The sequence below is a fragment of the Brassica napus genome, chromosome A9, assembly GCF_020379485.1.
Source record: "Brassica napus cultivar Da-Ae chromosome A9, Da-Ae, whole genome shotgun sequence".
Lineage (NCBI taxonomy): Eukaryota > Viridiplantae > Streptophyta > Magnoliopsida > Brassicales > Brassicaceae > Brassica > Brassica napus.
Window position 1 is genome coordinate 4067137 of NC_063442.1, and position 69763 is coordinate 4136899.

The following is a 69763-nucleotide window of genomic DNA, read 5'->3' on the forward strand; positions in this document are numbered from 1 at the left end:
GATCCAACTCTAAGAAAGAGAAGAAGCTAAATGTTTTGTTTGTAGTTATTTGGATGATATAAAAGTGAATGAAGGATCCCAACCCTATGATATAGGCCTGCGGGTTCAGGTAGTTCGGTTTTTGGTTAGCTCGGTTCAATATAAATCTTACCGAATTAACCCGAAATAAAGTTTGGTTCGGTTTGGTTTTTGAAAACCCTACTTGAGTTTTTTATTTCGGTTATATTTTGTTGATATTTCGGATAAGTTCGGTTAATTTTGGTTAGTTCGGTTCCGGCTTTTGGTATGGATTAGTTATAGTTTTTTGTGCTAGTAGTTTGGAGGATACTGTTTGAAATAGCAATCTATGCAGTGGAAAACTAACCCGTTCACTAGAGGCGAAAACCTTCTAGAATCATCAAACTGGAAACTACTCATAGTTGAGCTACCTGGCTCATCTTGATGCCAGCGCTTAGAATCCCACTCCATGGCTGTTTGATCATATAGAGAATCCTTCGTCTGGTGAAAACACAAGAAGTAATATAAGACTCAGTTCATTTCAAAGCTTATGATATAACAACACTGAGGGATATGAAAGTACTGAGTGGGTTAACGCTACACCAACTGGGGAATCATTTGAGTGGTTCACATCTGACTGCCAAGGTGCTAATTGATATTCTGACTCCTTTAACTTTGTCTAGTGCATAATAAAGAATTATAAAGAATCATTCATCAAAGGTCAGTGCAACCGAAAATGAAGCAGACACGGAAACAGTAAACATACCTCAGTAAGAAGGAGCTTCTCTTGTAGATGCTTAAATATAACCTGAACACAAATGTAACATATCTATAAATATTATTCACTAATGCAACGAAACACCTCAAACTAATAGGTTATTTAGAAATCAAAGATAAAAGCTAAAAGCAAAATATTTACAAAAGAATAACAAAACAAAAATGTTAATATTCCGACAAAAGTTATGACAGAAAGACGAAAAGATAACAAGAGACATCACTTAAGATACTGGAACTGACCTTCACATTGCTAACAATAGACTGTGCATCAGAAACCTGTGGTTGTAGAGAATACTCAGATAGAAGAGGCAACAAGTATGATACAAATGTAGATTTCTCTTGCTGTGTAGCCTGAAAAAAAAGAAAGAAAGAAAGGCTCAGTCGCACTATGAAGTGGTCCAAAATGTTGACGACACTGAGGTGCCAGAGGCAAATCCAAATTTTGCAAATTCAATCATTCATAGTGTTCACTCTAAAGGGTACCAAAGATACAAGATGATAGTACCTGTAAGGCATATGTTAGGCGTATATTTTCTTCAATTATCTCTTGTCTGTAAGAGAGAGCTTTTGATGCAGCGACAACAAGATCTTCTTGCTGTTGATCAAATGCCTGTGTTACAACAGCCCAAAAAAAAAAATTTGAGCTCCCAAAACAACTTCCAAATTGAAAAGATTCAGTACATGAAGAAAAAAAAAGGTATGTAGAAAAAAAAGAAGAAGAAGGAAAAGACCAACCTGACGCATGTAGGCCATTCGCTTTTCCAGAATATATTTTTCATTGCGAGTTTGAGCTTCCTAAAAAGAAACCTACAATGTTAGTCACATGCTTTGGCATAAAATAAAATAAAATAAAAAGAATGCAAGGATGAACAAACGGTTAACGTAAAAGGCTATAGATCTGATCAAGTCATCTGATTAAGGACTCACCTTAACAGAACAATCAGTAAGATATCTCCTCAAGTGCAAAATTCTTTGTTCGTTTTCATGGACCTTGTGAATGAGGTCCTGGCATAGGTTTACATAGTCAGGCAAATAATTTTTCATTTTACACCAAGAAAATCATAACATAGCAAGTGTGATGCAGACCTGCTTCCAAGCATTGTCCGAATCATTTACTTCTCCAACCGGCATAAACCCATGAGTAGATAAATTGAAATGTGTAACATGCGCTCCTTCCAACTGCGTTCTATCAGAAATTGAACCGTGAGAATCACACTTTGAGTTCATGGACCAGAGTGGTAGTTTGAGTTTCAGTACCTCATAAGAGAGGGACTAGCTCCTTTGACAATGCCATTAACCATATTTTGCTCAGATGGGCTTTGGAAACGATTACTCACAGTAGCTTCTTCGCCATTAGAATTCACATGGTTGTGAACAACAACCATGCCTAATGAATCGGCATCTGAAGCTTTGATCACAGTCTCTTCACGTTCAACTGGCCTGTGAGCCAAGCTAGAGACAGTAGTAGTATTTGAGTGATCTCCAGGATTAGATGTTTGGAGCAAGGATTCATCTGATTTCTAGGCAAAGATAGAGAATAAAAGCAAAACTAACATGTAAACCACAAGTAACTAAAGAAAAAAAGATACTCAGAGAAACACTAGTTCTTTAAACCAAAATGCTTACATATCTAGCAAGTTCAAGAGTACTTCTCTGAAGTTCAGCCTTTAAACGGCTATTCTCATCCACCTGTTTAGAGAAAGAACACTTTCTTAGATGCCTCAAAACACTCAGATGACAAAACAAAAACCATATGCTAGTTGCACATGAATTCTAGATTTAGGATTGAACCGTAAACGTGCAGTGGCAAATGGTAAGGGACCACAAGAGACAAATTCTACAATCCAGATACATATTCTAAGTGTTCTAAAAATCGGCCTAGTCAGCAAATCGGGTCTAAGCAAAACAAATTTTCTAAAATGACTTCTTAAAAAAATTGGTTTTAAGTATTAAAAAATTCGGTTTAGACGTCCGCCTAAACAATAAGCCTCTATAAGACACCTAACCACCGTCTAGCGAATTCTTGAACATTGTTTATTCTCTCCCCAAGGTTAATAAATCAGACATGTTAATACACAAATCAATACACAAAACTCCAGCAAATGGAGTGAATGAGGGAAGTACTACTTTCCCACAAAACCGAACCAGTCCCAAACAGAGAGACACAGAGATAGAGAAAGAGAGACCAGACCTGGTGCTTGATGGTGGTTTCAGCAGCTTCAACAGCTTTGATGACCAGCAACAAGTTATCATTTTTGAAGTCTTTCTCCAGCAAGCGAGAAGAGTCTTCAACACCCACTTGAGAAAACCTCACGGCAAGTCTCTCCACGTGCCCGTTCTCCACCCCCTTGCTCAACGCTAACATCTCTCAGAAACTGGACGAAAGTAGTCTACTTTCTTCTTCCCCCTGCTCTTCTTTAATGCTCATCTGAACGCGTTTAAGCAAGGAAATTTCAAAGGAAAATAAGGAAAATGAGAGTGTTGATAAGGACGAGATTCGTAATCACGCGGTAACGAAAAAAGCCAAAGAAAAAGAAAAAGAAAAAGTTGGATTTGAACAAGAAAGGAGGAAACTTTCCTCCTCTCCCTCCCTGTTGTCGTCGTCTTCAATCAATCAAACAGTCTCTGTCTCTGTCTGATTTTAATTCGGAGTGTGCGCTGACCTTTGACTTTAAACATTTGTCAAAACTTTTCTTTTTAGTTTACAAATAATAATATTTTAATGGGTTTTGTTAAATAAACAATTATTTTTTTGTCAGTTAAATAATCAACAGAAATTGAAGGCTGAATCCCAATGAGACTAACTAGCATTTAATGATCTTTTTTTTATTCTTCTGGGTGTTGAGGTTGCATTTGTTCATTTTAGTGAAATTTGAGGGTAATGCAAATCTAGATTTATTTTGGATTTACAAAAACTCAGGTTTGTTGCCAGCACTCTGGGCTAGGGCCAGGGAAGAACATGGTGGCAATTATTGATTTTACCTTCTATTGTTTGTTAGGTACGGGTGAGTACGAAGGGATACCTTTTAGAATTTAAACTGAGAAAAGTGAAAATTAACTGTTTTATATAAACAAACAAAGATGATTGTTCTTGTCTTTATTATTTTGCTTTACCGAAAAGAAGATGTGTTGTAGATTTTGAATTGTGTGTGTACGCCATGTGCCCATGCAATTAAGTCGTCCGTTATAATCAAACCAAACCTTCTACCATATAAAAAAACACAATAGGTTCGATGGAGAAGATGGCTGATAATGCTGTAAGTATCTTGTATTTCTATTAATAGCTGGACCATCTGAAAATAGATTATCAGCTCAAGCAACTCTTTCTATTCATTTGGTTACAGGTTACCGCGGATGTACTGGTTATAATAACAGAGAGAAATGAGATTTTAACGCTGGATACTTGTACCTCCCTTCTTCCCATTCTAACAGGTCTCATAGAGATTGACATGGATCAGTAAGCATCCACTTTTCCATAAGAAATAATGGCAGAGTCTTCCTGCTAAGTTGATTATGTCTGATGGAGGCAAAGCAGTATATGCTCATAAATTTTCTAACAATGTATCTTATGTTTAGGCATCTGAGCGTTTCCCTTGACTTGCTGCTTAAGCTGGTTAGAATGTATGGGTCGCCAATTTACTCAACATTGTCAGCTCCAGCATCTGTTGGTGTAGATATCCAAGCTAAGCAAATGTTGGTGTGATTCTCAACCTTAGCTGCATATCTAAAGCCATTATGTATACTCTTAACTGAACAACACATGTTTAAACTTGCTAATGTGGGATCGAGCGCTACAGTCGTTGCTTTGTGGAACTAGAGAAAGCCAAAGCATGCCTTCCCTCTCTATCAAGGTAAGCACTGTAACTTAGTGAACGGTGAAGATTTTTTATAGTTCTCATTAATGTTGTAAGAACCTTATGTATCTGTGTAGAAGAGGAGGTTTGGTGGCCAAGACTGTGCTTGAACTCAACTTAGCATTTCAGGAAGTTTCATGATAATCACTCACTCCTCAAGTCCCCAATCAATGCTTGTTTTTAATGTGGATTTGGTTCTCTTAACAAAAACAAAAGCTGTTGATACTAAGAATTTCTGCTCTTTAGAAAGACACATGTCCAGTGTTCTCTCAACTCAGCAATATATTCTTTCATGGTTTCTTGGATTTGATCCTTGAACGTTCTAAATCTTTTTTTTTGTTATTAAGTAAACGATTACAAACCGTGATCGTAGTTATACAGTTTTGACAAACGATAACAAGAGGGGAACATATATAATGTAGAACAATTGAATATCATGCTTGGATTTTACTAATACTATGAAGATTTCTGCTCTTGCCCAGTAATGTTTCACTTTTTGCCTGTTCACTGGAAATTCCTCCTCCCTTTTGAATTGGACAGGACAATGGTCCCATACGGTCTCGATGCTGAAAGATTTCGTAGAGGTCGTCAGCTGTCTTCTCAAAAATGTTTTTGGTGCGTTTATGCTTTATTGGTGGTACTGCAACTTTTTCTTTCTACAACTCTATACAAGGCACCATGGCCTTGGGACTTATAGCCGTGTGTCCACCTTGGTTTCCCATTCCATGAACCATAGAGTGCAAATGTATCTCCCTAGCTTTTATGGATGGTTTTCTCTCTCTAAGAATCTCTTTTTTATTAAGTGTCAAAAGATTTATCGCACCAACCTCTTTGTCTGAATCAGTTTAAACTTCTTTTTCTAGAGTGATTAACCAGGGAAAAGACTGACTTCACACTCATACAACTCGAGTCAAGAAGAAGTAGACTCTTAGTCATCTGTGAGCAAGATAACAAAGTTTTTCAGATACACAGAGGAAAATGATGAAGAAAATGACTGCAAAAATGCTGGGACTGGGCAAAACCAGATGAAACATTCCTTTAAAATTGTCCAATTTTTTTGTTTGAAAAAAAATTACATAAGCATAGACTCCCAAATTTATAAGAAAAAAAATTTGCCAAATTTTACTAATTTTCCTATGGTCCCAATATCTCAGAATCGGTCCTGAATAAATGTTTCAAATGTCTTTCTTGATTAATTAAATAAAGAAAAAATATCTTTTTCGATTGTCCTATGTTTTTTTCTGGTAACTTCATCTAACAAACTCAAGCATATCCACTCCAGATTTGATTCCATCCCATCTAAGTTGTGAAGATGGTAAGAAAATAAATACCAACAACAGATAATATATTGGTGCTACATGCATGTATATGGATAACCATAAAATCCATCTAAAATAAAGATCAGCATCAATTCTTATTTATTTGTAACTATTTTTTTGAATGAAAAAGTACATATAATGCAATTATCATTACTTCATTATGTTAGTTTGTTTTTACTTCATTCATGTTTTTTTTTACTTCATTCATGTTCATTTTTTTCATTCGCGTAAATACTTGTATGTTGAGATTATGTATGTAAATCTTATATTTATTACAGATTATTTAAAACATAACATATATAAAGACCACTATAAAATATATGACGAACATTAGGACCATCCGTTTTATGGGCAATCGATATGTTGTCTGCCTTGTAGGCAGATGTTTCCAAACAAGCCCACTGGGTAGTATCCACCATAGAGGCTGATGTCGCTGAGCATAACGGTCAGACAATCGGTGCTCTCGTCGTTAAGGTATGGGCTGTACGGACATGCAAGCTTCTTGAAGGCAGCACAACATTGAAGGGGTGGGTAAAGGGGACCTTTGCATCGGCTTTTTATGATCTTGTAGTTCAGATAATGAAAGTCAATTGGACATTGAACTTTTTCGGTCTGAAGCAGCAGGTTTCTCGATGAATAGACGGTGTAAACACCATCTGAGATGAAAAGTGAGAGCAGAAGAAACAAGGGAAGAGAACTAGAGAGGAGTTTGATGATCAGCTTCATGATTCTCTCCTGGTGGTTGAAAAAGTACGAAGAGACTTCTAATATATAAAGACACTGGAGTGAGTGTGTGCACAGACCCAAACTAAGTTCCTATGGGCCATAGATGGGCCTGCTGCATTACATGGACAGAAGTTCCAGGTGTGCTGCGAACTTCCCATAACAGATAAACACAGACAAGAAGATGACTGAAAATACGTTTTAGATTTGTTTCTTTCTTGGACGAAATAATAATATCAATCATTCATGTTCATTATTTCATCCGCACAAACACTTCTAGGTTGAGATTATGTATGTCAATCTTATATTTATAAAAAAGTTTTTAAACATAACATATATATTCATGTTTATAACATTTTTAAAAAAAATATAACATATTTTCATGTTGCATATAAAAAAACATATTTTCATGTTCATTACTTCATTCGCGTAAACACTTCTACGTTGAGAACTTGAGATTATGTATGTCAATCTTATATTTATAACATAATTTTTAAAACATAACATATATTCATGTTCATGTTCATTACTTCATTCGCGTAAACACTTCTACGTTGAAAACTTAAAATTATGTATGTCAATCTTATATTTATAACAAAAGATTTAAAACATAACATATGGAAAACATTATTGAAGAACATAAAATATATGAAGAACATTAGGACCACCCGGTTTATGAAAAACATTATTAGCAATCAATAAGTGGTCTGCCGGCTAGGCAATTGGTTGAAAACAATCCAACCGGGTATCCACCATAAAGTTTGATATTGCTGAGCATAAGGGTTAGACAATCAGTGCTCTCGTCGTTGATGTAATTTCTGTAAGGACATGCAAATTCCTTGAAGGCATCACAACATTCCACGTGTGGGAAATGGGGACCTTTGCATCGGCTTGTTATCATCGTGTAGTTCATAAACTGAAAGTTCAATGGACATGGAACTTTTTCGGTGGTCTGAAGCAGGTTTCTTGATGAATACACGGTGTAAATACCATCTGAGATGAAAACTGAAAGCAGAAGAAACAAGTGAAGAGAACTAGAGAGGAGTTTGAGCTTCATGATTCTTTGTGGTTGAAGAACTGTTAAGAGACCTTCTGATATATAAAGATACTTGTGAGTGTGTGAACATATCTAAACCAAATTCGTATGGACCAAAGATGGGCCTATCTATCAAATTCCAGCTTATCCACTTTACTTTTGATTCATCCCATCTAAACTTGTGAAGATGGTTTGTAAAGAAATACCAACAACAAAAGATTTGTTTCCAAACGTGAATATGGATAATCATAAAATATATCTATCATTAAAAAAGTCAGAGGTCAATATCAACAACATTTTTTTTCTCCAATAGTTTTGGGTACTAATGCCCACAATGTATTCAACAGAATTACATAATGCATGTGTAATAGCTTTTTAAATCAATGTTCAAAAAACTAAGCATTGTAATTTGTCCACCTTGGAACAATGAGAGAGGACTGCAGTTTTCTTATATTATATTCTGCATATTCTCATAAACTTTTTAAAAATAATATAACTGAATGTATTAAAAAATTGGTAATTGATGCGTCATTTTTAGTGAATCATTTGAATATTCAGGTTTGTATTATCATCACCGCCATGAACAACAATAGTTCCACGACCTGTGTGCTTGGCAAATTCGGAACCAAAAATGTGCACAACTGTGGCATGAGTTCGAACAATTTCATATGGGAAATTGAACACAAACCAACAACACCTTGAAGCAAATCATATACAAAACAAAATCAAACAAAAAATCTAAGACAGACAAAACAACAGATTAATAGGTTAATAAAATTGTGATTTCAGAATACTTGGTCCTAGTGGACGCATATCTGGCGAAACACTGTAGTAAGCAAGAGCAACTCTAGATCCCTGGGAAGCTTCCATGAGATTAGTTTGTAGAAGGAGAAAGATCAACAGGAAGGGGAGAAGGCACGAGAGCATCCAGATTAGGAGATGGAAAGCGAGCAAAGGAACATGACAGTATAAATTTTTATATTAGATCTATCTATTCCATCAAATGATGATGTTATAACTTCAATCTGATTTATTAGTAACCATTTTAACTGAAAAAGTGGAAAAAGAGAGAATAGTTTAATAATTTGAAGTTTAGTTAAACAATTTTTATAGTCAGCGATATCAATCACTAATCATGTAAAACAAATACATGTGTACAGTATAACCTCTATAAATTAATAATGTTGGGACTTTAAATTTTTTATTAATTTATAGAGATATTAATTTATAGATATATAGTGAAATTTCACAAATTCCCAAATATTTCTTTTATTTGAATCAAAAGTTTTCTGCAAATGTATATTCTTTTATGTTTTATTTTTATTTAAATTTGTCTTTTCTTACATTTACATAATTTCATGTTTTACGTAATGCTCATATTTTCTCATTTAAATTTCCTTTTTGTTGCTTTAGGAGAATTATTATATATACTATTATATATGTTAATTAAAAGTAAATTGACATTCATGAACTTGAGGTTATGATTAATAATCTTGGCAATCGCAATAGAATGGATGTTAATACCCTACTCGATTATCCCGGTGAAAATGGTACATGCTTAGAATTTCAAAGTTTAGATGAAATTGTGGCTAGTGTTCTTAATGTTGATGATGAACCAGAAGATGATGATGTGGAAACAGTTACATGTAAGGAAGTAATTGCCGCTTCTAAAACTCCTCACAATTTTTGGATGTAGTTCGAGAAGACAACACCACAAGTTCTTGATGCAATAAGAAAAATCAGAGATGAGCTGCAAAAATATTTTGTTTTTAAGAAGAAACATGCAATAGTAGACATATATATTTAGTAGACTATCTTAGATATATGCGTAAGTTCTTATATAGCATTTATTAATTTATGATATTTTTAAGACCATATATTTACGTGAGAGTTTTAAAAATATTATTATCTTATTATTTTATCGATTTGTGTCATATTTTACATTGGTCCAAGTTGGGACATGCAAAATTTATTAATTTATAGAGATTATTAATTTATCGAATATTAATTTATAGAGGTTCTACTATATATAAAATTGAAAATCTGGTTGTTAAAAAGAAAAAGTGAAAATAAACACCAATTTATAGTTTGAGAAACTGAAATGAGGTAGGTACCAATAATCATGCCCTTATATGCACTCTATAGATTGGGCTGAACCATTATTGTTTTGAGTCGATTGGTCAAGAAGACCAATTTAAGGTTTACTATCGGCCATACCCAAAATATCTAGCTATTAAATGAAATGGGCCTTACAGCCCAACAATTTAACCCCCAAAAGGCCTAATTAAAATAATAGCAGCAGAAGCGAATCCAAACCGTTTATTTTCCTAGCTTACGCCACACCAACGGTGGATTAGATCGCCAGCTCATAGATCCGTGTCAAAAAAGCACGCATAACAATAATTGTTTTGGCGGGAAAAACGAGTTTCGTTTCCCTCTCTAAATCACTTCTCCTCTGAAGCTTCTTCTCCCTCAATCGAATCGAATATTCTCCGGCGAGAAAAGTATCGCAACAGAGTTTTTATCCTCTCGTTTACCGATCGTCGAAACGAAAGAGATGGCCGGTGGTGGTGGTGGTGGATCGTCGAAATCAAACGCAGCGAAGCAGAGGAAGAGAGTGGAAGCTGAAACGAAAGATGAATCCACCGCGAAAAACAACAGCAATACCTTGCTACGCGCTAAAGACGGCAGCGCCTTCGCTCGATGGTACTAGTTTACTTTGATTCCGATCTAAGATTTGATTTGGGGGGTTTTCTCATACGGTTTTGTGAATTGATTCGATTTTTTTCAGTGAAGGATGTAACAAGAACGTAGCTGTTGCGCTTATAAGTATGCACAGTTGCAGCCTCGACGCTAAAATTCGAGTCAATCTCGGTAAATCTATATCTCTCTTTGAGTGTTCATAATAGTGACTGAGTTGTGATTAGTTTTATCTCTTTACTTTTTGCAGAAGCTCAAGTTGTTGAGATGCAAGCTGAGGCTAAGAAGAAGCCTGTAGAGAGGTAAAACCTTACTTCTGATTCTCTGTGCTGTTTGATATTGAGTTGTTTATATTGTTCAGGAAGAAGTCAACATCTGATGAACCTAAGGCAAAGAGAGTTAGGAAGGCCAGTGGTGAGAAGAATAAGAAGGGATCATCTACTACCTCTAACAAGCCCAAGCGTCCTCTTACTGCCTTCTTCATTTTCATGTAATCTTCGTGCTTTACACAATTGGTTTGGTTTTGTTAGGGGGGTGATGATGCTGACATTGTCTTTCGATTTTGCAGGAATGATTTCCGCAAAACTTTCAAAGAAGAGAATCCTTCTTCTAACGTTAAGGATGTAAGCTGTAACTGAGTTTGTTTCTTTACATTAATTAGCATGCTAGTGTTTATGAAGATTTAATGTACTATGCGTTCTATATGTTCGTATGCTGTAGCCAAGTTTGTTACTTTACATGATTGGCATACTAGTGTTTATGATTATTTAGTAGACTATGGTTTCTCTATGATATGCTAGTGTTTATGAAGATTTAATAGACTGTGCTTTTTTTATTGGTCGTAGGTCTTAACCAAGTTTGTTACTTTACATGATTAGCGTGCTAGTGTTTATGAAGATTTAATAGTCTATGCTTTCTGTATGATCGTAGGTTGCAAAGCAGGGTGGTGAGAAGTGGAAGTCTTTGACTGAGGAAGTGAGTTGCTCTGTTCTTTGTTTTGATTTGCTTATTGTGGTCTAACTCTGGTTGTGTTATTTGATCATTTAGGAAAAGAAAGTTTATTTGGATAAGGCTGCTGAACTTAAGGCAGAGTATAACAAGTCACTGGAGAGCAACGATGCTGATGAGGAAGTATGTGTTTCCTTTATTAATTGTTTGTCTTTTTTTTTCTCACTTTACAATGGAGTATTGAGTCCTAAAATGATATGGTGACTTTTTCAGGAAGAGGATGAGGAGAAGCAATCAGATGATGATGCTGAAGAGAAAAAAGCTGATGATGCTAACGAGGCTGAGGAGAATGAAGTTGTAAACAAAGAACCTGAAGGTAAAGAAGAAGCAGAAGATGAGATTTTGGATGACTACTAGATATCTTAATCTTTCTTTGGGTATGATCTCATCGAAATGGACTTAGCTTTTTATCGTGTTGGTGCATTGTATATTTTAAACCTTAGTTTCCGTTAAACTAGTTATCTGAAGGTAGCTGTGAGCAAGGGAAGTTTTTGTAGTTCACAGAATGGTAATGCCTTTTGTTTTTGAATGATGTAGAATCGGAAGTTATCTCATGGTTTAGAATCAGTGTTTTAATCAGTTTGTGTTCCGCTTGTTGAATCAAAGTGATAATAATTTATTTAGATGGAAACAGAAGTATACAAGTAGAGATTAAAACAATAGAATAATAAGAAAGCGAGTGAAAAAGACAAATAGAAGATATCATCTATTTTTCAAGAATTACGTAAAATGATAGGATTGAGATCAATCAAGTCAGCGTTGGACTGGCCACCTTAAAATGTATGTTTCTTTTCACTTCATTGTCTTCCTGCAAGGTGGTAACGGCTTGCCACACAAGCAAAGGTTATGAAGATAAGCAGAAGCAGGAAAGATGTTGAGCGGTCTTCCTTGTGGAATCAGTCCGCACAATCCGTTGGCTCTGAAACTCACGTGTTTCATCGCCTTGATGTGCAACAAGCTATCCGGGATTCTTCCCGTAAGTGCATTGATCGAGAGGTCTAGCCAGTTCAGCTGCATAAGCTGTCCTAAACTCTGAGGTATGACTCCTGAAACGTGATTCCTTGAGATGTCTAGTCTCATAAGTTCAACAAGGTTTGATATTGAACTTGGGATCTGTCCACTGATCTTGTTGCTTCCTATGTTGAGTACTTTCAGGTTCAAGCTCTCTGAGAAATCAGGGATCCTCCCTGAGATTTGGTTGTTGCTGAGATGGATCTCTTCCAAGAAACGGCTTGTCTTGTCGTTTAACAGGCTTGAAAGCGAGCCAGTCAGTAGATTTGAACTTAGATCAAGGGAAGAGACACCTTCTGGCAACTTGAGCTTTGAGAGATCAAACCTGAGCTGGTTCTTCGAGAGCTTCACTCTCTGAAGACTAGTCATATTAGCGAGAAAAGCCGAAACATCACCAGTGAGGAAGTTGTCAGACAAGTCTAGCGACGTCACGTCGTGTGGTCTTGTTAGCTTCGGAAAGGCTCCTCTCAGTTTACAACCAGCTAAGTTAATCTCCGTGAGTCGCTTGTCTTTAATCCAGCTTGGAACTGCTCCAAGATTAAGGTTGTTGTAGGAAAGATCAACGGACAGCAAAGAAGGAAACCCTCTGATTCCTACAACAGGCAGAGGATCAGAGAAATGGTTTCTTGAGAGATTGAGAGACCAGAGATTCTGAAGTCTTGTAATGGACGCTGGTATGTGACCGTTGAACTTGTTGCTGCTCAAGTCAAGGCTAGAGAGAGACTTCAAGTTGCTGATTCGGTCAGAGAGTGGTCCGGTCAGATCATTTCTCTCCAACGACATGTCCTGAAGCTTCCCCAAGTTGTAAACAGAAACCGGTAGTCCCCCGGAGAATCTGTTGCTGGAGAGATCAAGAGTTGTTAGATTCCGAAACTGGCCTATGAAGTCTGGTATCGGTCCAGATAACATATTGAAGCTGAGGTCAAGAGTCTGAAGCTTGACAAGGTTCTTGAACGTCACTGGGATTGGACCAGAGAGAGAGTTTCGAGCCAACATCATCACAGAGAGGCTTCTCAAGCTCCCCAAACTCGCTGGGACAACACCTGAGAAACGGTTTCCAGCCAATGAAAGAATCTCCAAGAACGGAAGATGGCCTAAACAAGAAGGAACGTTGCCTTGGAGAGAGTTATCATCGAGCACGAGCTGAGTAAGACTAATTAGCTTAGAGAAGCTGTTGGGAATCGAGCCGGCAATGAACTTGGTTCCAGAAATGAACAAAACCTGGAGAGATCCGAGGTTCCCTAGAGCAGGTGATAACGTGCCTTTCATGTAGAGAGTAGGCTCGTTCAAGGAGTTTCTCAACACCAGGTTTGTGACTTTCCCGGTGGATGGGTTGCATTGAACACCTTCCCATTCTCCATTGCAACAGTCTTTACCAACCCATGAAGATAGAACTCCAGTTGTATCTTTGGTGATGCTTGATTTGAAAGCTAGAAGTGCTGCTCTGTCTTGGCTTGTGCAGATTGCTTGTGATGATGTGTGAACAAGAGAAGAAACAAGTAAGAGATTCAAAACCCATCTCAGGTTTTGCATTTTGAGAAGATCGTTTTTATTAGTTTAAGACAAGAATGGTTAAAAATAAAGATTTTTTTTCTCAGACAAAGGAACCTGACAGGAGGTAACTTTGACTTGTAATGGTATAAAGGTGAATAAATAAAAAAACACTGTTTTATTATTGTTGCTTCACTTAGACAGGAAGCTGCAAAAAGATATTTTCCTTTTTACTTTAATCAAAGAAAAAACTCTGAGAATTTGTGGGATCTGAAAAAATTATCAACCTTTATTTATAGAAGTAGTGAAAAAAAGAGAATAATTTTATTTTTGAAATTTTACACAAAAGGCCATGAAGAGATTCACATGGAGAATTGTGACCGTTGGATGAATCACGAGTATCCCTATTGTATTTCCGAACGTTGGAGCGCAAAACAGTTTGAATAATGTTTACACTATTAGCATTCTTCTTCTTCTCTGGTATGTTTTAGCTCTCAAGAGACATCATTAAATAAGTTCATGTGATATTGACCACTATTTGTCTTATAATAAAGTTAAACAATCCAGTAGAAATTTTCAAAACAAATTGTTAAGTCAGGGTTAAATTATTAAATGTGTTTTTGCTCGTTAGGCTTTACTGTGTAGTAAGTGTTTGTCTGCAATACAAGCACATAATTCAAACAACAAGTATTTGATCTATGCATTTTGTTCATAACCATGTCTTAATGATACTGACAAAATCCAATACATAAGTTTTTTTTCTCTTAATAAAGAAACTAATACCAGGTGACTATAGTTTGAATTTCTTGTTATAAATGTTGGTTGAAATAATTAAATCCATAAAGTAAACGAACATCCACTAACATAACATTTTCGGTAGAAACTACAAAGTTTAATTTTGTAAATGACAATAACACAACTCCCAATCCCAACAATTATGTGGTCACAGGAGGGAGCTTTTCATATACCAATAGAAATGCTAGAAAGTATAAATAATGATAATTCAACTGTAAATAATACAATAACAACTTGGAACATTACTGATAATCTTTTATTTGTCATCATTATCCAATACATCACCTGATTACTTTTTGTTGAGCATCATATCAAAGTTATTTTAGTCTACTTTTCATATTTATCTCTTGATTTTCATTAGCATATTTTATAGTTTGATTGTACTTTTTAAAATAATTATTTTCAAATATGAAAAGTTCTTCTATTTTAATTTTATTAAAGATATGATATGAGTATATATCAGTGATTAGTCGTTACTACTTTAATCATTTGGTATATATAATGTCTCATATTGCTTTTAATAGATATTATATACACTCACCGTCATCATCAATTTCGTCGTGGTGAGAATAAATATTGTTCTGAAGATCGCGAATCTACAGAATATAAACAAAATGTTGAACTTTATTTGCCGTTATTCGCTGTAAGGCTTTTGGAGTTCATATTGTTTCTAGTTTTCTTTCCATCAAGTGTATTCCAAAAGTGTCAATTACGGCTTGATGTAAGAACGGTCATCCATGTAGGACATAACCATGCATTATATATTATACAACACACAAATGTTAAAAATAATTTGTATAGGAGCGCATATACATGTTAACCATTGATCCAACAACATGTATGTATGGGGTGGGTCTTTTCGAATAAGAAGAAAAGTTGAATCTTTCTTCAGACATAAAGAAACAAAAAATACAAAAGATCAGAGAGTTTTCGAACTAAGCCCAATAGATCCTAAACAAAAGTTTCAAGCCCAAAAAGTTGTATAATCCAAAGGCCAAGAACGGAAGCTTAACCGTTTGGTTTGGTTCGTACCATGATACACTATAACCGACCGGTTTTAATTCGGTTTGATTGAGGCATTAATTAGAAGTTAAGGCCTGTTCAAACGCAATGGTTGCGATTGCAGAAGTTTGCGGATGCGGGTGGTTGCGGTTTCTAGCAGTTTTAAGAGATTTGTACGACTGGTTCTGCAGTTAGAAATTGAAACGTTTGTGGGATACTTATGACTGATTAATTACCAAATGCAACATCGATTAAATAATAAATTAATAATATTTACATTTTATATAATTATAAAAATATCAAAACTTATCATATTACAATAAATATAAAAATTATATTTAGAAAGTTATAGCTTTTTTAAATTCCAATTCAAAAATATAATAGATATATTTTAGTACTTTATAGTTTTTAGAAAATTATATTTAGAAAGTTATATATTTTTAAAGTTATAATATTCATTAAAATATAATAGATATATTTTAGATATAATAGATATATTTTAGTACTTTATAATTCCAATTTAAATTTTTATTGAATATTTTTATTTTTGTATTTATATTGTTTTTACAAAAATTATCTTTCCGCAACTGTCCACGTTAGCTAGAACCAGATTTTGAATTTATGAGATTTAGAGCGGTTTGAGTGATTGTTGCAAAACACCAACAACCGCTACCAACCGCAAATAATGCGTTTGCGGATGGTAGCGGAGAAACCAGTCATACTCTTAATATGCATTTATTGATTAACTTCTAATTAATAAACTGCAAAGCTTGGATAGTGAAGAAGAAGATCTATCTCACAATAAATTGCGAAGCTTGCACGCGAAGGAAAGAGAAGAGAGGAAGATCTACATGGAAATCACAAAGTAAAAAGCGAGACTCGAGAGTGCTCATTTACATGCCCGAAATGCCTAGGATACTCCATATTACAAGTAAATTTAAATAGGATGGGAGTGTCAACAGTAAAACCTCTATTGGGTTATATACGTAATAATTTATATGGGCTTGCAACCTAAAACTAATTGACTGTAATGCATATCCGTTATATACTAATTAAAATCCCTTTCAACTTTCTTTGTGAAACTTTGATTGTAGTATTTTCACTCAAATAATGATTTGTTGACCTTTAATCTCATAATATTTGGGAAGGATCATTGATATAATTTTGGAATGGATCGATTGAATAGCTAAATCTGCTTTGATACCATAGTAAATTAGATGAGTTTACAAGCTAAAATAAATTGGGGATAAGTGAATTAGCTCATCTCCCTTATATATCATGTATGATCTTTTTCCACCTTCTGATGCGGAAATTTGTCCACAATATTCTCTTTATATGATGGTTCTTTGACCTCGATCTCATAATATATGGACATGGACCTATTTTTGCATCATATTAATTTTTGATCAGGCTGAACTGCATAGATCGGGTTTTGACACTATATTAAATTAGATAAATCTCAAATCTACAAAATATTAGTAATAGATGGATTGACTCATATCTACTATATATTACTCCCTCTGTTGTATATTATAAATAGTTTAAGAAAAAAAATTGTTTCAGAACATAAGTAATTTTCATAATTTTATGTAAGTTTTATTTGTTGGGTATACTGTGACCAATCAAATAATATGTACTTATTTTTTATTGGTTTAGTTGCATCTAATTTATATATCAAATGCTGTATTTTGAAAAAATAATAACTTTCTTAATATTTGTGCATTCAACTAAAACTACTTACATAAAGAGACCGAGTGAGTAGTTAAGATCTTTTCCAACTTCCGATGTAGACGTTAAATAATACTCCATGTTTTAAGTTATTCTAGCAAGTGTTGTTTAGTAGGTATTAGTATAGTAATACTTCAATGAGTTAGTGCTAATCTGATAATTTTAAAGATAAAATCTGCAAACAAATTTCTGCTGAAAATCTACGTAGATCATGTAATATTGTATTTTTGTATTTATGATTTGGTTTCCTTGCTAAGAAGGGTAGTGGATATTTTAATATGCAAAATATGATTCTTTTTAATAGAAATAAAGAATTGGAATAAATATATTAGTAAAATCTTATTGCTGTAATATAAAATACTTCCACCAAGATATTGAACCTATACATTAATGAGTAATAAACAAAATTAAATTCTATTAACTGGAAATTTTGTAGTCATCATTGTATCAAATTTATAAATAGAGATGTAAGTTCATTTTATGACATACCGGGTTTATATGTTTTATACTTTAATGATTTTTTTAATTGTTTTTTATCCATTTGTTTTGTTTTGAAGTTGATAGGTCAAAGAGGAATATTATAAATGGTTTTCATCGATTAATATATTAAAAATAGAATAAATAATTGATAGTTGTACCAAATTAAATATAGTTAAACTTAAAAAATACAGTAAAATCGATGTTCCAAAATGAAATATGTAAACAAATGTGTTTGTTTTGTGATTATCTTGTTTGAATAAAGATAACAAATTCATTCATCCTTTTAAAATGATAACGATCTTCGTGTGCTTTGTCCATTTTATAGATGTGGTAATTTGTTAGGAACTTCATTATGGACGTATAAATTAAATACTTTATCTTTAAACTGATATTCAATCTAGTAACTGAACTCTTACTCATGGTCTAGCATTGCTCTTATCGACAGTGATCTCTCTCCGGCTCCCATGCACGGATCTAACCTAGGCTTCAAGGCGTTGCCGGAGCTTACTCTGAGGCAGCGGCCGGTAAGAGCGGCAGAGCTCTGGATTGCTGACCTTGCGGTTCTACCGGTTGAGACCTCTTTCGTCGAAATGTTTATTGTATTATTTTCAGTTGGGTTAAAATATTACTATATATTTGGATTAATAACATTCAGTCATCAAATTTATCTCTCTTAAATAAATAACAGTTAAAATTTCATAAATACATTACTATCTATATATTTTAATATATTATAATTTTTATCATATAAAATTGATAAATAACCTAATGTGTGGGGTATATGTTAGGGGGTAAACTATATGATAAGGATTGTTTCCATATCTAGAGTTTTATATACATTAAAACTACAAATTGAAATATTTTATTAGTTTATAAAAATTTTAGTTTTTAAGACTTTGTAGATTTATATATTTTGAAATATATATCTATCCCAAAAAAAAATTAAAGTATATTTATTAATTAAATTTTACAAATGAAAATTTCATGTTATTTTATTCCACCAGTTGATGTATGAAATTATGTACCTGAATGTTCCCTTTTTTTATAAGAAAATTAAAATATAGTTGAGTAATTATGTAACTAATTAAAAAACAATGAATTCATGAAAGGTAATAATACTGTTACCAAACAAGATAATAACTAAATTTGTGTCCATGCCATATAAAACATTAAATTTCAACTTTTAGTCATTTTCTTATTAATCTTGATACAAATTATTTGATAAATTTAAAATTTATAAAAAAAATTCAAATGATTTATAATTTTTTTTTCAGGTTTTAATACCAAAAATATTTTCATTTAATATGAAATAAATTAAGTTAATATATTAGTTTAGTTGTATTTTCATATATATAAAACACATTCATTTAAACATAACAAAATTTCATTATTTAAATAAAGAATATATATAAAAAGATGTTAAAATCAATAAATTGACTTTCAACTTTATAATATATTTTACATCAGATTTTTAAATAAAATATAAATTTAATAACATTTTATTACGAAATAAAATAATATCTTATATATAAATTTTATATTTTATGTAAATACAAAGAAATAAAATTATATAATAGTTTCATATACCCAAAAAAAAAATATTTTTGTTAAACTATATTTTAAAAAAAATTCTTTCCGTCTTTTTAAAGTGTGAGTTATAATTTGATTGTAGTTAAATTTGAGTTGAACTGTTGTATTTGATATTTGAGTGGATGTGGCTGTATTTCAAAATTAGAAACTAACTTGTTTGAATTAAAACTTCATGATTTTTTTTTTGTGAAAAGTAAAGGCTAATTTTTAATAATAAAAATAGGATCACCTAAAGGTTTATAATACAAAGAAAAAGTGATTGGCCGAACGGCTCAGGCCTCACTTTGTTCTTATAGTTATAGATCATGTAGTAATTAAAAAAAAAAGATTAGCCAAACTTGATCAAAATAAGGTCATAATATCACATCGTCAAAACCGGCGTCTTTAGCATATACAATGAATATTTGTGTTCCAGACATTAGAATTTGACAAAGGATTTTGACACACACAGAAACACATCATTAACAAAGGAAACAAACCTTCACATATTTTTTAGTGTATTTAAATTTTTGTGGGGTGAAAAATAATATTTCCATGGAGTCAACACATTATTTATCTAAAAGAATACATATATTTTTCAAAATGAGGTGGGGTCAGGTGACCCCACTACTCTCTCCTTACATCCCCCTGTATATATATATATGTATGTCAAACTGAATTCCACACTGGTTACAGATTTTTCTTTTTAATCTTACGCACTAAATAAATTAGTTTTTCTTAACAAGTATAGGGACATTCGAATTGATATATGACCAATTTTAACCAGTTCTTATTGAGACTTTATAATTGATGTTCAAAAAAATATTTATTAATTTGTCACTGTTGAATTACATTGTTGAAAACAATGTAAGATATTTAACCAGCAGCTCCGGTTCAGCTCATTAGGGTCGATGACAGCAAGGATAAGAAATGAGACTTCTCTCACTCTCGCACATTGTGTCTGTTTCAAGACATGCTTTTGATTATACTATTCAGCTAGCTTTCTTTTGAAGCAATTATTCAGGTTTTCTCGGATATATAAACAGGTATCTTCAATATATTAGAGTTCTAGTATGGCCATGTTATGTATAATATGGTAGTATGGTACAACAGAAACTATATTAGATGAAAGCTAAGCACACGATTAGTTCACTCCGTTAGTTTGTAGAATTACCACAAATATTACTGGGCTATAGGTCGAAAATGGTAACACATTTTGGATTTTAAAAATCTTGATTGATGATTCATTATCATTTCTGTTTTTTTTTTTTCATGTTAAGAATTTAACTATCAAAGACTAGAGAACACATTCATCCTTAGAGCATTTTAGAAATGGTTTTGGGATGAATCTATTTAAATCCGGATAGAGTTTTGCTTAGCCAAAATATTAACCAATAGCTTCCTCTTGAAAATGTAAAGAAACAAATAAAAACCTCGAACTCAAGAGTATAAAACATGCAGTTTTGTCTGAGAGAAAGATATAGATAAGGTCCATCTTCAAGATCAGAGAGAGATAGAGAGATATAAATCCCAGCAGCACCGCATCACCGACGGAGGTTGCCATAGAACTTCCATTTGAAAAAGAACCTGTAATCACTGTGAGTGAAGCCGAGTTTTTCCACCCACGAGGAAGCAGCCTTTTCATGCCTATCTCTATCATCATGATCTGATGTCCAAGGCATGTTCCACACCTTACCAACGGCCTTGTAAGTCACTGCTCCAAATGGAGGAAACACAACTTCTTCTTCACTACTTGACTTTCCTTTCTCTTTCACCTTCTTATCATCCTCAACAAATGTTTCTGAGAAACCACAATCAAAAACTAGTTTAATCAATCAAACGCTTGTTGATTTGTTATACCAAAAGCTTTTGAATAACCAACAAAATAAACTGGAAGAAAGCAAGATAACTAGAGAGAAACTAGATCGAGGCAAACACGGATATTAAGATTTCTGTATTAATGATATGAATAATAAGTTATAAACCCTTAGATCTGTATTTATAAGCCTTAAAAATGATTTCTGTTTCGACCTAGAATGGTGGCCTTTTACTACTACATCGAGATTTAAGTCATCTTTTAAGACTAACAACTTTATAACAGAAACACCAAAATTAGGTAAACACAATCATGATCGTTTAATTTTTCTCCTGATTAAGATAATACAACTCAAACAATCTCAATAAGTCCATCTTCTCACCAAACCATTGCTAAAATATCTATCAAACTGCATATTCTATTAGTTATATAATGTGGTTGCCATATAAAATATCACTAATACGGATCTAGCTAGCTTCCTTCGCTAAAGTAGCATACAGCTTAACAAAAACAAAGGGCATGAACTATATGTGCAAGATAGTTTTAGGGGACGTTACTTTAGTAGAGCTTATTGCGTTGTAAAGTTAAATGTTAGTTCTCAAATGACCAAAGTACCTGGAAAGTCTGGTTTCAATTTATGGTACGTTAGAAACGCAGCAGATAACTCCTTCTTCAGGCTTTTCACTGATGGAATTTGATAGATGGGGTACCTAAAGTAATCTCCAAGAATAAGTTAATATATTTGGAGTAAGACAGCAACTATCATCAAATATAACATCATGAGAAGAAAGCAAGTTCTATATGTTTTGGAGTCTCACTAAGCAACATATTCAAGATCTAAGTAGGCTTAATAAATTGAATAAGATGATAGAGAACTCGGACATACCATGCTATGGACAACCAGCTATCTGGAGAAAGATCTGAACTTGTCAGACTACGCAACCCACTGTGCTGCTCAGCCAGTAGCTCAATCTACAGAACATATAAGCAAAAAAAAAAACCAAGGAACACAGAAGATGCTGTGAACAAACGCAAATCAAAACACCAAGAAAGTAAGAACACTTTAGAGAGGAACAAACACAGTTGAAGCAAATACTCGTTTTAGAGTTTGTATATTGATTGTGTGAACGAATAAGTTGCAATCAGTTTCTACTAGACTACCAATGAATCTTTCCATTTCACTGGTGCACCAAGATTTAATTCACTCCAGAATCATAACACAAGACAAGTATAAGATACCTTTGCAGTCAGTGGGTGCCTCTCGTGCGGCAATTCTAGCTCGTTGTATTGAAAATAAAGGTAGCTTGAGCTATCATTTGCTCCTATCGACGAACTCCTACGTTCACAAAACGAAAAAAGAAGAAGCAATTACTTGAAAGAACTACACTAGCAAGTAGCAGGACATACAATATGTACTTATAATAACCCAGTAACCAAGAACCAATCAAAAAGACGCACAATATGCTGGGGAGAGACAAGAGAAACCTAACCTTGAAGAAGAACCACCGTCATCAGCGAAGGGTTTGATGGTGAAGATCTGCATGGCTGAGAGTGTAGGAGCATAGTACGAGGTAACATCTTCGTCGATGCCTTCCAGAGAAAGAGGAACTTCATTACCATAACAGCTAAACTCTTCATAAGCAGACCAGATATCTCCGAGGACGATGTGAGGCCTTCTCACTTCTTTTGCTTCAGCTCCTGAAGCTACCGTTGAAGAAGATGACGCTCCACTTGGCTGCACACATTGAATGGTTTAACGTTAACCGGATTGGGGAAAAACCTAATCTCTTATTTTCTTAACTAGCCCTCGTATTATTTCATTTCTTATAAATTGATACTCATAATTTTTAATGTCGGATATGGGTTGCTAGAATAGAGGAGTTCAGATACGGTTCTGTCTCGATTTAATCATATCATCATATCGTCGGTTCTTCTTGCTTCTTGCAAAGCTTCGTTTTAGATTTGACAAAAAGGCTACAAACGTTACCTGCGAATGATAATGAACAGGGACAAGAGGTGAAGTATGTGCGAGAAAGCTCTGGTAATTAGAATTAACTCTTGAGGACATTTTCTTCTCACCAGAGAAGTAAATATTAGTGAACAAAAAAAACTTTTAAGAAATGATTTCTGATTTTTACAGAGATAGATGAAAAATGGAGTAGGAGATAAAATGAAACCTCTGAATAAATATGAAACTGTGAAAGAAGGTAACAAATAAATTCAAGGGAAAAAAACAAAATTAGTTTTAAAGATTATTATTTTTCCATATAATTCTTAATATTGACCTCTGTATTTAGTTTTATTACCATTTATTATCAGTGGACCTTATTTTTTTCTTCCTTACTTGTTTAGATTTTTCCTTTTCTATTTATTATTTAAATATAAAAACAGAATAATTGACTATGTATAACTTCATCAAAATTCAAAATATTTACGGGTTATATATGGTTTTATATATTTTACGAAATGGAATATAATTTCAAAAGATCATAATGAAGAAAATGATACTTCAGTTCAAAAGAAAAGAAAAAAAAATGATACTAATTTGTAAGATATAGGAAAGAACATATTGAATAACATGCGTGGTTTTAATTTTTAGTGTGGACTCTTACGTTACATGGTATGTGATGACATAGTATGTGCTGGATTTTATTTATACTAAATGTTGACTTTTGTTTTTACGTGATTTTATGTTTAAACTTAGTTGAGAACATTTTTCAAAAAAAATTATTTGAGAACCTCAAAAAAAAGTTAGATACTCTAGTCACATGTGTAACTTTGTGATTGGCTTCCTGTATTTTTGTGATTTACAGTTTAATTATTATTATTTTTTGTAACTGGTTTACAGTTTAATTATTAATTAAATTATATTACAACAATTAATATTAAAACTATTAGGTACTCTTAGGGAAGATACTACACGTTCGGGATGCTCTAAAGTTTTGCCGTATTAGTCACTTTCCAGAAAAAAGCTTAGGATGTGTGAGGATCTAAGTGTTATAGGAAGGTTTTGGTGTGACTAGAGGTATTTTAGGAGTGTAAACATGTGTTTAAAGGAAGTGTGTTAATTTATTCATATACAATTTACAAATTATTATGAAATAATCTGATCTGGAAAGAACTAGAAGCCTGGAACTATCAATTCTTAATTGTCCAACAATGATCAAATAGAGTAAGAAGTAAGAACAAAGAACAAAGAACAATCTATTAGAATAAAGCCATCTTGAATATACACTGTATTTTCTCTTTTTAAGAATTATATATGTATTCGTTCAAAAAAAAAAAGAATTATATATGTACATCTTTTTTTTTTCTCCTTCCCTCCCTCTAAGTCTAAGATACATGCGATATTATGATTACGACAAAGTCAACATAGTGTATAGTGTTTTTTTCTTTCTTTCATAGTGTATAGTTCTTTTTGTCAACATATTTTTTCATAGTGTATAGTTAACTATATAATTATTTTTTGATTTAATATCAACGTATTTTCTTGTAGTTAAGAAAACCTACGTGGAACTGACAAAGCATAATCAAGAGTGCATAGCAAGGCCAACTCATTTACATGCCGGAAAAGCCTGGTATCCTCCAGTGACCAAATATTTCTTGTAAGCTAAGGCAAATTGTATCTCTCACCTTTATATTTCCTAATGTATATACTTTTGTTAATGTCAAATTCCATTACAACACGTCAGAAAAGTTACAATTACATGAAACTATTTAATTACATATTTGAATGTGACCTGTCATGTGTCTTGAACTCTTGATGGATCTTCTGCTCTCTTTATTTGTAATCTTTTCTTTGACCAATCAACCATTTCCCCAATCCCCACCATGTATATTCTTACTCATAATTACGTGTCGACATACGTATTTGTCTGCTCGTATATTATAGTCGAAATATCTTATCCGACTAAGGTCATGGACCCCGAAAATGATGAATACTAATTGGTTGTGACGGTAGAAATACTATGATGGATTATAGTTTAAAGGTACTAAAGTTTAGCAGAAGACACCGAATACTATTCAGGCTTTGTATAATCGACATTACCTACTTCAAAATTCTAAAATATATGTATGAATCTTAGATGTCGTGTGACATATATTCTTTCTTTCACCAAAAAAACATCAACTACCAAATCATTCGTATCTTAACAACTAACTAATCATTTACCTATACTTTTCGAAATACATGTACCTATTTATAATCATCTATAGCTAAATACAATGTCCGCTAAATTGTATCATACATATATATTCAGTATGGTACATACTCCATGTGAATTCACATGGGTGACGATTTGATGAAACAACATTTATTGTATATGGTGGGATCCAATTCAAATGGATCTTTTTTTGTGATTTTATTAACTATGTTCATGCTTCTTTATTACTTTTAATATGCTAAATGAATAAATTATAACCGATGTTTCTAATCGTAGCATGTAACTAAAGAAATAAAGGCATCAGAAAGTGGCAATGCCAGCGCGGAAAGCTCCAAAGCCACGACATCCCCTTCTGCATGACTCAATTTGCTCTCACCTATTTCAGAATGTTACGTAATATATATCTCATTTTATTTTATCCCTTTTTATGTTCCAATTCATTAGGAAACATATCTTATCTCTTATACATATATATATGTGAACATTTAAAATCAGACTAAAAAAAGAGAAAAGAAAAGTAAAAAAGCTTTGCTATTTTGCCAACTTGTAGGTAAAAAGCTTATCTTTCTTTCTTCTTTTTTTTAACCTTTCTCCTTTTTTTAAAACATTTTTGGGCATATTTAATATCAAAACTTAAAAATTTGATTTGATATGGCATCCTCTAAATTTGAAACTTTAATTGTTTTGAGACATTTGAAGAGGAACCATAAAATTGCACTTCTAAGTTGTTTTGTTATTTGGAAATCAAAAACCAAAAACGTTTCACCAGTTCTTGAGATTCCTTCACCATCTTGTGTTCTTACAAGGATCCGGTAGTTACATAACTTTATTTTTTATCTATTTGTTTATGTCTACTTTAACTATATGCTTATTTTTCTTGAAAAAGCAAAACATAACATATGCTTGACCATCTCACCTCATTCTCCAAGAAAGTGGCTTTAAGTGATGACCCATACATGACTCATCCTTTACAACAAAGGTCTCACGTCTCAACGATTCAGAGCTTTAATTTTTTCAGTGCAACTGCCTCTTGTCTCTTTGTCTTTCCCTTTAAATAGCCACCCCACCACATTGTTTCATCATCACCATCACTCACAATCTCTCTCTCTCTCTATCTCTCAAGATCAAGATTAAAGATCAAGATTCTTATAACTCAATCCTCCAAGATGACAATGAGCATAGTTCAACAAGTTCTTGCATTTCCTGCCGTCAAGACTGCTCCCACACGTTACTTACCTGACCCAGCGTCCATCAACAAACTCCAAATCCCAACTCCTTCCAAGAAATCTAAAAAAAGTAAGGGAAAATCGATCCTTCGAACCAATAGCTTCACGGATGGAGCTAGAGATCAGAGCAAGTTAGGACCAAAACTCACCGAAACAGTCAAGAGAAAACTATCCTTAGGAGCTAAGATCCTTCAAATGGGAGGCTTAGAGAAGATCTACAAGAGGCTCTTTAAAGTCTATGATGAAGAGAAACTCTTCAAGGCCTATCAATGTTACCTATCAACAACGGCAGGTCCCATCGCAGGCTTACTCTTCATATCATCAAAGAAGATTGCTTTCTGCAGCGAGAGATCTATCAAAGTGGCTTCTCCTCAGGGAGATCTCACTAGGGTTCACTACAAAGTGTCTATCCCTCTGTGTAAGATCAAGGGAGTGAACCAGAGTATGAACACGAAGAAGCCATCTCAGAAGTACCTTGAAGTAGTCACGGTGGATGACTTTGACTTCTGGTTCATGGGATTCTTGAGCTACAAGAAAGCTTTCAACTGCCTCGAGCAAGCACTTTCTCTCGAGCAATAACAAGGAGAAGGTTGAAGAGGAAATATTTCATTTCCAATTTAACCTATTAATGTTCTATCCAAGAATGTTAGGAGAAAGCCTAGAAAATTCAGACAATATTGTACAAACTCTTTTTTTTTTTGAAGTATTTAATCCTTTTGTTATCCATTGTTCACAAGAGAGACTGAATATATTTACTGATATCATTAGTTTTCCTTAATTCACAGTCCCATGGTGAACCATATGCGTTGAGTTTAAATGTGAAATTAATGCATAAACCAGTTCATAATTATCGATCATTGACTAGCTTACCACGAATTTTGCTGTAATTAATCTTAGTTTGTCACTACTCTTTAAGTTTACAGATAAAAGGAACTAAACTTAGTCGCTGTAACAGTCCTTTGACAGAATCATTTGTTACATTACTCTAAAACCCCTCTAGTAGATATAAAAATTATAACTATAATGTCTCAAGTAACATATGCAAACGATAATTGGTAGATAACTTATCGACGTCTAGCTAGCTAGTAATGTTATGAGACAGCAAAAAGTTTAGCAAAATATGTAACTCACACCCTATATAAGATTCACGTACGTTCAGCCTTTCTAATAATATATATATTGAATCAAAATCACGTACGTTCTTGAAGCCTATATAAGATTCCAAGAGTTTACGAACAAGATTAATCAGAAACTCTAATTTAATATTAAGATTCTATAGCACTTTTGAGGGCAAGAAAATTCTGTTTGACCCAAAAAAGAAGTCAGAGTTAACTTGCAAAAAAAAAAAGACACAACAAAACTATATACTTGTTAGTTAGTTATTCCGAATGTTTACCAGAAACCAAAAATGGTAATACATATTTATTATCTTAGTATGAAATCAAGCAAATGAAGGCATCAGAAAGTCAATGCTAACGCAGAAAGCTCCCAAAACCACAACACGCCCACTTGTGCATGACTCAATTTTTCTGACAGATTCATAAAGCGTTATACGTAATATCTGATTTGATGTTTTTTTGCTTCATGCATGTTTCTTAATTCAAGAAACATATCGCATCTTCTATACCTATTTAGATATCTTTACAAAAATGAAAGTTAGGGTTTAAATGCTTTTGCTATGTGGCCAACTTGTAGGTAAAAAAAGCTTGTCTGAATCTAACGTCATACCGTGTGGTCATTTTTGCTTTCTTTAATACTTTCTGTTCTTTTTTTTTTTATCTTTAATTCTAAAATTATAACTTTGGTATGTGATTTGATATTTTAAACGATCAAACATTCAATATACCTTTATTTACGTATTTACTGTAAAAAGCAAAGCAAGCATATGCTTGATCTCTTCTCATTGCTTTTAACACCAAAGAAAGTAGCTTTATCTTTGAGACTTGATGACCCATCCATGAATCATCCATTACCACAAAGGTCCTCAAGTCTCAACTCTTCAGAGCTTTTGTTTTAACTGCTTCTTGTCTCTTTGTCTTTCCCTCTAAAATAACCATTATACAACACACGATTTCATCATCATCTTAAGATCAAGGTCACTACTCAATCCTGAAAATGACGAAAACCGATGGCTTCACAAATGAAGCTAGAGACCAGGGCAAGTTAGGACCAAAGCTAACTGAAACAGTCAATGATTCTTATCCATCAAGGAGTTAATGATGTTAGGCGCTGATACCAATACTCTTAGCATAGCCTCACAAGCTCAGAGGCATCACCAGAGAGGCTTTATATCAAAACCGGTAATTTTCTCCTGCCACAACTCCACAGACTCTGAGCTGACTTGAAAGTTTCTCCACAAACTGTTATGGGTTTAGATGTCTAACGGTGGCGAATTCTATCTCAAACTCTACTGGTGCTACGTTGCTACAACATGGTGCCCATAAGGAAATCACTCGTTCGTTTTCTATAGCATTTGGCTACTACTGGTGCCCTGGCTCATTAGTCACAATAAAAGAGAAGGCCAGTCATGGTGACAGGTGTCACTTAAACAGTCAACCATGTAGTAAGTTTCATGTCCACGTCAAAACTTCTTTTTCAGAAAGAGTGTCTTTTATATCCTCAAAAATCTTTGCACTACTTACCACACATTACCCTCATATGTTTAACAATGATTCAAGTGCTAGTGTACAAGTGGAACACCAGAAGCATCACTCTCTGTAAATAAATGAGGTTCTCAAATGTTGAGATAATCATTCAAAAACATCTCAAATGAGATACCTAAGCTAAGAACCTTTCTAATAGAAGTGTTGTAATACAACTCTTATGTTTTTAAGTCTCAAGAGTACCAGAAGCAACACTCTCTCCATACTCTACTCAACTGCAAAAAGCTGCTTCAGAAAATACTCATCATACTCTATTCTCTACGCAGTAAACTCAGGATTCCTCATTAGTCTACGCGCACCGCGATTGAGTTACAAGTCTGTGATGTTCCTCTTGGTTGATTCTTTTATTAAGCAATTGGGATGGTGGGTTCACCAAGATTCACAAAGGCCTCAGCACGTGCCATCCTACTCATGGCAGCGTTCCACGACACCAAATGGTTCAGAAACGTGTTTATGTACTTAGCCCTCTCGTTCTACCACCCCAAGAATAAGAATAAAAACACACATTAGCCTTTTTTTGAACGAACATCAAGAACACAAAACTGAAGCTAGTTTTTTTTTTACCTTGTAGTCCAGATAATAAGAGTGCTGCAAAGTAAAGAGATGAAGACCAAATAAATTAGAAGATTCATTTTTGTTTTCATATGAGTATAAGGTAATAGAGAGGAGAGAGTATTATTACCTCCCACACATCCAAGTTGATGATTGGCTGTAAACAACAAAAAAGAGATGTGATCAAGTAGAAACATCAGAGTGTATATAACAAGAAAAAACTAATGAGACTCTTCACATACAATATCATCCCACACAAGTGGGTTAATGGCGTTTGAGGTTTTCACCACTTCAAGTCTCCTCTCTTCCCTCTTCACTGAAAAAAAAAGAGAATCAAGATTTGCATTTTCAGGGTCATTCTATAGTAAATTTACAACAAAGTGAAAAGCTTTGCAGAGTATCTCACAAACAAGCCAGACCCAGCCAGAACCAAACTGAGTAAGAGCAGCATTAGTAAACTTCTCTCTGAAATTCGTAAACGACCCAAAATCTTTCTCAATCTGCTCAAGAACACCTTTTATAGGCACATCTCCACCACCAGGTTGCATTGACTCCCAGAAGAAATCATGGTTATAAACCTTTAAAAACACAAACAAACCTTGCCAACATCAGAGCTTGTTGCCTTGGGATGAAGTGTACAACCAAACAGGTTAAGAAAGTAAAAGTTATAACCTGTGCAGCGTTGTTGAACTCAGGCAAAGGATTCCCGTTGTTGTATGTGGCCTTGATAAGCTCTTCCATGGTGTATCCATAGAGTCTATCATCTTTCCCTAACTGTTTGTTTAGATTGTCCACGTAGCCTCGGTGGTGTTTTCCCCAATGCACTTCTAGTGTTCTTTGGCTCATGTACGGTTCCAAAGCATCCTAATTCACAATATTTGTTTTAGACTAATGTTTAACCAACTTTCCACCATTTATGTGCTTATTACAGAACATCAAATGTATTACAGAAGCATAAGACACAAACTAAACTGAGAATCTATAAGCAATGAGATATATTTAGACCATAGTAAACTTACAAGAGGATAAGGAGGGGTCTTTAGGCCATAGTAAGCTTCAACCTTTAAACCACCTCGTGAACCAAGAGAGCGTCTTCTCTGCTGATTACTCTAAAACAGAAACCAAAAAAAAAATGAAAATTCAAAAGCTTGATAACAGATTCAATATGAAGTGAAACCAAAGGGGGGGGTTTCAATGTCTCAGTAAGGAACCGAACCAGATGGACAAGCTTGGAGGATTTCAAACGTATACTAGAATCTGAAACAGTACAGAAACTGCTTGTCGTCACAAGACAAGAAGCCATTATTGTTGTTTCCTCCCACTGTAAGTCGCCAAAATCACGCTTCTGCAACAGAGTTGCTCCGCTCCTGTTTTTTTTTACAGAGAAAGGGACCTTATCAATCTGTTGGTTCGATCCGGTTAATGTTATAAACTATTAAAACAGTGTTTTAAACACTAACAGAACCGGTGGTTGGACCGAGGTCAACTGTAAAGCAAATCGGATCAGATGGATAAAAACTCGTTTTATTTATAATTTACCATAAAAGTAATTTTTAATATTTTTTATCTTTTAAATTATACAAATAACTTTTTCATTTTTTAAATTTTTTAAAAATTATTACTCATAATGATAAATATTTAAAATTAAAATATTAATTATTTATTTAAAGTTAAAATATTAGTTTATATTTAATTTTCTTTTGGGTTTACTTAAACTTTATTTCGTAATTATTTATATACAAATTTTAATAATAAAATATTAGTGATATAATCAGTTAAACATCAAATTTAATTATATAGTTATTCTATAAAGGGCAATTGTCAATAATAGCACCTTTTGAAGTTTATGTCTCAAAAATAACATTAGAAGGAGAAAGTCACAAAAATGACATTCATTAAAGAGTAAAATATCTCTAATACCCTTGGTTTAAAATTAAATAAACAAACAAAAAAAATAAAAATAATAAAATAAAAATAAAAATAAAAAATTTTTATAGTTTCAGATTATGAGTTTTCAGATTCGAAATTTTATAATTTTTTTTTTGAAAATTTTTTTTTCGAATTTTTTTTTAATTTTTTTTTGAAAATTTTCTTTTTATAATTTAAAAATACTTTTTGAAACTGTTTTTAAAATTTTTATTTTTTATTTTAATATTTATTTTTTATAAAATTTTAAACCCTAATTCCAAAACCCCACCCCTTAACTTTAAACCCTAAGGTTTGGATTAATTAATCCAAGGTGTATAAGTGTATATTTACCTCTTTAATGAAACCTATTTTTGTGACTTTGAGCCTTGAGTGCTACTTTGGAAACAAAAACTTGGTTTGGTGCTATCCTAGTCTTTTTCTCTTTTATAAATGAACTTAATTGTATTTGTTGAATCAAATCGGGCCGAATCATATTAACTTTTGATATAAAACTTTTTCGGTTTAGTTACAGATCCGGTTTTTAAAATATTGCCCACAAGTTTTCCCCACCGGTTAACCAAAATAAACCGGAAGGAAGCTATGCAACAGCTTACGAAGCAAGAGGGTTTTAGGCTTTTAGCAAAGACTGAAAGATTCTTTGAAACCAGACCAACGCATAGCGTCACCTCTGTTCAAGCCGTGAGCTTAAAGCTAAAAACCTCTTCTTACAGTTATCCAGATTGTCTGAAAAAGTCAAAATCCTTTTTGAATTCGGTTTGCTTAAATGGCCGGAAGGGCTGCGACATCGTCGGCTAAATGGGCGAGAGACTTTTTATTGAAAAGGGTCTCTCCGAATCCTCTTGGTGGAGCGATTAGAAACTGTTCTTCTTCATCCTCTACACCTAAAGTCCCTCACTTTTCCAAGAAAGTAAGCAACTTTGATGGAATCTCTTTGTTAAAATTAATCTCTTTTATAATCAAATGCTTTATATAGTAATATCTGGTGTAGTAGAGTTAGATCATTTTGGCTCTTACAAGAACAGATCAGTTTCTCTTGTCTCAAAGTATTTATCTTTGTCTTGTCTTGAAATCTTTAGGGAAGGATATTGACAGGAGCTACCATTGGTTTGGCTATAGCTGGAGGAGCTTATGTGAGCACTGCAGATGAAGCAACCTTCTGGTACTTAACTTAATAAGTGTCTGAGACATTAGTCACATTAACATGTCTTTGTCTTTTGATCTCATTGTTAATTTAGTGTTTTCAAAAATCGGTTTAGGCGGTGCCCAAACGGACCTAAACGAAATGATTTTTCTAAACCAACTTTTGAAAAAATTGGTCTAAGAAACTTTAAAAAAAGGTCTATGCGCCCGCCTAATCAAAAATCTAACGGCCGCCTAGCGATTTCTTGAACATTATTTTACATAATCACATTTATAAAAACCTTTTACTCCATCTTGTGTGTTGAACAGTGGGTGGCTGTTCTCAGCAACAAAGGTTGTTAACCCTCTCTTTGCTCTTCTGGACGCTGAGTTTGCTCATAAGCTGGCCGTCACTGCGGCTTCACGCGGTTGGGTGCCTAGAGAGAAGAGACCTGATCCACAGATCCTGGGACTTGAAGTTTGGGGAAGGAAGTTTTCAAACCCAATAGGACTCGCTGCTGGATTCGACAAAAACGCTGAAGCTACAGAAGGGTTGCTAGGACTTGGGTTTGGATTCGTTGAGGTTGGTTCTGTGACTCCAGTCCCACAAGAAGGCAACCCCAAACCACGCATTTTCAGATTACGTGAAGATGGGTGAGATTGAGAATCTCATATCCACTCTTTGCCTTTAATGTTTTATATATTCAAAGGTTCATGTCTTGATGTGTTTCTTGTCTGTACAGAGCCATTATCAATAGGTGTGGATTCAACAGTGAAGGGATTGTTGTTGTTGCTAAGCGGTTAGGTGCTCAGCACGGTAAAAGAATGTTGGCGGAGACGTCAGGCACTTCGTCATCTCCAAGCGATGAAGCTAAACCGGGAGGCAAATCTGGACCTGGTATACTTGGAGTCAACCTTGGAAAGAACAAGACTAGTGAAGATGCAGCTGCTGATTATGTCCAAGGAGTTCATAATTTATCCCAGTATGCTGATTACTTGGTTATTAATGTTTCATCACCCAACACAGCAGGGCTGAGGATGCTTCAGGGGAGGAAACAGTTGAAGGATCTTGTGAAGAAGGTTCAAGCTGCTAGGGATGAGATGCAGTGGGGTGATGATGGTCCTCCTCCTCTTCTTGTGAAGATTGCTCCTGATCTGTCCAGAGGAGAGCTTGAAGATATTGCAGCTGTGAGTTAGAGAAAACAAAACTCAAATACTTTCCAAGTAAAATGGCTCTTACAACATTGTATTGTTATTGGTTTGTGTAGGTTGCTCTTGCTCTCAAGTTGGATGGGCTGGTAAGTTATTTTTTATACATGAACTAAACTTCTGTTTCATCAAAGCTTCATGTGATGATGATAATGTTTTTGTTATTCTCCTGTAGATCATATCGAATACAACAGTCTCGAGGCCAGATCCTGTAAACAACAACCCTGTGGCAACAGAGACAGGGGGTTTGAGTGGAAAACCGCTCTTTAATCTCTCCACCAACATGTTAAGAGAGATGTACACTTTGACACGAGTAAGTTTTTTCTTATCTAGAAAGGAGATGATTTGCACTTATGCCAAGGAACTAAAATGTTTTCTGATTGTGGTTATTGGCTGTTTTCATGACCTCTTTACTTAGGGTAAGATTCCACTGATAGGCTGCGGTGGTGTTAGCAGGTAAGCATCTCAACATGTTTTTAGATTGTGAGGAAAACAAAACACAAGAGTTAGATTCAGATGAACTTTTTGTGTTTTTTTTTTTCAGTGGTGAAGATGCTTATAAGAAGATAAGAGCCGGAGCTACTCTTGTTCAGCTGTACACTGGGTTTGCCTATGGTGGACCTGCTCTCATCCCACAAATAAAGGTTTGTACTTGGATCAGGGAAGTTTAATAAGCATAGACAAGTCTAAAAGCAATTGGTGCAGATCAACTCTGCATATGGGCTTCACTTAATTGATACTAATATTCATGTCATTTGTTTGGTGGCAATAGGAAGAACTGGTGAGTTGCTTAGAAAGGGATGGGTTCAAGTCGATTCAAGAAGCCATTGGTGCAGATCACAGATGATGAAATACGAACAAGAACAAAATACAGAGGAGATAAGACTCCTTTGCTTACTCCCAAAACATTGATTCAGTTGTTTCTTTCTACATACACAATAAAACAGCATTGGCTCTTCTTGTTTTATGGGGAAATAACTAAGCAACATTTGTTTTTCTCATTGTAACTAGTTTTTAACTTTTTTTATCATTTCTTCTCTTAATATTACAGTACAAGTTATTCTACCACACAGAACACAAACCCAGTTGAGATCATAAGCGTCGTAACAAAACTGATCAGACACAATCTCAAAAGTCAAATACTAATAAAAGCCACTAGAGAAGAAGAAGAATTTTCAGGACGTGGTTGCAGCTTGTAACTGTCTAACTTTAGACTGCAAGACCATCCCAGCTTCATCTGCCACGCTTTTCTTCTTAGCCAACACCTGCATTGAACAAACAATTCTTGAAAGCTTAGCTATAGCTGTAAACATAGGTCTTCAAAACAAAATGGTATTCTAACAATTTAGCACTAATGCAACATTAACATTAATAAACAATACTCATTGAAGCTATGAAAGACAAAGCAAATAGGAAGGAGAGACCATGCTTGATACGTAAACAACATTCAAGAACTAATCAGCTTTGAATCAAATGAAGAGTGAAGTGAAAGACACTACTTAGTGTATGCAGGTATGGCTCTAAGGAGTGTTTTGATAATGTGCAGGAACAGACTAACCAAAGGGCTTTCTGACTATATCAATCACAATTTAGTAAAAGTTTATATAAATATTTTTTTTTTATAATTTGAGGCTTATGCATATATAATTTTTCTAAAAAATTTGGAGTCCTATGATCAGAGCAGCCATTAAAGTTTCATCCTTTAACCATATACTAATGAACATTACCTCAAAGAGTTGCTCATAGTTTGATTTCAACAAGTTAATCTTCCTCTGACAATAGTCTTTACCATCCTCCATTGTTTTCTACACGACAAAACACACATATTAAAACACACTTCAGAGCTTCTTCACAAAAGCAAACACTGAACAGATTCTAATGTACCTCGATGAAGTAACCAGTGCCGATATCAACAAGAACCTTGCCAGCTTCATCAAGCGTCCCAGGCACGTAGAGAGACGCGGTGAGCGGCACGAGCATCTTCTTGCCTTGAGGTCGAAGCGAGAGGTCGTTGAGAGCTCCCGCGGCGGATTCGAGGCGTGCGTTGGCTGTGCGGATGTTGTTGAGGCTGTCTTGCAGGAGGTTCACTTCCAGATCCGCTTGCTCCTTCAGCGCTTTCAGCTGATCGATTCCCATCTTCTCTAGTTCTCCTCTCGCCGATGATGATGATGATGACGCCATTCTCTCTCTTTCTCTCTCTCGGTCGCGTCTCCTCCGTGTCGGCTGAGCTCTGCGGCGAATGCACTTTGTCTCACGAAGTGTGGCCCATTAAGTGGAGTTACTGTTAGAGAAGAAGTCTGGCCCATTAATATCAGTAACCGGATTGACCGCTGTGTAACCGGATAGGTCTAATAACTGGTTCAACCATAGACCGATCACATAGATGGATTAGGTGTCAAAGCTATTGAACTGAATAAAAACTATTAAAACCATCAAAAATTCGTAAACCAACTATATAAACAAAAAAAAATAATTTATATTTACAATGTTGTATATTTGATATTTATTTATATTTTGATTATGTATTATAGTTACCAAAATTACTTGAAAATTTATATAGTATTAAAATATATTGAACCAAATTATTGAATCAGGTTTGACCCGGTCGAATCATATTGAATTGTGACCCAAATATTTTTCGATTCAGTTTTCAGTTCGATTTTAAAAACATTGGTTTTAACTAATTTATGCCACTAAGTGGAGTTAGCGTCAGAGAGGCAAAGATTAAATATGGTCCATTAATTTTTAGGGACATCTCCAACTTCACTATATTTTTTAATTTAAAATAGAATTTAAAATAAAAATGTTTTAATAGTATTTTATTTTTTACTCTTTAAAATCTCCTATATATTAAAAGAGAAGCATTACAACATATTTTTGTAGCCACATGTCATCACCACAATCATTCTTAGAATCCTTAGAAAAATATGTTGGTCCATATAAATATATAATAAGCTTTTTATTAAACTAACCATAAATTAATCATAAATGTTCTTCATTGTTTCCTTAAATAAAAATCACGGAATTACCTAATGTGGCTAAAGTATATATGACAATTAATGATTTTGAATAATAAAGATTTGATAAAAATTATTCTATTCTCTATCATTTTTTAAAAAATTTAACTTATTAAAATAAATTAAACAACCACATTAACTATATAATAAAAATTTAAATTTTTTCGTATATGCTATATTTTGAATTTTTAAAAACGAATCTAAATGACTAAAGTTGTTAAAAATCTTACATTGAAATTTTTGTGATCCATGGTTTAAAATTTATGTTATAACAAGATACAAATAATTACGAAATTACATAAGTAGGAAATATTATATATATATGTATATTAATATTTTTTAAAAATAAATTATATACCATATAAAATACATAAGTATTTTAATTTCGAATTTGCTTTAAATATTTTTGATAAACATTTTGAACAATTATTGAAAACTTAATATTTAGATTTTAAACTTTGCATTGAATGTTTTTAAAATTATAAATTACTAAAACTATTAAACATCCCACAAATTTTTTATTGTTATCATTGATTTATTTTTTTTGTTATAAAGAAATACAAACGATCAAAATAATATGAGTATAAAATTTTTTTTAACAGATGTCACTATTAAAAATGTACTATATATCTATGTTAATATCATGTAAACTTAATTTTATAGCATATATAAAATAGAAAAAGTGTTTGTCTCGATTAATAAAATTTATTTAAGTATTTGTACCAATTTAATTATATACGTTATAGTTACTAAATTTTTAATTATTCAATATATATTTATTATTTCATAATATGTAAAAAATATATAATACTTAAAAATAATTTATATTTAGTATTCATTCCGCGCAAGGCGCGGGTCTTAACCTAGTAGAGTATTATTTTAGAGCGAAAAATGGAGTTAACTGTTAAAAATGGTTTAACAAGGCCAATTTAAGTCCATCTCGGCTTAAGTGTCGAATGTTTATACACGTCGATTTAGATTTTGGGGATTCATCTCTTTAAATGTGCGAGGGCCATTATATATCCGTAGAATCAAAAAGTCTGAGTATCTCTATAGTGAATTTTAGTAATCAATTTATTTAAGTATCTCTACGTGTGTCGGTCCAAAATGCCAAATATAAAAAAAAAACACTTCTTTCTGCCAATCGATAGAAATTATTTTTGGTAGACAAGAATGGGACCATATCAGTTATTGGGGTCATTTTAGATGATTCGACAATTAAAAAGGTACGGGATGTTCTGATACGAGTTGATTATTAAGATCCCCCACCTGTAATTATTTGCATTATATTGTATAGTTGAGTGTTAATTCCTCTAGTGCTTAATTAAGGAATAAAAAAACCAACTTTTAGTTAAGATCTTTCCATTAATGGAATTCTTATTTTCTTGGCAAAAATTGGTTTAGTTATTTGATTGGTTAGTGGCAACCTAATTTGTCTAATGAACATAACTAATCTTGTTTCTTTGTCTACAGAGACCCATCTACTCAATTTGATATTATTCATCAAAATAGAATTGTGATCAAAGAGTTTATTAATTTGTATATAAAATTCTGCAGATAGAAGATATGAATTATACAGCTAAAGTTGTCTACGCATTAGTCATTGACTGTTATATAGCATACTAGTTTACTATTCTATAATTTTATATGCGTTGCATGAGAAATTTTACTATACTTCGAGCTGTAAACATACTATTACATGGGTTAAGACTTTGTCCTTCACCAGGATTTACATTACAATAGTAATCAACCGGTAAACATACAATAGAACTCAGATTTAAATCATATAAACACAGTGATAATATGTTGATTATGGATCCGCCACATGTTTGAATAGCTAATCTCCGACAAGACATTATAACTCTTTTTAGTTTAGTCTTGTTAGAACTCAAAAGCAAGCTCCTAGAACAAAAATATAGAGAACCTGATTTAAAATAAATAATGTCACCCTCTGCCCTCTGGTTTTAACTTTCAACAGTTAAAAAAAACGCGGTACGAATCGAATCTTTTATCTGACTAACGTGACAAACCAAACATCCAAACACGTGACATAAATTCTAAGGCAATAAAAGTTTGAAGAGATTTCAGACAGACATATCTGCTTTGTCTTATTTTTAACAAAATAATCCTCTGAAACCAAAACTACATATATTTCCTGAAAGAAAAAAAAATTACTATAGTATGTTCATTCTCCAAGTTAAATTTCAGCGAAACAATCACACTCACACACATATAAGCTTTTGTCTCTCAATATATACATTGAAAGAAACCAAACAATACGAAGTCTATAACATTTATTAAGAAACAAAGTGGTATAACAGCTTGCGCAAATGTTCTCACCACAATTGTTGTAACACATTACACAATTAGCAAACTAGTGTATCTGGAATCTTGACAACGGCTCTGCTTAGCCGAAAAAAAAACAGACAAAAGGGGTAAAAAACCTCCACGGTTTCGTAATTACCCTACATGATGTACTAAAGTAAATCTTGGTTCAAATGAAATATCGCGATCTCTTTAGACTAGATTCTTAAACCCTAACCCTAATCTTAAAAACACTCTCGAATAACTCGTGGGATCAATCAACCGATCTCTAAAAACTAAAACACAAACATAGAGAAATAAGCTACTGGAGTAAACAATGCAAGAGATTGATCGATGACAATAGAGAAACATAGATTAATATTAATAATACCAAAACTAAAATAAGGTTTAACTTCACCATCAAGGCATCAACGCTGGTCATCATCCTCTCCCCGACCGGACCCGGGAGCTCCACTAGATAAAGAAGCAAGCAGATTAAGATGACCCGGAAGATAGTTCCCAACTCTAGCCGCCGAAGCTTCACCCATTGCAGCTTGTTGCTGTTGCTGCTGCTGGTGGACAAAAAGCCCAGCTGCTTGTTGCTGCTGTTGTTGTAACAACATCTCTTGTGTAGCTCCTGCGGCAAAGCTCCAGACCTGTCCGAACTCCTGCCTCGCCGGAACCGCCCAGAACCCAGACGGTGTATCCTCGTCGGCTCTCACGCGCTTTCCGAGTATAAACGGTGATACCCCTAGCAAAGGTTTATGATCTAGAGACGAGGACAAGTTGCAGCTCGTGGTGGTGGAGTTTCCTCGGAGTGAGGCTGACACGGTGGAGAAACTCGCCGGAGTTGTGCCGGTTCCTGTCGCGGCTATGATAGAAGGCTCAGCTTGACGTAGTAGCCACTCGATAGTTTGACCGTCTGATTTGTGGCCGAGCTCTCTTGTTAGCTGGAAGACACGAGCTGCGCAGATGATAGGCATACGTATCCTTCTCCCTCTTCCGTCGACTTTGCTGTGTCTATCTTTCGCCGGAGGTTTCTTCACGACAAGAGCTCCGTCGTTGTTGTTAGACATAGTTGAGTAGATTCTTGAAAGAGGAATAGTGGTTCTTGATTCTCTTATTACTGAAACACATTCAGAGGAGAGGGAAGCTAATGATTGAGAGGAAGGAGCTGGTGGAGACAGGAAGGAGAACACATGTGGGTGGTGGGTCCTCTTCACAGCTCACTTCCTCTGTGTTTTTCTTTTTCTCCTTTCCCTTTGCATTTTTAAGGGGACATTTTTGTTTTGTCACGACGCGGTGGACTTCACGCTCTTGACTCTTGAGTCTTGACCACCGGCGAATACCTACCGTGTGGGCCACGCTAAGTTAATGGAATTTAAGTTAGGGTGCTACAAGAGGTAATTTTTAATCTTTTTACTATTTACTGAGTGATTGTTCTTTTTGGTTTGAGATTAAATCAAAACTCGGCTTTGAATCTGGATACTAGCACAGTAATGAAGCCATTGGATAAAAGGTATGTATTTTTTAAAAAAAATTGGGACGATTAATCTGGTAAGTTGTTTACAGTTAACTATTAGAAAAGATTGAAATGGAGACAATCAATGAGATAATTGATTGGTAAGTAGACTTTGACATCAAAACTTATTAGTTTTTATTTATATTTTATTTATATTTGGAAATATTATTGGCCATTCAATTTAAATATCTGCAGGTATCACGTGTTTTACGTGAAGTAGCAAATGTCCAAAAGTTCAAAATTCCTTTGTCGACACTAAAGAAAAAAAAATCACATTAGTTGAGTTTGCTCGATCCGTATTTCACAATAAAGATTTGGAAACTGGCTTAAGTTGGAGAAGCTTTGTCTATTACAATAACATCACATCCCAATATCCCATGTTAAAAAGTGAAAAATATAATTACTATATTAATTTTATCAATAAACTTTATAGTAAGTTATTCTCAAATTGCAATATAAATATAAGACTGAAGTAAATTAACGAAATTAATTCCCATTGAGGGAGCGACTGGTTTTCTCGCTACCACCCGCAAACGCAGCTTTTGCGGTTGGTAGCGGTTGTCGGCGGTTTGCAACAATCACTCAAATCGTTTTAAACCGTTTCAAACCGCTCCCAATCTCATAAATTCAAAAGCTGGCTCCAGCTAACGTTTGCGGTTGCGGGCGGTTGCGAAAAGGTAAATTTTTTTTTCTTTTTTTAAAACAATATATATACAAAAATAAAAATATTTAATAAAAAATTTAAAATTGAAATTATGAAAATATATCTATTATATTTTAATTAATATTATAAAATTTTGTAATAAAAACAATTTCAATAAATTTTCAAAATTTTTATATTTATTATAATTTTATGATTTTTGATATTTTTATAATTATATTAAATGTAAATATTGTTAATTTATTATTTGACTGTTACCGCATTTGGTAGTTAACCAGTCATAAGTCACCCGCAAACGCATTAATTTTTAACCGCAGTACCAGTCGTACAAATCTCTTAAAACCGCTAAAAACCGTAACTGTCCGCATCCACAAACTCCCGCAACCGCTGCATTTGAACCAGTTAGGCCCTTGACTTTAATAAGAAGTGATTAGCTCGCCGTGAAGCAAAAAAAAAAGTGATTAGTCCACTTGGCGGATACGCAAGATTTTGTGATGTTGATTGGTCTCTCACCGATTTTCTTTTCAATAATATCGTGACAATAATTGAATCATGACCACTTGAAACGAGAGCAATAACATCTCCAAAGAAATTCTATTTTTTCTTTTATAATTTATACTAAGAGAACGATTAGTTTTCTCGCTATCACCCGCAAACGCAGTTTTTACGGTTAGTAGCGGTCGGCAGTTTGCAACAATCACTCAAATCGCTCTAAACTGTTTCATAAATTCAAAAGCTGACTCCAGCTAGCGTTTGCAGTTGCGGACGGTTGCGAGCGGTTGCGGGAAGGTAAACTTTTTTTCTTTTATTTAAAACAATATATATACAAAAGTAAAAATATTTAATAAAAATTTAAAATTGAAATTATGAAAATATTAAAATATATCTATTATATTTTAATTAATATTATAAAATTTTATAATAAAAACAATTTCAATAAATTTTCAAAAATTAAAATTATAACTTTCTAAATATAAATTTCATATTTATTATAATTTTATGATTTTTGATATTTTTATAATTATATTAAATGTAAATATTGTTAATTTATTATTTAACTGTTACCGCATTAGGTAGTTAACCAGTCATAAGTCACCCGCAAACGCACCAATTTTTAACTGCAGTATCAGTCGTACAAATCTCTTAAACCGCTAGAAACCGCATCCACAAACTCCCGCAGCTGAAACCGCTGCGTTTGAACTAGTCAGGCCCTAAAATATAATAATTTTATTATAGACTAATTTTTGTTTTAATAGTGTTATTCTATATTAGAGAATATAGAAGAATGTCATATTTTTTACTCTATATTTGAAATTGAAAAGCGATATTATCTATATTTCACTCTATAATAGAGTAACTCTATTATTGAATAATATTATTGGAGGAAAAATTATTCTATAAACTATAATAGGGTTACTTTATTTTAGTGTAATTTATAGAGGAAAAAATAGAGTCACATTGGAGATGCCCTTGGTGCATTTATAACTCTCTGTATTTTTCAGTCTAAAATAGAGTTTAGAGTAAAATTGCTCCAATGATACTTTACTTTTTACTTTATAATAGAGTAAAACTAAATTTAATCCAAATATAGAGTAATTTTTTTATTTTTTGTTTATCAAGTATCATTGGAGTATTTATAGAGGTATTCTATTTTAGAGTAAACTATGGAAAATGGTCTTAAACAAATATTTTATTAAACGGATTTTCTTATTGTTAATTTACAGTTTACGGAAACCAATGCAAATGCAATCATGAGCTATGTATGTGTTTCGTTCCTGTAAAGGCTGTACCGCTAACTTGAGACCCACCCAATCTAACACAAATGTGTGTTAGAGTGAATAAAACCGATAATAATAGACAACTTATATTAGATTAAAACACTGAGTATTTGTCAATCTATTTTAAATGCGAACTAGATTTTGACCCGCGCAGGCGCGCATGTGTATATTTTGAAAAATATGTTGATATTTGTTTTTCATGTAATTATTAGGATTCGGAAAAATGAATTCGAGAAACATAACCGATACCGATCCAAAAATATAGTACGAAACCCGAACATAAATTGATTAAATATTCTAATTATTCAAAATTTTGTTATTTAGAGAACCGAATCTGATCCGAACCGAAGTATTTGAGTATCTGAATTTATCTAAAAATAGATTTATATACTTATATATATTAATTATTTTAAGATTTAACGTATATAAAACATCAAAATGATACTTTTAAATTGGTTTAAATACTTGAAAATATATATAGATAGTCAAAAGTAAATATCTGAAATAGTTAAAGTATACTCAAATCACCAAAAATACTTAAAATAATTATTGATTCCGTATCCAAAATTTTAAATCAAGCCAATTGATATGTTAAGCTTAAGTATTATGACATATGTTATTCAAATTTATACGTAATATATTATTTTATTTATACATTTTGAGAAATTTAAAATATATAATGATTTAAGACTTTAAAAATAATTTAAATTAGTTATCCAAACCCAAACCAAACCCGCAAAGATCCAAATCGAACTCAAACCAAAATTTAGAAACATTCTAATAAGGCTGAAATCTTTGACCCCGAAAACCCGAAATACAAACCGATCAGAACCAAACCCGTATGGGTACCCAAAAGCACATCCCTAGTCATTATTATATATCGTATTTTATCATCATATAATTAATCGTATTTTATATGTACCATCATATAAGTAATCATATAATTATTAGTATTTTATACATACCATCATATAAATAATTACATAGATTATACTTTTAAAACTTAATATGAAATATAAAAACCATAATTTGAGTTGGTATTTCAAATTGGGCTTTGTATTATATTTTTATTATATATATTGACAATATTTTTTATAATGGTTATTGAAAAATAGTTTAGTAAAAATCCATTTTTGAATATATATATATATATATATATATTTTTTTTTGAATCAATTTTTGATATAAATCAAATTTGAATTATTATTTTGATTTGAAATATGTATATAAAGTTTAAATTTTGTTTTATGGTTAGTTTAGAAAAAAAAATTTAGGCAATTAGATTGACCCATTTTGGTATATTTTAAAAGTGGCCTAGATAACTTTCAATTTTTTTAAAAAACATAAGCCCATTATTTTTTTTCTTAATATTACTATCCTTGTTTTCAAACAAAAATAATTTTATTTAAAAGACTGCAATCCATGTTTCCAAACACTCCAAATTTTTTAATAGTCCTATTCAAGTCTCCAAACAGTCCAATTTTGTACTTGAGTTTTAATAAGATAGATTCGTTTTTGATCATTATTTTTAATGAAATATCTAATTACCTAAAGACTAATTTGTTTAAAACTACCAGCTAAACAATTTTGGAAATCTCTTTGAAAAAAAAATTGTCACCAAAATATTTGTGATGAAGTGAATGGTGAATCCAGGGCCGGACCTGAATAGAAGCCCATCAAGCATGTGCTTGGGGCCCGAAAAAATATATATATGTTTTAAGGGCCAATAATGAACAAAGAAACCATATAATTTTACTGGTAACTTTGCTCTCACTGTGGAACTGGATCCGGGATCAAATCTCCCAGCTGCATTTTCAATATTTTCGCTGTTTTTATTAAACAAAAGAGCCAAAAATATTTTCTTGCTTGTGAGCCAATATTTTTCAGGCCCGGCGTATCTGGGAATTTTGAATGTTATTAACACAAACTTCATCTCTATCTAGAAAAGTTGATTTACAACTTAAAATGTATTATTTATCAACGGTCAGTTTTGCAACACCAGAACAACAGCTTTTTGTCAATGTTAATAAACCTTATTTCCAGAGAAACATGACATGGAACACATCTGCGTTTACCCAAACAGTTGATCTCTAGTTGGCAAATGTGTGATCATGATGAATGATTATTATGATTAATATAATCAAAGTCCATTGTGCTTCTCAAATGAAATATTTATACTTTAAAGAAGGTTCCATGGCCACACCAAATAGACACAAAAGAAGACATTGGCTAATCAGAATAGGTAATAAAAGGCAGAAATGGTACTTCTTCATTCATTTGTCTCCATAAAGAGAGAGTAGAACTGGTTGAGGGATTAATCAACCTTGGTCGTTGGATCGTTTTGAAGATTAGGCTGAGCAAGCTGGAGATGGTAACTAAGATCAATCTCTGAAGGAAGCGTAGGGAGCTGAAGAACACTGCTTTGTTGCTGATGATGATCATTATAGTACTGAACCTGCTCTAGAAACTGTTGATACTCCATTGGTTTGGTCTCTATCCCAGCTTGCTGAAACTCAACCCCCGTACGATGCTCATCATGAAGCTGCAGTATAGCCACACCGGCATGGATAGTAAAATATGTGATTTAATCCAAAATGTGCAAACAAATAAACATTCTCTAGCTAGTAACCAAGCTTACCCAACGGTACATATTGTTGTTATCGTCTTCTAGCATCCGCTTCTACAATATGCATAAACATGATATTAATTATTAATTAAACCCGCCATGTGACTATCATTTATAGAAGAAATATGAGGAAAAAAAAAGTGAATCGAGAAGAGACCTTTCTGCTAAGATTCCCCAACTGTTGCTGCAGCAACTCCTTCTTCAATAAATTAGCATTAGAGATAGAAAAAGGGAGAAATCAAACAAAGTTGTAACGATATATAGTTTAAAGAGAATACATTGATATAAGCATATATGACGTTACCTTACGCTCACGGACTTTACGGACAGAATGTTCGAGCTGTTGCTCTAGCCCCTCGAGCTCGTGTGGAGGAATGGAGGCTAAGTCATGTCCATGGTATGGACGCAGACGGAGCTCAAGCTTACATGTCTCCCTTCTTAATATTTCAATCTCATGGCGCAGGTCATCCTATATATATAAACGAAACTATTTTGTTGTTGTTTTGAATTGGTAAGACCAAAGTATTAAGTATGCGTATATATATTGTACCCGGTCGTCATTAAGGTCAGGAAGTTGCAATCCTTCTTTTGTCAAATATCTGTCAATGAGCTGAGGCATACTGTTCAATATTGGTAATAATGAAATGTGATCAAATTAGTATCCTCAACCTCACAACGTCAAGACTAATTCGATAATCAATGGAGGAAAACAAAATTCAAAAAAAAAACGAATCTAGTTCTCTAGATTATGATCTATATAAACTTTGACAAATAACAGGATGTCCAAAAGAACTGATACCAAACAAAAAATGAAAAGGTGGTTTTCCCTTCTTTGTTTTGTTAGAAAACTTAGAACTAATAATATAGCATACCTTTATTCTCATATTATAAGGATGTATGTGAATAATTTTGTCTTCTCGTTTGACTTAGATCTACAACGATCTAATTAACACAGCATTAAAATTTAATGTTCTTAAATCGAATAATTAAAAAAGACTTATATATTGCTAAAGAAAAGACATATATAGGTTGTAAAGGACCTAAAGGTTATACGCCGTGTTCTACAAACACAACTTGTGATCTTTTTATGAGAAAGTTGTTCAACAAATGTCAAATCTTTGTAGATCTCTTTGCTCACTGGTGTGGAAAATATAGATTATAACCCATATATAGTTATAACCCAATAATAATTATATTATATATACAAATAAAATAAAGAATAAAATTCAGAAACTTCAGAAACTAATGATGAAAACTAAATTCTTAAAACATATTCATGGTACCTGCTACTTCAGAAACTAATGATGAAAACTGTTTGTTCACTTCACAAGCACGAGGAGCTATATATGTGTCTCCCGTGCTCATTTAATTAGTTCAGTACAGTTGACAGAAAAAGATATTAATAGATACACATGTATGTATAGATCTCTGAAGCCCTAATTTGAGAGAGAAGAGAGAGAGAGAGAGAAGGGAAGGGAAGGGAAGGAGAAGGAGCTAACTTAGAGTGTTCGGAGCAGTACTGGGTAAGCTTTCCGGTGGTGGAGAAGACGATGAGACCGATGTGAGCATCACAAAGAACAGAGAGCTCACGAGTCTTCTTGATAAGACCATTTCTTCTCTTGGAGAAGGTCACTTGCCTCGATGTCTTATTCTCTATCTTCTTTATCTCGATCTTCCCCCTTCCCATCTCTTTCCTCTTCCTCCTGATTCAAAATATATATGTGATGTGGAAGTTAGATCAACTAAGAAGAAATCTCTAGTCAACTACAAATTAAACTAAGTGTTTGCAACAAAAAAAAAACTACAAAACTAACAAAAATAAGAATCTAAAGCCCTAGAGGTAATCACAGGATTCATTTCAAAAATAGTTTGAATCTTGATGTGTGATTAGAGAGAAGCGAGAGTACGTGTGAGTGAGTTAGTGGTAGATATATATAGATCTAGAGAAAGAGAAAAGAAAGAAACAGGAGAAGAGAGAGTCTTTTTTAAAGTACTTGTTGAGCTGTGTTCTTGGGGATGATCTGGAAACGCAGATCAGTAGGATGACACAAAGTGGAGAGAGGGTTAATGGGGAATAATATGCTTAATCAGACTTTCTCGTTTCTCTTTATATAAATTCTGTGTGTAGCGTATGGTTTCAGCTCACCATTTTCTAATTTCATTTCTCTCTCTTTTCTCCATTCTTAGTACATAAGTTTTTCTAATTTGAGAGTGCAATTAATGTTTATATATAAAGCTTACGTATTTCAACATCAACAATTTCTTAGGGCCAATTAGTGTTGTTGCGTTATGCAGTAACCATTTATGCTCAGCATTATGCTCGTCTCGTGATATATCTTAATTTGTACCTTCAAACTAATGTGTGCGCGCTAATATCGTAAACATGAATGAAAACCTTTGTTCCAAAAAAATATATATCCTAAACATAAACTTTATATATGTACAGCAAAGTGAATTAACCAAGCTATATACCCAGCACTTAACTAGCAAGTAATATAGAAAATAAGTTAAGCTATAAAAAATTAAACAAGTTAAGTATTAAATTGTAATTAGACATGTAATGACACTTTTGGTAATTTCTTTAGCAGAGAAATCCCTTTATAATTAAATTTGGACCACTATATTATTTGATCTGCCATGCATGACGCAACACGTATAATGAATCCAAAATGGAAATTTCATGAAAATATGTTATAAGGAAAACAAAGTTACCACAAATGGCAAAAGGCAAAGAGAGAGAGTAAGCCAAAGGACAAAGTGTAACAATACTTGAAAGTGACTTTTTATATTTTTCTTACCTACCTCCTAAGCGCCCTGTTGATATCTTCTTATTTCGATAAGCTAGATTATCTAATACATTTTGGCTTCTATTCATAGCAATAGACACTAACTTGGTAATTGAATATATATATACGATAGTATCACAATATCAATCCATTTAAATTGTGAAGTAGTCTTTTCCTTTGAATTTTGTGTCACAGATTTTAAGGAGGTCGAGAGAGAATTTTGTTCTCTCAGAGGACTCACAGGAAACATGTTATGGTTTCTAAATTAGGTAACTAATTATTAGAGAGGAACAGTTGGGTCCAAGGCTGTTTTCATCATTCCAGCTATCCCACTCTTCTGCACCCTGTTGACTACATACAAATACGTATATAAGAGATGTATGTAAGTAACTATTGAGTTTTTATCAAGTAATTAACATGCCTAATTAAATGATAAATGTTATGGTTATTGCATATTAGAAGCGCTAATCGATTTTCTCACCCTGGCCACAGGAGCATCCATCAAACTCTTTGGTAGGGGATTAGAATTACAGGTCTCTCTGTACCTGCTGACAGGTTAGTTCTGCTCGCTGCTTTTGGTCTCAGTGCTAAACCTTTCCCGGCTACATGATGAGCATACCTGCTACTGCTGTTTCTGTTCTCCCTCAAACTGAAATCCAGCTTAAGATTATTGGCGTCTCTCATTGGCTTATCACATCTCACTTCCTTGGACGGTTTGGATGATTGGTTGAACCCGGAGATAACTGCATCTACCAAGCTTCTGGATTCTATGCAGGTTTAAGCGAGTATTGGTGGATGGGAAGGGTGTGAGGTACTGATGCATTGTAAGCTGTCATCTCTAAACCTTTAGAAGCTCTTCTGTTTGTTGGTTTCAGTCCATAGTAGCCTTGCAAGGAGTTCATGGCTTTGTTTCTGATGGCTTCAGCCTCAAAGACTGGAAGGAATCAAATACTTCTTGGAGCTTGCCATTGCTTGCTGATAATGAAGCTTTCTCGGAACAATCCGCTCTGCAAGAAGATTTCATATTATATCAATCATGGAGATATATAGGGTTACTTGATATGTGGATGCCCTTTAATTCAAAAACCAATTGATTCATTTATTGACTTGCTTTCTGCTCTTCATTCTTACACTGAGGTGGCAAAATTTAAAGGAAGTAGGTTCTATGGCTAATCAATATTATTGTAGACTGAGATTGTAAAGTTGATGGCATATTTGCAAAAGTATTAGTTTTGGTAACATGATGAAAACAGAATCTGAAATTGTAGAATCTGCTCACGTACAAGGGTCAGTAATAGCTGCTTTGGTTTGCTGCCTACCATCTTTCCTTAGGCAGTATCCAACGGAAACAACTCTTAGTTAGCACTGCATGTCCTTTGTTCTTACAATAAGCGCTTGTTGAACTGGTCACTGCAGACTTTAAGGCCATCTAAATTAGCTTATAAGTAAAAACAGAGGATGATGATGAAGGAGGAGTTAGATGAGCATGGAGAAAGAGGATGTTTCCCAGGTAATGGTATCCTGAGAGCAAACATCTGAAGATACACTCTACTTCTATTTCAGCATTCAATAAAATGACGAATACTGAAGCTATAATTTTAAAAAAATAAATAAAACCGGGTGGATATAATATTAACAGATTAACAAATAAAGTGAAGCTAGAATTTAAGACAAAACAGAGTTGAATTAGTAACATTTAGTTTATGTTTCTCTAATGTGTGTGTAATAAAAGGCTGTCATTTTATTCATCCGACATATCGAAGCAATACTCGATCTTTAATTTCCAAGCACAAACCCTTTCTAATCTGCAAAAACATACAGTAATGAGTTAGAAAGCTGATTAGTTTTTTTTTTGAAAGCTGATTATTTTGCGAAGCGTTTTTTTATGTTTGGTTAGAAACACTCTTACTTGACTGTGTATAGATTAGCTGCGATATTGATATTGTCAGCAGCTTTGTCACGGTTCCATGACTTGCCTCCGTTTCTTGTTCTCAATAGTACATATTTTATAATAAAATTCATAAAAATTATATTTTAGGAAAATTGTCATTTTTATAAGTAAATATTATAGATTTTGGGATGTGATTTAGAAATTAGGATAACAAGAGTTTTTGTTGATAGATAAGTTTTTTTTTTCATTTTTTGATCGATATGTTGTATTTTTTAAAAATAAAATTCTCAAAATGCTATTTTCGATTATTTTTCATTTTTATAGAGAAATATTTTAGATTTGGGATTGTGATTTGAAACTAGGATAATAAAAAAATTGTTGATAGATGAGTATTCTTTTAGATTTTTTATCAATATGTTATATTTTAAAATAACATTCTCAAAAATTCTATTTTGGAAAATTCTCATTTTTATAGAGAAATACTTTAGATTTGAGATTGTGAGTTATAAACTAGGATAACAAGAATTTTTGTTGATAGATGAGTATTGTTTTAGATTTTTTTATCAATAGTTTGTATTTTATAAATAAAATTCTTAAAAATTCTATTTTAGGAATGTTGTCATTTTTAAAGGTAAATATTGTAGATTTGGGGCTGTGATTAAGAAACAAGGATAATAAGAATTTTTGTTGATAGATGAGTATTGTTTAAGATTTTTTAATCAATAGATTGTATTTTATAAATAAAATTCTTAAATATTCAATTTTAGGAAAATTGTCAATTTTATAGAGAAACATTGTACCTTTGGGATTGTGAATTAGAAAATAAGATAACAAAAATTGTTTTTGATAGATGAGTATTGTTTTAGATGTTTTTATCAATATGTTGTATTTTATAAATAAAATTCTTAAAAATTCTATTTTAGGAAAGTTGTCGTTTTTAAAGGTAAATATTGTAGATATGGGGCTGTGATTAAGAAACTAGGATAATATGAATTTTTGTTGATAGATGAGTATTGTTTAAGATTTTTTGATCAATAGATTGTATTTTATAAATAAAATTCTTAAATATTTTATTTTAGGAAAGTTGTCAATTTTATAGAGAAAAATTATACCTTTGGGATTGTGATTTAGAAATTAGGATAAAAAGAATTTTTATTGATAGATGAGTATTGTTTTAGATTTTTTGGGTGATAGGTTGTATTTTTAAATAAAATTCTCACAAATTCTATTTTTCGAACGTTTTCATTTTTATAGAGAAATATTTTAAATTTGGGGTTGTGAATTAGAAACTAGGATAACAAGAATTTTTGTTGATAAATAAGTATTGTTTTAGATTTTTTTATCAATAGCTTGTATTTTTAAATAAAATTTGCAAAATTTCGATTTTAGGAAAGTTTTCATTTCTATAGAGAAATATTGTAGATTTAAGATTGTGATTTAGAAACTATGATAACAAGAATTTTTGTTGATATATGGGTACAATTTTAGATTTTTTGATCAACAAGATGTATTTTTAAAATAAAATTCTCAAAAATTCTATTTTAGGAAAGTTTTCATCTTTATAGAGAAATATTGTAGATTCTGGATTGTGATTTAAAACAAGGATAACAAAAACTTTTTTGTGTAGATAAGTATTGTTTAGATTTTTTTAATAAATAGATTGTATTATATAAATAAAATTCTTACAAATTCTATTTTAAGAAATTTGTGAATTTTATAGAAAAAATATTGTACATTTGGGATTGTGATTTAGAAATTAGGATAACAAGATTTTTTGTTGACATATGAGTATTGTTTTAGATTTTTTGGGTGATAGGTTGTATTTTTAAAATAAAATTCTCACAAATTCTATTTTGGAAAGTTTTCATTTTTATAGAGAATTATTTTAGATTTGGGATTGTGAATTAGAAAATAGGATAACAAGAATTTTTGTGAATAGATGAGTATTGTTTTAGATTTTTTTATCATTAGGTGGTATTTTATAAATAAAATTCTTAAAAATTCTATTTTACGAAAGTTGTCATTTTTATAGGTAAATATTGTTGATTTGGGGCTGTGATTAAGAAACTAGGATAATATGAATTTTTGTTGATAAATGTGTATTGTTTAAGATTTTTTCATCAATAGATTGTATTTTATAAATAAAATTCTTAAATATTATATTCTAGGAAAGTTGTCAATTTTATAGACAGATATTATACCTTTGGGATTGTGATTTAGAAATTAGCATAACAAGAATTTTTGTTGATAGATTGGTATTGTTTTAGATTTTTTGGGTGATACGTTGTATTTTCAAAATAAAATTCTCACAAATTCTATTTTGGAAAATTTTCATTTTTATAAAGAAATATTTTAAATTTGGGGTTGTGATTAAGAAACTAGGATAATAAGAATTTTTGTTGATAGTTGAGTATTGTTTAAGATTTTTTTGTCAATAGATTGTATTTTATAAATTAAATTATTAAATACTCTATTTTAGGAAACTTGACAATTTTATAGACAAATATTATACCTTTGGGATTGTGATTTAGAAATTAGGATAACAAGAATTTTTGTTGATAGATGAGTATTGTTTTAGATTTTTTGGGTGATATGTCGTATTTTTAAAATAAAATTCTTAAAAATTCTATTTCTGGAAAGTTTTCGTTTTTATAGAGAAATGTTTTAGAGTTGGGATTGTGAATTAGAAAATAGGATAACAAGAATTTTTGTTGATAGATAAATATTGTTTTAGATTTTTTTATCAATACGTGGTATTTTATAAATAAAATTCTTAAAAATTCTATTTTCGGAAAGTTGTCAATTTTATAGAGAAATATTGTAGATTGGGACTGTGATTTAGAAATTAGGATAACAAGAATTTTTGTTGATATATGAGTATTTTTTTAGATTTTTTGGGTGATAGGTTGTATTTTTTAAATAAAATTCTCAAAAATTCTATTTATGGAAAGTTTTCATTTTTATACAGAAATATTTTAGATTTAGGATTGTGAATTAAAAAATAGGATAACAAGAATTTTTGTTGATAGATGAGTATTGTTTTAGATTTTTTTTATCAATAGGTGGTATTTTATAAATAAAATTCTTAAAAATTCTATTTTAGGAAAGTTTTCATTTTTATTGGTAAATATTGTAGATTTGGCAATGTGATTTAAAATTAGGATAAGAAGAATTTTTGTTGATATATGAGTATTGTTTTAGATTTTTTGGGTGATAGGTTGTATTTTTAAAATAAAATTCTCATAAATTCTATTTCTGGAAAGTTTTTATTTTTATAGAGAAATATTTTAGATTTGGGATTGTGAATTAGAAAATAGGATAACAAGAATTTTTGTTGATAGATGAGTATTTTTTTAGATTTTTTTATCAATAGATGGTATTTTATAAATAAAATTCTTAAAAATTCTATTTTAGGAAACTTGACAATTTTATAGAGAAATATTATACCTTTGGGATTGTGATTTAGAAATTAGGATAACAAGAATTTTTGTTGATAGATGAGTATTGTTTTAGATTTTTTGGGTGATATGTCGTATTTTTAAAATAAAATTCTTAAAAACTCTATTTATGAAATTTTTTGTTTTTTATAGAGAAATATTTTAGATTTGGGATTGTGAATTAGAAAATAGGATAACAAGAATTTTTGTTGATAGATGAGTATTGTTTTAAATTTTTTTATCAATACGTGGTATTTTAAAAATAAAATTCTTTAAAATTCTACTTTATTAAAGTTGTCAATTTTATAGAGAAATATTAGACCTTTGGGATTGTGATTTAGAAATTAGGATAACAAGAATTTTTGTTGATATATGAGTATTGTTTTAGATTTTTTGGGTGATAGGTTGTATTTTTAAAATAAAATTCTCATAAATTCTATTTCTGGAAAGTTTTCATTTCTATAGAGAAATACTTTAGATTTGGGATTGTGAATTAGAAAATAGGATAACAAGAATTTTTGTTGATAGATGAGTATTTTTTTAGATTTTTTTTATCAATAGATGGTATTTTATAAATAAATTTTTTATAAATTCTATTTTAGGAAAGTTGTCACTTTTATAGAGAAATATTATACTTTTGGGATTGTGATTAAGAAATTAAGATAACAATAATTTTTGTTGATAGATGAGTATTGTTTTAATTTTTTTGGGTGATAGGTTGTATTTTAAAAATAAAATTCTCAAAAATTCTATATCTGGAAAGTTTTCGTTTTTATAGAGAAATGTTTTAGATTTGGGATTGTGAATTAGAAAATAGGATAACAAGAATTTTTGTTGATAGATGAGTATTGTTTTAGATTTTTTTTATCAATACGTGGTATTTTATAAATAAAATTCTTAAAAATTCTATTTTAGGAAAGTTTTTATTTTTATTGGTAAATATTGTAGATTTGGCACTGTGATTTAGAAATTAGGATAACAAGAATTTTTGTTGATATATGAGTATTGTTTTAGATTTTTTGGGTGGTAGGTTGTATTTTTTAAATAAAATTCTCAAAAATTTTATTTATGGAAAGTTTTCATTTTTATACAGAAATATTTTAGATTGGGATTGTGAATTAGAAAATAGGATAACAAGAATTTTTGTTGATAGATGAGTATTGTTTTAGATTTTTTTTATCCATAGGTTGTATTTTATAAATAAAATTCTTAAAAATTCTATTTTAGGAAAGTTTTCATTTCTATTGGTAAATATTGTAGATTTGAGACTGTGATTTAGAAAAAATGATAACAAGAATTTTTGTTGATATATGAGTATTGTTTTAGATTTTTTGGGTGATAGGTTGTATTTTTAAAATAAAATTTTCAAAAATTCTATTTGTGGAAAGTTTTCATTTTTATAGATAAATATTTCAGATTTGGGATTGTGAATTAGAAAATAGGATAACAAGAATTTTTGTTGATAGATGAGTATTTTTTTAGATTTTTTTTATCAATAGGTGGTATTTTATAAATAAAATTCTTAAAATTCTACTTTAGGAAAGTCGTCAATTTTATAGAGAAATATTATACCTTTGGGATTGTGATTTAGAAATAAGGATAAAAAGAATTTTTGTTGATAGATGAGTATTGTTTTAAATTTTTTGGGAGATAGGTTGTATTTTTAAAATAAAATTCTCAAAAATTCTATTTCTGGAAAGTTTTCGTTTTTATAGAGAAATGTTTTAGAGTTGGGATTGTGAATTAGAAAATAGGATAACAAGAATTTTTGTTGATAGATAAATATTGTTTTAGATTTTTTTATCAATACGTGGTATTTTATAAATAAAATTCTTAAAAATTCTATTTTCGGAAAGTTGTCAATTTTATAGAGAAATATTGTAGATTGGGACTGTGATTTAGAAATTAGGATAACAAGAATTTTTGTTGATATATGAGTATTTTTTTAGATTTTTTGGGTGATAGGTTGTATTTTTTAAATAAAATTCTCAAAAATTCTATTTATGGAAAGTTTTCATTTTTATACAGAAATATTTTAGATTTAGGATTGTGAATTAAAAAATAGGATAACAAGAATTTTTGTTGATAGATGAGTATTGTTTTAGATTTTTTTATCAATAGGTGGTATTTTATAAATAAAATTCTTAAAAATTCTATTTTAGGAAAGTTTTCATTTTTATTGGTAAATATTGTAGATTTGGCAATGTGATTTAAAATTAGGATAAGAAGAATTTTTGTTGATATATGAGTATTGTTTTAGATTTTTTGGGTGATAGGTTGTATTTTTAAAATAAAATTCTCATAAATTCTATTTCTGGAAAGTTTTCATTTTTATAGAGAAATATTTTAGATTTGGGATTGTGAATTAGAAAATAGGATAACAAGAATTTTTGTTGATAGATGAGTATTTTTTTAGATTTTTTTATCAATAGATGGTATTTTATAAATAAAATTCTTAAAAATTCTATTTTAGGAAACTTGACAATTTTATAGAGAAATATTATACCTTTGGGATTGTGATTTAGAAATTAGGATAACAAGAATTTTTGTTAATAGATGAGTATTGTTTTAGATTTTTTGGGTGATATGTCGTATTTTTTAAAATAAAATTCTTAAAAATTCTATTTATGAAAATTTTTATTTTTATAGAGAAATATTTTAGATTTGGGATTGTGAATTAGAAAATAGGATAACAAGAATTTTTGTTGATAGATGAGTATTGTTTTAAATTTTTTTATCAATACGTGGTATTTTAAAAATAAAATTCTTTAAAATTCTACTTTATTAAAGTTGTCAATTTTATAGAGAAATATTAGACCTTTGGGATTGTGATTTAGAAATTAGGATAACAAGAATTTTTGTTGATATATGAGTATTGTTTTAGATTTTTTGGGTGATAGGTTGTATTTTTAAAATAAAATTCTCATAAATTTTATTTCTGGAAAGTTTTCATTTCTATAGAGAAATACTTTAGATTTGGGATTGTGAATTAGAAAATAGGATAACAAGAATTTTTGTTGATAGATGAGTATTTTTTTAGATTTTTTTTTATCAATAGATGGTATTTTATAAATAAATTTTTTATAAATTCTATTTTAGGAAAGTTGTCAGTTTTATAGAGAAATATTATACCTTTGGGATTGTGATTAAGAAATTAAGATAACAAGAATTTTTGTTGATAGATGAGTATTGTTTTAAATTTTTTTGGGTGATAGGTTGTATTTTAAAAATAAAATTCTCAAAAATTCTATATCTGGAAAGTTTTCGTTTTTATAGAGAAATGTTTTAGATTTGGGATTGTGAATTAGAAAATAGGATAACAAGAATTTTTGTTGATAGATGAGTATTGTTTTAGATTTTTTTTATCAATACGTGGTATTTTATAAATAAAATTCTTAAAAATTCTATTTTAGGAAAGTTTTTATTTTTATTGGTAAATATTGTAGATTTGGCACTGTGATTTAGAAATTAGGATAACAAGAATTTTTGTTGATATATGAGTATTGTTTTAGATTTTTTGGGTGGTAGGTTGTATTTTTTAAATAAAATTCTCAAAAATTTTATTTATGGAAAGTTTTCATTTTTATACAGAAATATTTTAGATTGGGATTGTGAATTAGAAAATAGGATAACAAGAAATTTTGTTGATAGATGAGTATCGTTTTAGATTTTTTTTATCCATAGGTTGTATTTTATAAATAAAATTCTTAAAAATTCTATTTTAGGAAAGTTTTCATTTCTATTGGTAAATATTGTAGATTTGAGACTGTGATTTAGAAAAAATGATAACAAGAATTTTTGTTGATATATGAGTATTGTTTTAGATTTTTTGGGTGATAGGTTGTATTTTTAAAATAAAATTTTCCAAAATTCTATTTGTGGAAAGTTTTCATTTTTATAGATAAATATTTCAGATTTGGGATTGTGAATTAGAAAATAGGATAACAAGAATTTTTGTTGATAGATGAGTATTTTTTTACATTTTTTTTATCAATAGGTGGTATTTTATAAATAAAATTCTTAAAAATTCTATTTTAGGAAAGTCGTCAATTTTATAGAGAAATATTATACCTTTGGGATTGTGATTTAGAAATAAGGATAAAAAGAATTTTTGTTGATAGATGAGTATTGTTTTAAATTTTTTGGGAGATAGGTTGTATTTTTAAAATAAAATTCTCAAAAATTCTATTTCTGGAAAGTTTTCGTTTTTATAGAGAAATGTTTTAGAGTTGGGATTGTGAATTAGAAAATAGGATAACAAGAATTTTTGTTGATAGATAAATATTGTTTTAGATTTTTTTATCAATACGTGGTATTTTATAAATAACATTCTTAAAAATTCTATTTTCGGAAAGTTGTCAATTTTATAGAGAAATATTGTAGATTGGGACTGTGATTTAGAAATTAGGATAACAAGAATTTTTGTTGATATATGAGTATTTTTTTAGATTTTTTGGGTGATAGGTTGTATTTTTTAAATAAAATTCTCAAAAATTCTATTTATGGAAAGTTTTCATTTTTATACAGAAATATTTTAGATTTAGGATTGTGAATTAAAAATAGGATAACAAGAATTTTTGTTGATAGATGAGTATTGTTTTAGATTTTTTTTATCAATAGGTGGTATTTTATAAATAAAATTCTTAAAAATTCTATTTTAGGAAAGTTTTCATTTTTATTGGTAAATATTGTAGATTTGGCAATGTGATTTAAAATTAGGATAAGAAGAATTTTTGTTGATATATGAGTATTGTTTTAGATTTTTTGGGTGATAGGTTGTATTTTTAAAATAAAATTCTCATAAATTCTATTTCTGGAAAGTTTTCATTTTTATAGAGAAATATTTTAGATTTGGGATTGTGAATTAGAAAATAGGATAACAAGAATTTTTGTTGATAGATGAGTATTTTTTTAGATTTTTTTATCAATAGATGGTATTTTATAAATAAAATTCTTAAAAATTCTATTTTAGGAAAGTTGTCAGTTTTATAGAGAAATATTATACCTTTCGGATTGTGATTTAGAAATTAGGATAACAAGAATTTTTGTTGATAGATGAGTATTGTTTTAAAATTTTTGGGTGATAGGTTGTATTTTTAAAATAATATTCTCAAAAATTCTATTTCTGGAAAGTTTTCGTTTTTATAGAGAAAAGTTTTAGATTTGGGATTGTGAATTAGAAAACAGGATAACAAGAATTTTTGTTGATAGATGAGTATTGTTTTAGATTTTTTTTACCAATAGGTGGTATTTTATAAATAAAATTCTTAAAAATTCTATTTTAGGAAAGTTTTCATTTTTATTGGTAAATATTGTAGATTTGGCACAGTGATTTAGAAATTAGGATAACAAGAATTTTTGTTGATATATGAGTATTGTTTTAGATTTTTTGGGTGATACGTTGTATTTTTTAAATAAAATTCTCAAAAATTCTATTTATAGAAAGTTTTCATTTTTATACAGAAATATTTTAGATTTGGGATTGTGAATTAGAAAATAGGATAACAAGAGTTTTTGTTGATAGATGAGTATTGTTTTAGATTTTTTTTATCAATAGGTGGTATTTTAAAAATAAAATTCTTAAAAATTCTATTTTAGGAAAGTTTTCATTTTTATTGGTAAATATTGTAGATTTGAGACTGTGATTTAGAAAATATGATAACAAGAATTTTTGTTGATATATGAGTATTGTTTTAGATTTTTTGGGTGATAGGTTGTATTTTTAAAATAAAATTCTCAAAAATTATATTTCGGGAAAGTTTTCATTTTTATAGATAAATATTTTAGATTTGGGATTGTGAATTAGAAAATAGGATAACAAGAGTTTTTGTTGATAGATGAGTATTGTTTTAGATTTTTTTTATCAATACGTGGTATTTTATAAATAAAATTCTTAAAAATTCTATTTTAGGAAAATTTCATTTTTATTGGTAAATATTGTAGATTTGGCACTGTGATTTAGGATTTAGGATAACAAGAATTTTTATTGATATATGATTTATGTTGTAGATTTTTTTGGGTGATAGGTTGTATTTTTAAAATAAAATTCTCATAAATTCTATTTCTGGAAAGTTTTCATTTTTATAGAGAAATATTTTAGATTTGGGATTGTGAATTAGAAAATAGGATAACAAGAATTTGTGTTTATAGATGAGTATTTTTTTAGATTTTTTTATCAATAGATGGTATTTTATAAATAAAATTCTTAAATATTCTATTTTAGGAAAGTTTTCATTTTTATAGAGAAATATTTTAGATTTGGGATTGTGAATTAGAAAATAGGACAACAAGAAATTTTGTTGATACATGAGTATTGTTTTAGATTTTTTTATCAATACGTGGTATTTTATAAATATAATTCTTTTAAATTCTATTTTAGGAAAGTTGTCAATTTTATAAAGAAATATTATACCTTTAGGATTGTGATTTAGAAATTAAGATTACAAGAATTTTTGTTGATATATGAGTATTGTTTTAGATTTTTTGGGTGATAGGTTGTATTTTTAAAATAAAATTCTCAAAAATTCTATTTGTGGAGAGTTTTCATTTTTATAGATAAATATTTCAGATTTGGGATTGTGAATTAGAAAATAGGATAACAAGAATTTTTGTTGATAGATGAGTATTTTTTTAGATTTTTTTTTATCAATAGGTGGTATTTTATAAATAAAATTCTTAAAAATTCTATTTTAGGAAAGTCGTCAATTTTATAGAGAAATATTATACCTTTGGGATTGTGATTTAGAAATAAGGATAAAAATAATTTTTGTTGATAGATGAGTATTGTTTTAAATTTTTTGGGAGATAGGTTGTATTTTTAAAATAAAATTCTCAAAAATTCTATTTCTGGAAAGTTTTCGTTTTTATAGAGAAATGTTTTAGAGTTGGGATTGTGAATTAGAAAATAGAATAACAAGAATTTTTGTTGATAGATAAATATTGTTTTAGATTTTTTTATCAATACGTGGTATTTTATAAATAAAATTCTTAAAAATTCTATTTTCGGAAAGTTGTCAATTTTATAGAGAAATATTGTAGATTGGGACTGTGATTTAGAAATTAGGATAACAAGAATTTTTGTTGATATATGAGTATTTTTTTAGATTTTTTGGGTGATAGGTTGTATTTTTAAATAAAATTCTCAAAAATTCTATTTATGGAAAGTTTTCATTTTTATACAGAAATATTTTAAATTTAGGATTGTGAATTAAAAAATAGGATAACAAGAACTTTTGTTGATAGATGAGTATTGTTTTAGATTTTTTTTTTATCAATAGGTGGTATTTTATAAATAAAATTCTTAAAAATTCTATTTTAGGAAAGTTTTCATTTTTATTGGTAAATATTGTAGATTTGGCAATGTGATTTAAAATTAGGATAAGAAGAATTTTTGTTGATATATGAGTATTGTTTTAGATTTTTTGGGTGATAGGTTGTATTTTTAAAATAAAATTCTCATAAATTCTATTTCTGGAAAGTTTTCATTTTTATAGAGAAATATTTTAGATTTGTGATTGTGAATTAGAAAATAGGATAACAAGAATTTTTGTTGATAGATGAGTATTTTTTTAGATTTTTTTATCAATAGATGGTATTTTATAAATAAAATTCTTAAAAATTCTATTTTAGGAAACATGGCAATTTTATAGAGAAATATTATACCTTTGGGATTGTGATTTAGAAATTAGGATAACAAGAATTTTTGTTGATAGATAAGTATTGTTTTAGATTTTTTGGCTGATAGGTTGTATTTTTAAAATAAAATTCTCAAAAATTCTATTTATGGAAAATTTTCATTGTTATAGAGAAATATTTTAGATTTGGGATTGTGAATTAGAAAATAGGATAACAAGAATTTTTGTTGATAGATGAGTATTGTTTTAGATTTTTTTATCAATACGTCGTATTTTATAAGTAAAATTCTTAAAAATTCTATTTTAGGAAAGTTGTCAATTTTGTAGAGAAATATTATACTTTTTGGATTGTGATTTAGAAATTAGGATAACAAGAATTTTTGTTGATAGATGAGTATTGTTTTAGATTTTTTGGGTGATATGTTGTATTTTTAAAATAAAATTCTTAAAAATTCTATTTATGGAAATTTTTTATTTTTATAGAGAAATATTTTAGATTTGGGATTGTGAATTAGAAAATAGGATAACAAGAATTTTTGTTGATAGATGAGTATTGTTTTAGATTTTTTTATCAATACGTGGTATTTTATAAATAAAATTCTTAAAAACTCTACTTTAGGAAAGTTGTCAATTTTATAGAGAAATATTATACCTTTGGGATTGTGATTTAAAAATTTGGATAACAAGAATTTTTGTTGATAGATGAGTATTGTTTTAGATTTTTTTATCAATACGTGGTATTTTATAAATAAAATTCTTAAAAACTCTACTTTAGGAAAGTTGTCAATTTTATAGAGAAATATTATACCTTTGGGATTGTGATTTAAAAATTTGGATAACAAGAATTTTTGTTGATATATGAGTATTGTTTTAGATTTTTTGGGTGAGAGGTTGTATTTTTAAAATAAAATTCTCAAAAATTCTATTTTTGGAAAGTTTTCATTTTTATAGAGAAATATTTTAGATTTGGGATTGTGAATTAGAAAATAGGATAACAAGAATTTTTGTTGATAGATGAGTATTGTTTTAGATTTTTTTATCAATACGTGGTATTTTATAAATATAATTCTTATAAATTCTATTTTAGGAAAGTTGTCAATTTTATAAAGAAACATTATACCTTTAGGATTGTGATTTAGAAATTAAGATTACAAGAATTTTTGTTGATATATGAGTATTGTTTTAATTTTTTGGGAGATAGGTTGTATTTTTTAAATAAAATTCTCAAAAATCTATTTCTGGAAAGTTTTCTTTTTTATAGAGAAATGTTTTAGATTTGGGATTGTGAATTAGAAAATAGGATAACAAGAATTTTTGTTGATAGATGAGTATTGTTTTAGATTTTTTTATCAATACGTGGTATTTTATAAATAAAATTCTTAAAAATTCTATTCTCGGAAAGTTGTCAATTTATAAAGAAATATTGTAGATTTGAAACTGTGATTTAGAAATTAGGATAACAAGAATTTTTGTTAATATATGAGTATTGTTTTAGAATTTTTGGATGATAGGTTGTATTTTTTAAATAAAAGTCTCACAAATTCTATTCATGGAAAGTTTTCATTTTTATACAAAATATTTTAGATTTGGGATTATGAATTGGAAAATAGGATAACAAGAATTTTTGTTGATAGATGAGTATTGTTTTAGATTTTTTTTTATCAATAGGTGGTATTTTAAAAATAAAATTCTTAAAAATTCTATTTTAGGAAAGTTTTCATTTTTATTGGTAAATATTGTAGATTTGAGACTGTGATTTAGAAAATATGATAACAAGAATTTTTGTTGATATATGGGTATTGTTTTAGATTTTTTGGGTGATAGGCTGTATTTTTAAAATAAAATTCTCAAAAATTCTATTTTTGGAAAGTTTTCATTTTTATAGAGAAATATTTTAGATTTGGGATTGTGAATTACAAAATAGGATAACAAGAATTTTTGTTGATATATGAGTATTGTTTTAGATTTTTTGGGTGATAGGCTGTATTTTTAAAATAAAATTCTCAAAAATTCTATTTTTGGAAAGTTTTCATTTTTATAGAGAAATATTTTAGATTTGGGATTGTGAATTAGAAAATAGGATAACAAGAATTTTTGTTGATAGATGAGTATTGTTTTAGATTTTTTTTATCAATACGTGGTATTTTATAAATAAAATTCTTAAAAATTCTATTTTAGGAAAATTTCATTTTTATTGGTATATATTCATGATTTGGCACTGTGATTTAGATTTAGGATAACAAGAATTTTTGTTGATATATGAGTATTGTTTTAGATTTTTTGGGTGATAGGTTGTATTTTAAAAATAAAATTCTCAAAAATTCTATTTATGGAAAGTTTTCATTTTTATAGAGAAATATTTTATATTTGGGATTGTGAATTAGAAAATAGGATAACAAGAATTTTTGTTGATAGATGAGTACTGTTTTAGATTTTTTTATCAATACGTGGTATTTTATAAATAAAATTCTTAAAAATTCTATTTTAGGAAAGTTATCAATTTTATAGAGAAATATTATACCTTTGGGATTGTGATTTAGAAATTAGGATAAAAAGAATTTTTGTTGATATATGGGTATTGTTTTAGATTTTTTGGGTGAAAGGTTGTATTTTTAAAATAAAATTCTCAAAAATTCTATTTCTGGTAAATTTTCGTTTTTATAGAGAAATATTTTAGATTTGGGATTGTGAATTAGAAAATAGGATTACAAGAATTTTTGTTGATAGATGAGTATTGTTTTAGATTTTTTTATCTATACGTGGTATTTTATAACTAAAATTCTTAAAAATTCTATTTTAAGAAAGTTTTAAATTTTATAGAGAAATATTGTAGATTTGGGACTGTGATTTAGAAATTAGGATAAGAAGAATTTTTGTTGATATATAAGTATTGTTTTAGATTTTTTGGGTGATAGGTTGTATTTTTTAAATAAAATTCTCAAAATTTCAATTTATGGAAAGTTTTCATTTTTATACAGCAATATTTTAGATTTGGGATTGTGAGTTAGAAAATAGGATAACAAGAATTTTTGTTGATATATGAGTATTATTTTAGATTTTTTTATCAATACGTGGTATTTTATAAATAAAATTCTTAAAAATTTTATTTTAGGAAAGTTGTCAATTTTATAGAGAAATATTTTACCTTTGGGATTGTGATTTAGAAATTAGGATAACAAGAATTTTTGTTGATATATGAGTATTTTTTTAGATTTTTTGGGTGATAGGTTGTATTTTTAAATAAAATTCTCAAAAATTCTATTTATGGAAAGTTTTCATTTTTATACAGAAATATTTTAGATTTAGGATTGTGAATTAAAAAATAGGATAACAAGAACTTTTGTTGATAGATGAGTATTGTTTTAGATTTTTTTTTTATCAATAGGTGGTATTTTATAAATAAAATTCTTAAAAATTCTATTTTAGGAAAGTTTTCATTTTTATTGGTAAATATTGTAGATTTGGCAATGTGATTTAAAATTAGGATAAGAAGAATTTTTGTTGATATATGAGTATTGTTTTAGATTTTTTGGGTGATAGGTTGTATTTTTAAAATAAAATTCTCATAAATTCTATTTCTGGAAAGTTTTCATTTTTATAGATAAATATTTTAGATTTGGGATTGTGAATTAGAAAATAGGATAACAAGAATTTTTGTTGATAGATGAGTATTTTTTTAGATTTTTTTATCAATAGATGGTATTTTATAAATAAAATTCTTAAAAATTCTATTTTAGGAAACATGGCAATTTTATAGAGAAATATTATACCTTTGGGATTGTGATTTAGAAATTAGGATAACAAGAATTTTTGTTGATAGATAAGTATTGTTTTAGATTTTTTGGCTGATAGGTTGTATTTTTAAAATAAAATTCTCAAAAATTCTATTTATGGAAAATTTTCATTGTTATAGAGAAATATTTTAGATTTGGGATTGTGAATTAGAAAATAGGATAACAAGAATTTTTGTTGATAGATGAGTATTGTTTTAGATTTTTTTATCAATACGTCGTATTTTATAAGTAAAATTCTTAAAAATTCTATTTTAGGAAAGTTGTCAATTTTGTAGAGAAATATTATACTTTTTGGATTGTGATTTAGAAATTAGGATAACAAGAATTTTTGTTGATAGATGAGTATTGTTTTAGATTTTTTGGGTGATATGTTGTATTTTTAAAATAAAATTCTTAAAAATTCTATTTATGGAAATTTTTTATTTTTATAGAGAAATATTTTAGATTTGGGATTGTGAATTAGAAAATAGGATAACAAGAATTTTTGTTGATAGATGAGTATTGTTTTAGATTTTTTTATCAATACGTGGTATTTTATAAATAAAATTCTTAAAAACTCTACTTTAGGAAAGTTGTCAATTTTATAGAGAAATATTATACCTTTGGGATTGTGATTTAAAAATTTGGATAACAAGAATTTTTGTTGATATATGAGTATTGTTTTAGATTTTTTGGGTGATAGGTTGTATTTTTAAAATAAAATTCTCAAAAATTCTATTTTTGGAAAGTTTTCATTTTTATAGAGAAATATTTTAGATTTGGGATTGTGAATTAGAAAATAGGATAACAAGAATTTTTGTTGATAGATGAGTATTGTTTTAGATTTTTTTATCAATACGTGGTATTTTATAAATATAATTCTTATAAATTCTATTTTAGGAAAGTTGTCAATTTTATAAAGAAACATTATACCTTTAGGATTGTGATTTAGAAATTAAGATTACAAGAATTTTTGTTGATATATGAGTATTGTTTTAAATTTTTTGGGAGATAGGTTGTATTTTTTAAATAAAATTCTCAAAAATCTATTTCTGGAAAGTTTTCTTTTTTATAGAGAAATGTTTTAGATTTGGGATTGTGAATTAGAAAATAGGATAACAAGAATTTTTGTTGATAGATGAGTATTGTTTTAGATTTTTTTATCAATACGTGGTATTTTATAAATAAAATTCTTAAAAATTCTATTCTCGGAAAGTTGTCAATTTATAAAGAAATATTGTAGATTTGAAACTGTGATTTAGAAATTAGGATAACAAGAATTTTTGTTAATATATGAGTATTGTTTTAGAATTTTTGGATGATAGGTTGTATTTTTTAAATAAAAGTCTCACAAATTCTATTCATGGAAAGTTTTCATTTTTATACAAAATATTTTAGATTTGGGATTATGAATTGGAAAATAGGATAACAAGAATTTTTGTTGATAGATGAGTATTGTTTTAGATTTTTTTTTATCAATAGGTGGTATTTTAAAAATAAAATTCTTAAAAATTCTATTTTAGGAAAGTTTTCATTTTTATTGGTAAATATTGTAGATTTGAGACTGTGATTTAGAAAATATGATAACAAGAATTTTTGTTGATATATGAGTATTGTTTTAGATTTTTTGGGTGATAGGCTGTATTTTTAAAATAAAATTCTCAAAAATTCTATTTTTGGAAAGTTTTCATTTTTATAGAGAAATATTTTAGATTTGGGATTGTGAATTACAAAATAGGATAACAAGAATTTTTGTTGATATATGAGTATTGTTTTAGATTTTTTGGGTGATAGGCTGTATTTTTAAAATAAAATTCTCAAAAATTCTATTTTTGGAAAGTTTTCATTTTTATAGAGAAATATTTTAGATTTGGGATTTTGAATTAGAAAATAGGATAACAAGAATTTTTGTTGATAGATGAGTATTGTTTTAGATTTTTTTTATCAATACGTGGTATTTTATAAATAAAATTCTTAAAATTCTATTTTAGGAAAATTTCATTTTTATTGGTATATATTCATGATTTGGCACTGTGATTTAGATTTAGGATAACAAGAATTTTTGTTGATATATGAGTATTGTTTTAGATTTTTTGGGTGATAGGTTGTATTTTAAAAATAAAATTCTCAAAAATTCTATTTATGGAAAGTTTTCATTTTTATAGAGAAATATTTTATATTTGGGATTGTGAATTAGAAAATAGGATAACAAGAATTTTTGTTGATAGATGAGTACTGTTTTAGATTTTTTTATCAATACGTGGTATTTTATAAATAAAATTCTTAAAAATTCTATTTTAGGAAAGTTGTCAATTTTATAGAGAAATATTATACCTTTGGGATTGTGATTTAGAAATTAGGATAAAAAGAATTTTTGTTGATATATGGGTATTGTTTTAGATTTTTTGGGTGAAAGGTTGTATTTTTAAAATAAAATTCTCAAAAATTCTATTTCTGGTAAATTTTCGTTTTTATAGAGAAATATTTTAGATTTGGGATTGTGAATTAGAAAATAGGATTACAAGAATTTTTGTTGATAGATGAGTATTGTTTTAGATTTTTTTATCTATACGTGGTATTTTATAACTAAAATTCTTAAAAATTCTATTTTAAGAAAGTTTTAAATTTTATAGAGAAATATTGTAGATTTGGGACTGTGATTTAGAAATTAGGATAAGAAGAATTTTTGTTGATATATAAGTATTGTTTTAGATTTTTTGGGTGATAGGTTGTATTTTTTAAATAAAATTCTCAAAATTTCAATTTATGGAAAGTTTTCATTTTTATACAGCAATATTTTAAATTTGGGATTGTGAGTTAGAAAATAGGATAACAAGAATTTTTGTTGATATATGAGTATTATTTTAGATTTTTTTATCAATACGTGGTATTTTATAAATAAAATTCTTAAAAATTTTATTTTAGGAAAGTTGTCAATTTTATAGAGAAATATTTTACCTTTGGGATTGTGATTTAGAAATTAGGATAACAAGAATTTTTGTTGATATATTAGTATTGTTTTAGATTTTTTGGGTGATAGGTTGTATTTTTCAAATTAAATTCTCAAAAATTCTATTTTTAGAAAGTTTTCATTTTTATAGAGAAATATTTTAAATTTGGGATTGTGAATTAGAAAATAGGATAACAAGAATTTTTGTTGATAGATGAGTATTGTTTAAGATTTTTTTTATCAATACGTGGTATTTTATAAATAAAATTCTTAAAAATTCTATTTTAGGAAAATTTCATTTTTATTGGTATATATTCATGATTTGGCACTGTGATTTAGGATTTAGGATAACAACAATTTTTGTTGATATATGAGTATTGTTTTAGATTTTTTGGGTGATAGGTTATATTTTAAAAATAAAATTCTCAAAAATACTATTTATGGAAAGTTTTCATTTTTATAGAGAAATATTTTATATTTGGGATTGTGAATTAGAAAATAGGATAACAAGAATTTTTGTTGATAGATGAGTATTGTTTTAGATTTTTTTATCAATACGTGGTATTTTATAAATAAAATTCATAAAAATTCTATTTTAGGAAAGTTGTCAATTTTATAGAGAAATATTATACCTTTGGGATTGTGATTTAGAAATTAGGATAAAAAGAATTTTTGTTGATATATGGGTATTGTTTTAGATTTTTTGGGTGAATGGTTGTATTTTTAAAATAAAATTCTCAAAAATTCTATTTCTGGTAAGTTTTCGTTTTTATAGAGAAATATTTTAGATTTGGGATTGTGAATTAGAAAATAGGATTACAAGAATTTTTGTTGATAGATGAGTATTGTTTTAGATTTTTTTATCTATACGTGGTATTTTATAACTAAAATTCTTAAAAATTCTATTTTAGGAAAGTTTTAAATTTTATAGAGAAATATTGTAGATTTGGGACTGTGATTTAGAAATTAGGATAAGAAGAATTTTTGTTGATATATAAGTATTGTTTTAGATTTTTTGGGTGATAGGTTGTATTTTTTAAATAAAATTCTCAAAATTTCAATTTATGGAAAGTATTCATTTTTATACAGAAATATTTTAGATTTGGGATTGTGAGTTAGAAAATAGGATAACAAGAATTTTTGTTGATATATGAGTATTATTTTAGATTTTTTTATCAATACGTGGTATTTTATAAATAAAATTCTTAAAAATTCTA

At 30.1% G+C, this 69763-nt stretch overlaps 10 protein-coding genes and 1 pseudogene across 15 annotated transcripts in view; 3 read left to right on the forward strand and 8 right to left on the reverse strand.

Moving 5' to 3' along the window:
- The window catches only part of LOC106366047, an 8203-nt gene extending 4821 nt beyond the window's left edge, over positions 1-3382 (reverse strand). The window contains exons 1-11 of one of the 4 annotated variants that reach the window (XM_022717123.2): positions 2966-3382; positions 2401-2463; positions 2032-2294; positions 1861-1960; positions 1702-1779; positions 1510-1569; positions 1280-1384; positions 1015-1125; positions 764-805; positions 581-676; positions 365-498 (exon numbers count right to left, since the gene is read on the reverse strand). In XM_022717123.2, coding sequence (XP_022572844.2) covers positions 365-498; positions 581-676; positions 764-805; positions 1015-1125; positions 1280-1384; positions 1510-1569; positions 1702-1779; positions 1861-1960; positions 2032-2294; positions 2401-2463; positions 2966-3139 — 1226 coding nt within the window. In that variant the 5' untranslated portion in view covers positions 3140-3382. The remainder of the gene's footprint in view (positions 1-364; positions 499-580; positions 677-763; positions 806-1014; positions 1126-1279; positions 1385-1509; positions 1570-1701; positions 1780-1860; positions 1961-2031; positions 2295-2400; positions 2464-2965) is intronic. The other 3 variants (XM_048739445.1, XM_013805599.3, XM_048739446.1) reach the window with 3 other exon arrangements.
- Positions 3383-10139: 6757 nt separating this feature from the next.
- On the forward strand, positions 10140-11993 carry LOC106366050 (high mobility group B protein 7). Its single transcript, XM_013805601.3, has 8 exons — positions 10140-10412; positions 10498-10580; positions 10657-10708; positions 10768-10896; positions 10975-11029; positions 11337-11381; positions 11454-11537; positions 11628-11993. The coding sequence occupies exons 1-8, from the start codon at positions 10264-10266 to the stop codon at positions 11769-11771; spliced, it is 741 nt and encodes a 246-aa protein (XP_013661055.2). The 5' UTR covers positions 10140-10263; the 3' UTR covers positions 11772-11993.
- A 16-nt stretch (positions 11994-12009) lies between these two features.
- On the reverse strand, positions 12010-14407 carry LOC106366048 (LRR receptor-like serine/threonine-protein kinase RGI5). The gene has a single exon (XM_013805600.3). The coding sequence runs from the start codon at positions 13956-13958 to the stop codon at positions 12207-12209; it is 1752 nt and encodes a 583-aa protein (XP_013661054.2). The 5' UTR covers positions 13959-14407; the 3' UTR covers positions 12010-12206.
- Positions 14408-20811: 6404 nt separating this feature from the next.
- Positions 20812-26118, reverse strand: BNAA09G05350D. The gene is made up of 5 exons (XM_048740210.1): positions 23289-26118; positions 22761-23036; positions 22546-22642; positions 22193-22278; positions 20812-22016 (listed from the first exon to the last, which is right to left on the reverse strand). The coding sequence occupies exons 1-5, from the start codon at positions 23372-23374 to the stop codon at positions 21905-21907; spliced, it is 657 nt and encodes a 218-aa protein (XP_048596167.1). The 5' UTR covers positions 23375-26118; the 3' UTR covers positions 20812-21904.
- Positions 26119-26428: 310 nt separating this feature from the next.
- Positions 26429-27473, forward strand: LOC106364082 (putative GEM-like protein 8). The gene has a single exon (XM_022717118.2). It carries the CDS (start codon positions 26636-26638, stop codon positions 27272-27274), a length of 639 nt encoding a protein of 212 aa, XP_022572839.1. The 5' UTR covers positions 26429-26635; the 3' UTR covers positions 27275-27473.
- Positions 27474-29387: 1914 nt separating this feature from the next.
- On the reverse strand, positions 29388-31313 carry LOC106364083 (superoxide dismutase [Fe] 3, chloroplastic-like). Its single transcript, XM_048739447.1, has 8 exons — positions 31127-31313; positions 30930-31019; positions 30583-30774; positions 30317-30488; positions 30153-30226; positions 30041-30067; positions 29923-29946; positions 29388-29831 (listed from the first exon to the last, which is right to left on the reverse strand). Exons 1-8 carry the CDS (start codon positions 31211-31213, stop codon positions 29706-29708), a joined length of 792 nt encoding a protein of 263 aa, XP_048595404.1. The 5' UTR covers positions 31214-31313; the 3' UTR covers positions 29388-29705.
- Positions 31314-32454: 1141 nt separating this feature from the next.
- On the forward strand, positions 32455-35197 carry LOC106366051 (dihydroorotate dehydrogenase (quinone), mitochondrial). Its single transcript, XM_013805602.3, has 9 exons — positions 32455-32746; positions 32916-32998; positions 33289-33612; positions 33702-34146; positions 34227-34256; positions 34343-34480; positions 34586-34623; positions 34712-34811; positions 34940-35197. Exons 1-9 carry the CDS (start codon positions 32603-32605, stop codon positions 35012-35014), a joined length of 1377 nt encoding a protein of 458 aa, XP_013661056.2. The 5' UTR covers positions 32455-32602; the 3' UTR covers positions 35015-35197.
- LOC106366052 (probable prefoldin subunit 5) lies at positions 35176-36427 on the reverse strand. Its single transcript, XM_013805603.3, has 3 exons — positions 36052-36427; positions 35895-35972; positions 35176-35432 (listed from the first exon to the last, which is right to left on the reverse strand). The coding sequence occupies exons 1-3, from the start codon at positions 36346-36348 to the stop codon at positions 35343-35345; spliced, it is 465 nt and encodes a 154-aa protein (XP_013661057.1). The 5' UTR covers positions 36349-36427; the 3' UTR covers positions 35176-35342.
- Positions 36428-39459: 3032 nt separating this feature from the next.
- LOC125577739 (transcription factor TCP7-like) lies at positions 39460-40747 on the reverse strand. The gene has a single exon (XM_048739448.1). It carries the CDS (start codon positions 40562-40564, stop codon positions 39917-39919), a length of 648 nt encoding a protein of 215 aa, XP_048595405.1. The 5' UTR covers positions 40565-40747; the 3' UTR covers positions 39460-39916.
- A 4814-nt stretch (positions 40748-45561) lies between these two features.
- On the reverse strand, positions 45562-48224 carry LOC106366053 (protein TRANSPARENT TESTA 16). 3 transcript variants are annotated; one of them, XM_022717112.2, is made up of 7 exons: positions 48070-48224; positions 47575-47778; positions 46626-46695; positions 46380-46544; positions 46233-46259; positions 46088-46129; positions 45562-45991 (listed from the first exon to the last, which is right to left on the reverse strand). In XM_022717112.2, exons 2-7 carry the CDS (start codon positions 47760-47762, stop codon positions 45764-45766), a joined length of 720 nt encoding a protein of 239 aa, XP_022572833.1. In that variant the 5' UTR covers positions 47763-47778; positions 48070-48224; the 3' UTR covers positions 45562-45763. The 3 variants fall into 3 exon arrangements, with proteins under 3 accessions (XP_022572833.1, XP_022572830.1, XP_013661058.1); XM_022717109.2 differs by having other exon boundaries at positions 46233-46271; XM_013805604.3 differs by having other exon boundaries at positions 46233-46274; positions 48070-48223.
- Positions 48225-48409: 185 nt separating this feature from the next.
- On the reverse strand, positions 48410-50042 carry LOC111200997 (annotated as a pseudogene).
- Positions 50043-69763: the final 19721 nt, after the last annotated feature.

Bases quoted from the DNA above. Each gene is read 5' to 3' on its own strand.
- LOC106366052 (XM_013805603.3), bottom strand. From the start codon at position 36,348: ATGGCGTCATCATCATCATCATCGGCGAGAGGAGAACTAGAGAAGATG. The intron at 35,973-36,051 runs GTACATTAGAAT...TTTGTCGTGTAG, and splicing joins GCACTGGTTACTTCATCGAG to AAAACAATGGAGGATGGTAA. The intron at 35,433-35,894 runs GTAATGTTCATT...TGTTCAATGCAG, and splicing joins ACTATGAGCAACTCTTTGAG to GTGTTGGCTAAGAAGAAAAG.
- BNAA09G05350D (XM_048740210.1), bottom strand. From the start codon at position 23,374: ATGTCCTCAAGAGTTAATTCTAATTACCAGAGCTTTCTCGCACATACT. The intron at 22,643-22,760 runs GTCTTTTTGATT...TTGTGAACGTAG, and splicing joins CTCTCCCCAGCATATTGTGC to GAGTTCGTCGATAGGAGCAA. The intron at 22,017-22,192 runs GTATGTCCGAGT...AGATTACTTTAG, and splicing joins AGCTGGTTGTCCATAGCATG to GTACCCCATCTATCAAATTC.
- LOC106366048 (XM_013805600.3), bottom strand. From the start codon at position 13,958: ATGCAAAACCTGAGATGGGTTTTGAATCTCTTACTTGTTTCTTCTCTT.
- LOC106366053 (XM_013805604.3), bottom strand. From the start codon at position 47,762: ATGGGAAGGGGGAAGATCGAGATAAAGAAGATAGAGAATAAGACATCG. The intron at 46,545-46,625 runs GTACAATATATA...TTATATATATAG, and splicing joins CTGACCTTAATGACGACCGG to GATGACCTGCGCCATGAGAT. The intron at 46,275-46,379 runs GTAACGTCATAT...AATTTATTGAAG, and splicing joins GTAAAGTCCGTGAGCGTAAG to AAGGAGTTGCTGCAGCAACA.
- LOC106364082 (XM_022717118.2), top strand. From the start codon at position 26,636: ATGACAATGAGCATAGTTCAACAAGTTCTTGCATTTCCTGCCGTCAAG.
- LOC125577739 (XM_048739448.1), bottom strand. From the start codon at position 40,564: ATGTCTAACAACAACGACGGAGCTCTTGTCGTGAAGAAACCTCCGGCG.
- LOC106366051 (XM_013805602.3), top strand. From the start codon at position 32,603: ATGGCCGGAAGGGCTGCGACATCGTCGGCTAAATGGGCGAGAGACTTT. The intron at 34,147-34,226 runs GTGAGTTAGAGA...TGGTTTGTGTAG, and splicing joins AGCTTGAAGATATTGCAGCT to GTTGCTCTTGCTCTCAAGTT. The intron at 34,812-34,939 runs GTTTGTACTTGG...TGGTGGCAATAG, and splicing joins CTCTCATCCCACAAATAAAG to GAAGAACTGGTGAGTTGCTT.
- LOC106366050 (XM_013805601.3), top strand. From the start codon at position 10,264: ATGGCCGGTGGTGGTGGTGGTGGATCGTCGAAATCAAACGCAGCGAAG. The intron at 10,413-10,497 runs GTACTAGTTTAC...GATTTTTTTCAG, and splicing joins GGCAGCGCCTTCGCTCGATG to TGAAGGATGTAACAAGAACG. The intron at 11,538-11,627 runs GTATGTGTTTCC...TGACTTTTTCAG, and splicing joins GCAACGATGCTGATGAGGAA to GAAGAGGATGAGGAGAAGCA.
- LOC106364083 (XM_048739447.1), bottom strand. From the start codon at position 31,213: ATGGCTTCTTGTCTTGTGACGACAAGCAGTTTCTGTACTGTTTCAGAT. The intron at 30,489-30,582 runs GTTATAACTTTT...GTGTTTTTAAAG, and splicing joins AGTTCAACAACGCTGCACAG to GTTTATAACCATGATTTCTT. The intron at 30,068-30,152 runs GTATGTGAAGAG...TGTTGTTTACAG, and splicing joins CACTTGTGTGGGATGATATT to CCAATCATCAACTTGGATGT.